General features: G+C 40.4%; 3 long non-coding RNA genes across 11 annotated transcripts; 1 reads left to right on the top strand and 2 right to left on the bottom strand.

Annotated features, from left to right (window-relative positions):
- Positions 1-18,632: 18,632 nt before the first annotated feature.
- On the bottom strand, positions 18,633-26,081 carry LOC308401231. 2 transcript variants are annotated; one of them, XR_013972495.1, is made up of 6 exons: positions 24,932-26,081; positions 24,764-24,820; positions 24,524-24,648; positions 22,440-24,440; positions 21,770-21,893; positions 18,633-21,663 (listed from the first exon to the last, which is right to left on the bottom strand). It is a non-coding gene; the product is annotated as an uncharacterized lncRNA (long non-coding RNA). The 2 variants fall into 2 exon arrangements; XR_013972494.1 differs by having other exon boundaries at positions 21,770-24,440.
- A 217-nt stretch (positions 26,082-26,298) lies between these two features.
- Positions 26,299-33,240, top strand: LOC308401277. Of its 2 annotated transcripts, XR_013972504.1 has the most exons (4): positions 26,299-26,454; positions 26,711-26,799; positions 30,268-30,408; positions 30,551-33,240. It is a non-coding gene; the product is annotated as an uncharacterized lncRNA (long non-coding RNA). The 2 variants fall into 2 exon arrangements; XR_013972505.1 differs by lacking the exons at positions 26,299-26,454; positions 26,711-26,799 and adding an exon at positions 29,275-29,560.
- Positions 33,241-34,207: 967 nt separating this feature from the next.
- Positions 34,208-51,169, bottom strand: LOC308401278. Of its 7 annotated transcripts, none has more exons than XR_013972507.1 (6): positions 43,079-43,318; positions 41,307-42,417; positions 39,487-39,606; positions 39,142-39,230; positions 37,281-37,452; positions 34,208-37,204 (listed from the first exon to the last, which is right to left on the bottom strand). It is a non-coding gene; the product is annotated as an uncharacterized lncRNA (long non-coding RNA). The 7 variants fall into 7 exon arrangements; XR_013972508.1 differs by having other exon boundaries at positions 41,307-42,146; positions 43,079-43,314; XR_013972509.1 differs by having other exon boundaries at positions 41,307-41,494; positions 42,032-43,297.
- Between the last annotated feature and the right edge of the window lie 838 nt (positions 51,170-52,007).

Raw genomic sequence — 52,007 nt, 5'->3', positions numbered from 1 at the left:
TGTTTCAACGTTAAAAAAGGGTGCAAGAGTGACGTTAGGTCAACGTCACATTTCAACGTTGGTTCAATGACACAGCCTGATATTGACTCAACAGTGTTTCAATGTTTCCTTGCTATCTGGGATATGTTAAGGTTCAAAATTGAGGAGGGAGAGTACAAACCACCCATGGTCCAGAAGCTCTTGGTCAAACAATGATTTTAATGAACACACGTGTGGGAAGACACTCTGTACGCAGACAGCCAGTAGTCCTCGACTTAATCAAAGCATGAACAGATATTTTATAGCATCAGGGTTTGATTTACTGACGCCCCTTCATGCGTCACAGATACATTTTATACATAGATCAGATCAACACTACAATGACTTTTCACCCAGAAGATCATCTTCTATTTTCCTGGCTGGTACTTTCCGTTCTTATCTTAAAGTGAATTGTTCCTCTTTCTTGTCGAGACATAACTAATCTCTCCTCTAAATAAATCTAACTAATGTGTGTGTATGTGTTGACCTCACATGCTCTTTGTGTCACCTCTTCACCTCCTACTGTCTGTGTCTCGTCCTCAAATGCTCTTTCTCAATTCACCTGTTGCACTTCTGACCTTTCACTAGACCAGAAGCTCACTGAGACTATGTGTATGTCTTCTACTAAATAAATGTTTTAACCAAGAACCTCTACTAAAACCTTAATATAAAATGATCTGATATATAAGTGTTTTGTAAGCATGTATTGCAATTCCTTCTATGGCTCCAAGTCACTTGCACAATAGATTGTCCGAACATCGCGCCGAACAACGCTTCCGACCCCCAATTAATTGACCGAGCTCCAACTCTTTAATAAGCACAGATATGCATTGTGTATAAAATAGTCATAACTGCTTAAGGCCTTCTTAAAGCTATCTGTTACATTGTTAAAGCCTCGTCTTAGCCTGCTGCTCAAAATAACTTCCTGCTTTCACTTCTGCATACAACTTCCTGTCAGCCTGCAACTCAGTCTTTCTGAAAGAGACACTGTTTAAACCTCTGAATGCAATATCAACTCCAGATTATATTATTAATGCAATGCTAATGATGACAATTATTTAACAATAGCAGTAAAATAATTTCCCTGCTCCACAGATACCAGCTGTTTTTCTCTACATCTGTCTTTATGCCACCCTCTTCTGTCCATGTTTGCAAGCGTGCCCTGTCTCATGCATCTTTGTAACAAGTTTGATTTCTAACTGCTGAAATTTCCTCTGATTCTTTAGATTAAAAACAATCGCTCTTGTGTCCTGTGCGGCACTGGACACCGTAATATATTTGTGTGTACACCTCAGAGAGAGGATGGACAAAGAAGCTGAATGGACCTGTGACAGTTTACTCCAGGTGTTTGCAAGGGCAAATGCCAATGTGTTCATCCAGCAGCATGCCAAGGAAGCTCTGACCGCTCTGCTTCACGGTTGCAGCCCGAGTCGCTTTCTAAACAGCCTGGTGACTATGGGTTTGAAGTAAGTTCACACCTGTGAAGAGTATCTGTGACCCCAGCATCACAATCAGATCAGGTGAAAATCAAACACACTGAGTGGATTTGTCTGTGTTTCCTTCCTCAGACATAAGAGCTTTTCTCGTGAGAGCTGGTGCCGCACTGGGGCTCCTTATAATCAATAAATTCACGGAAGCAGAGAAAGTTCTGTCTGCAGGACAGATTTTCACCAAATGCTTCCTGTTGGCTGTCAGTGAACTGTGTCAGTATGCTTCCTCTGAAGTCAGGTCAGTGTGAACTTTTAACAATTATAGGCTGATATTTCTATTTTGACTTTCTTTTGATAAATTCTCTGCATTTACTTAGAAACTAATGTGCTGATTAAAAATGCTTCTCTCTGCAGAGCTCATGGAAAGGCCATCCTAAAAGACCTGGTCAAACACAGGAAATTCAGAAAGATGTGGGAAGAAAGCGTCTCGGATAAATCCCGCTGGGAGGTGGAAAGAAGACTCAGAGACGTATTTCAGAAATAACAGACACAGGTAAGCCACACAGCATACATGAGCAGCCTTCAAATTAATAAACCACTTTGAAGGCTGCTCATTTCTGTGTGGTATTTTCAGAAATTTCCCACATCACGTCTGCTTCAGGTAAGTATATATGTCATTTAAATATTTAATATAACATTCACAGTAATTAAATATTTAATATGCACAAAAAACACTCACTTATCCACCAACCGGTCGAAGCAGATGGCCGCCCTCCCTGAGCCTGGTTCTGCCAGAGGTTTCTTCCTGTTAAAAGGGAGTTTTTCCTCTCCACGGTCGCTCATAGGGATCAATTGGGTACAATAACTTTGTTGCTTTTTGGTCCGTCACATTGACCAAAAAGCAACATGTTCTTAATAGAGTGGCAAGTGAGTGTTTTACATTTTCCATCTGTGAACGGTAGCTTCTACTGCTCATTTATTGATTTGGCACCAATTTGGCACAAAATAAAGAAAACTTTAAATGACAACAAATGTTCTCGTCTTTCTTCAAGTCATTTTCAATAAACAAATTCAATAAATCAAATTGCATTCAGTTATTCTTGTATTTCCTCGTGTAATTAGTGGCTATCTAGTCAGTAGCCCAAAGTGCAAGATGTTAGCTACTAATAATATCTTTGTATTGTTTTTGTTTGGACCGATGCTCACATCAATGCTTCTGTTTGTTGTTGTGGAAAAATAATTTAAACAACGAAACCAAACCGATTTTCTGAGATTTATTTTAAGAAATATCAAACCTCTGCAAAGGGATCAATAAAGCCGTCGTGTGGATACAATCTTGTCTATTCAGTGGTTGGGAGTGAAGTTCTCACCTTCATGTAGGCACCAGCGTGATAATTAAGTGTGTCAGCAAGACCAGGTATTTAAGGAGCGGCTGTGGCAGCAGCCAAAGTAACTGCTGTTTCCCTTTCAAGCTTCCTAGTTTTTCCTGGAGTTCAGCCTTCAAGTTGATTCTTCCCTCCCTTAATTCAATTTACTTATTTGTAAGCTACATGTATGCTCACTAACAAAGCTAAATGGGCTAAAGCTAACGGTGCTCTTTAAATTTGAAGAAAATCCAGTTCACTTTCTTTTCTCATCAGTCCTCTCGATTGTGTCTTGTAGCAGGTTTTTGGCTTTAACACATCAAAGATCTACGGAAGCGTAGAGCTGCCACCCAGGCAAAAGAAAAATACAAGTGTATCACGTTATAACGTGAAAGGTTTATTGTTCTAACAAGATACTTTTCCTGTTTGTACAATATACTATCATGTTTGTACAATATACTTTTCACGTTTGAACAACATAATATCACGTTCGTACAATATAAATATTATATTGTACGAACGTGATAATTATGTATATTGTAATAACGTGATATTGTTCAAACGTGAAAAGTATATTGTACAAACATGATAGTATATTGTACAAACAGGAAAAGTATCTTGTTAGAACAATAAACCTTTCACGTTATAACGTGATACACTTGTATTTTTCTTTTGCCTGGGTGGCAGCTCTACGCTTCCGTAAAGATCTGATGGGTTGAGTTGGCCATAAGGCTCGTCAAAGTTTAATATTGGTGGCTTATTGGGGAAAAACAGTCCTGACAAAGTCAATCAGCCCCTCCTCCCAAACATTAATGGATGATGCATGCATGAATACTCAGCAAACATCATCTATAAAAAAGGATCTGTATGTTCTTTTTTTTTTTTTTTTTTTTTTTTTTAAATGACATCAGAAACAGCAGTATGCGACATCACGTGATGGCGGAGCTTCAGTTCATCCTTTGTCATTTTTTATTTTTTTTTAAATAGGACAGGGGGAATGAATGAGAGAAAGAGGGGGAGAGAAAGAAAGAAAACCAAAGGGGAGAAGAGACGGTGAGAAGGGGGGGGAAGAGAGAGAAAAAAGAAAAAAAAACAAACAAACAACAAAAAAAAACAAAAAAAAAACAACTCCTGGGTCACCTGTATGGAGAAAAAAAACAACTCCTGGGTCACCTGTATGGAGAAAAAAAACAAGAAAACCAAACAGAGGAGACAGCAAACAACAAAGAGCAACATAATAATAGAAAAAACAAAGCACTATCACAATAAACTAGCTAGTCATAGATATCAATAGTTACTAAATAATAAACGATATTGTTCCGCACGCAAGATAGACAGCGCACAGTGTGCTTTGAGGCAGCAGCCAAGAAAGCTTTAGTCCGCGTCTGTGAATACCCATGTGTACACCTGTGTGCATACCTGTGTGGATCAGCATGCTTGCATTCCAAAGGTTTCTCCATGTAATGATCTGCTAGGGAGTGTGGGGGGGCCACAGCCCCGTCCTCCAGGGTGTGAAGCAGGTATGGAGGAGATCAAAACTCCAGACATCCAGAGGCCCCCAGAACACAAGAGACCATGGAAGACCAACAGAGGGGCAGCCGCGCCACTGTTCCAGTAAGAGCTGAGGAGAGTCCCAGATGAGGGCTCGCCCAGCAGCCGCGGAGCAGAAGCCAGGGGGAGTTGCAGTGACGCGCCCGTGAGCTCCGCCGGCCCCCAGCTGTTCTGTATGTTCTGAATCACCATAAAGTTGCTAAGAGCAAGAACACAACACAGCCGGGGGTCTGCCACTCTTTGTTTATTCAGATCTCTTTTCACACAATACTCTTGTTGCTTCTGAGCCTCTCGTTTTACTAAAGGTTATGCTGGAGCAGCAAGACTGAACCAGTGGCTGGATAACATGAGGAGGAAGGAGTGGAGACCTGCACAAACATCATGTCTTTGAAGTGCTCGCTTTAAAACAGAATGCTTTCTAAGAGTGAAAGTTTAAGAAAATCTAACTGTAATATTTAACATGCCTACTCTCCTTTCCCCCCCATTTGTACTAATTTAGGGAGCACAGCAGTTGCAGCCATTTTAAGGTTTTTTGTTTTATTTTTCTCAGGCGAGGTCATCTGTCAGAGGGGCAAGAGGCAATATTTTGGTAAGTACTGACACAGAGGTAAGTGACTCTCCAGGTTTATTAAAGAAGGAATCAGAGTTTGGCAGTGCTGCTAAAAATTCAAAATGATTGAATTTAAAAAATAGAATTTCTTTCATTTCAATATTAGAAAACCAGACTGTTTATATTCAGTGTTATTTATGTCATTTAAATTTAAATGCTCATTTTTGTTTTGTGTGTTGTTGACGAGTATTAAGACTAAGATACAGATTATTTTCTGTCCCAAGGAAGGTCGATACGTTGGCCTTTAGCCAAAAGCAGACTCAATAAAAAAAGATCTTTTCACGGGAATACAAACCTGACAATAACACATCACCCTGTTTTATCCACAACTGTAAATTTTCGGAGACATCCTGTTACATTTACTGAGATCAGCAACAGACTTTCGGAATTCAAACCTCAATAAAAATGTGAAAATGACTCCGCTTTTTCTTTTTTTGTTTTTACAGCACTATGGACTATAAGTTAAAGCAATTAATGATGCAGTGAATGATGGTCAAAGGGTTGATCTTTACACAGAGCATTGATTCAACATCAAAACCTGACGTTGTTTCAACGTTAAAAAAGGGTGCAAGAGTGACGTTAGGTCAACGTCACATTTCAACGTTGGTTCAATGACACAGCCTGATATTGACTCAACAGTGTTTCAATGTTTCCTTGCTATCTGGGATATGTTAAGGTTCAAAATTGAGGAGGGAGAGTACAAACCACCCATGGTCCAGAAGCTCTTGGTCAAACAATGATTTTAATGAACACACGTGTGGGAAGACACTCTGTACGCAGACAGCCAGTAGTCCTCGACTTAATCAAAGCATGAACAGATATTTTATAGCATCAGGGTTTGATTTACTGACGCCCCTTCATGCGTCACAGATACATTTTATACATAGATCAGATCAACACTACAATGACTTTTCACCCAGAAGATCATCTTCTATTTTCCTGGCTGGTACTTTCCGTTCTTATCTTAAAGTGAATTGTTCCTCTTTCTTGTCGAGACATAACTAATCTCTCCTCTAAATAAATCTAACTAATGTGTGTGTATGTGTTGACCTCACATGCTCTTTGTGTCACCTCTTCACCTCCTACTGTCTGTGTCTCGTCCTCAAATGCTCTTTCTCAATTCACCTGTTGCACTTCTGACCTTTCACTAGACCAGAAGCTCACTGAGACTATGTGTATGTCTTCTACTAAATAAATGTTTTAACCAAGAACCTCTACTAAAACCTTAATATAAAATGATCTGATATATAAGTGTTTTGTAAGCATGTATTGCAATTCCTTCTATGGCTCCAAGTCACTTGCACAATAGATTGTCCGAACATCGCGCCGAACAAAGCTTCCGACCCCCAATTAATTGACCGAGCTCCAACTCTTTAATAAGCACAGGTATGCATTGTGTATAAAATAGTCATAACTGCTTAAGGCCTTCTTAAAGCTATCTGTTACATTGTTAAAGCCTCGTCTTAGCCTGCTGCTCAAAATAACTTCCTGCTTTCACTTCTGCATACAACTTCCTGTCAGCCTGCAACTCAGTCTTTCTGAAAGAGACACTGTTTAAACCTCTGAATGCAATATCAACTCCAGATTATATTATTAATGCAATGCTAATGATGACAATTATTTAACAATAGCAGTAAAATAATTTCCCTGCTCCACACTCCCTCTCTCGACCTCTGGAACACCAGAGGTCGCAATACATTGTGTCCTCGCTCAGACCCTCTCTAGCCGTCCTCTGGCTCAACCAGCTCCCATTCGAGAACACTCCATGTGTAAGCTTAGGTTTTCTCGGTCCCTCTCTGGTAGTTCAGCAGGCCTCGAGATCTCCAGGATCCTCGCCCCTCCTGTGGTCGCCGAGATCGATCCTCTGCAAAGGAAACAAAACACCTTTTCCTGCAACTCCCTAACTTATCCTTTTTGGGACTCTTTAATCAAAAGCCTGATCCTAATTATGTTCTTAACTTATTGACTTATATTTATATATATTCTTCAACGTTACTCATCACTTTAAAACTCTTTAAGCCCTGCTTTTACGTCCGGTTGCTCGCTCTATTTTCCCTATATGACCATCAACATCCTGTGCACAAATTGTCGCTGCTGCAAGTCCCTCTACTCTAAAAGATCCAAAAGAAAACAACCACTTTAATCAATTAAGTTTAAGCATATAAGCAACTACTCCTGTATACATTTCACCATAGCTAAATGCTGCCTTGAAACAACTCCTGTGTGTTAACACTAACTTCATTTTAAAACCTCACATTTCCTATGTTATCACCTGTTTTTGGTATAGCCTTTTTATTTCATTTTGCTCCTTTAATGTAACAATACCTTTTAATTCTAATTTATCAGACTTAACCAAAATATATGCTTTCCTTCCTCTTTGGTCCTTCTTTAAGTTCAGTTAAAAGCTAAATGAATTTGAGGCCTTTTGCCTGGAATCAATACTGTCATGTGTGTTTCTTAACTCTGTGTCTGTAAGCGTGTGCAATCCTTCAATAACTTCAATAACTCATATTAAAAAATGCAATATGTATAAAAATCATTTCTATTTACAAGCTCTCCCCTTTATCCTAAAAATACCTCCTATGTAATATCTGTATGTGTAAGCCTACATTATAACCACTACTTCTAGAAATCAAAAAGAAATCAAAGCTGTTCTACTCCTTCAACCCTCACTAATTTTCCCTCTAAGAATTATTCACAGCTTTGAAAAACCGGCATTGTATCTTCTAAACAGGATTCAGTTCTGTCATGGTCCTGGGCCATGTTGGCCCAGTATTCTTGGTTCCTTGTATTTTCGCTCCTTATTTAGGCCAGGTTTTCTGAGGTGTCCTGTTGTGGTGTTCCCTAAGTGTTTTTCCCTTTGTGACTCTTACCCCCTTGTGCCCCTCTGTGTATTTATGAGCTCTCGTCTCTCTTTGTGTTTATTCCATGTTTTACTTTGACAGTCTCTCGTCAGTATGCGTAATGTTGTGTTCACTCCTGCCCTGTCTCGTTATGTTTATCAGTGTCACCTGTGTTCCCCACCTGTGTGTAATCTCCCTGTGTTCTCTGGGTGTATTTAAGTTGTGTCTTCTGTTATGGTAGTTGCTGGTTCGTCTGTGTTGTTTCCCCTCGGTCTCCCTGCGTCTCTTGTGTATTTCCCCGGACCTCCCTGCATCCTCGTTTCTGGTTTGTGTTATTAGCTTACCCAGTTTAGGTTTCCGGTTTCTTGTTTTTCCACCAGTGCTGTTTTGTGCCCACCGTTATAAATAAATATTCACCTGCACCAGAGCTGCCGCCTTTTGGGTCCTTTTCTACAACTCCACACGGCTTGCCCCGCAAACCGTGACAAGTTCACTTTTAATCCTTTAACCTTAACTTAAAAATAACAGTTTCAGTTTTACCATATCCAAATGATCAAAAACCCAAAAGGTCCTAAAATGATCCTAAATTATTAAACAATTAAATTATTAAACCCTAAACCCCCCTTTATCTTGATACATTTCATGTGTCAAGATACTATACAAAACTTAAAAATGCTCAGTTTTCCCCACTCATGTTCCAATCTATGTCATAAAAATAAACTTAAAACAGAACAGTTATCAGTCATGTGTTTCTACAATTAATGGTAACTGAGTTACATCAAAAAATATTTCCCCTTTAGCATTTGGCATTCTCCCAACAATATACTATAATCCCATAATCTAACCCCAGTCAACAAAACAAAACAGAAATTTTCTCTGGTAAAAACAAATTGTTTGTCCACATTTATTCATCCTCACATTCACTCACACATTCACTCCATATTTTTGCTAATAGTGGAGCTTCCCGCGTCAGATTCTCCACCCTCAGCAAAATGAGCTCAGTCATTTTTTATTTTCCATAGGAAAATATTTCTTTATGCTTTGGACTGGATTGACTTGCATAAAATCCTTTTTATAAGGACTTACGACCTGAATAGTCCCCAGGTAGCTTTCTCCTCAGCCAATTATGATCTGGAAAGCCCCCTTATATTTGCTCTTCCCGAGAATTTTCAGCGCCGTTATTCACTGTTGCAGGCCTGCTTAAAACAGAAATGGAAAAAATAGAGCTGATTGTTAGCTCATAAAAGCAAAACAAAATCACCTGACAGGTTTTCTTTAAGTGCACTGTTACAAAATAATGGGCCCAATTTTTAGACATGTCCATGTTTCCTAAAACTCCCTCTATTAAAAACAAAAACAACAACAACCCGAACCTTAAACACACAAAAGTTTTGCCACCACATAATTTCAGCTCCTCAATACACCGAAAGTCTCATTAAAACCACACAATTTGCACACAAAAATCACCCCCTTATGCTCTGTAACATACTTACATTCAGCATAAGACCCCCTTACAACAACATATCACTAAACTATAAATTTCCTACCCAACTCTGTACTTCTCTTCTCTGCTATGCTTCCTCTTCTGAAAGTCACTTCCTCAGTCACACACATACAGGAAGCTCCTACGTCACCACTCACTCCAGCTAATGTGCATACTGAGTCATCTCTCAAAAAGCTGTAACAACAGAAACATATGTTTAAACATTCCCAACTCATTAAATCATTTTATTTCTTTCTACAGTGATCACTGGTTTTGATCACTCAGTACGAGAGAGCACTCCTAAGTCACTCTTTTAAAACTACTTTAATCACTTTTTGTTTACATAACTCACTCCCTTTGTCATATGGCTTCTTCTATTCCTCAATTACAAACTCAAATGCATTTTATTAAACATTCACACCATTGTATCATTCATACAAAATAGCAAGCTGTTCTTCATTGCATATGTTTGTGTTCTTAGCCAGGTTTAATCAGTGTCTATGCATTAAACTCCATGAGCTTGTCTTGTCTATATAAGGTTAATGCATTTTCTGTTTGTGTGTGTGAATTTGCATATGTTGCTTTTGCAGTGTGTCAGACTCCTGCACAATTCTCCACTCAAGCCGTCAGTTTCTTTCCCAAATTTACTAACCCAAATTTTAAGTTCCCACCTTATTAACAGCATTCCTGCTCCTCAGCCAGAAATTAGGGCCCACTTGTCAGGTTTATGGAGACATGGCGCTGTGAACAATTCAACCAAAAACTTGCCTTAGCATGTCCAGTCAAGTTAACCTACAGGTTTCTTCCGATCGCTGCATGTGGAGAATTGATCCAGGTCTGTTTAGCCCCTAAAGAAACACAACTGAGACATTTTCATCATTATCTTAAGTACTTAAACTACCCGTTTCCCTCTCTCTGGTCAGAAATCCCAGCTTATGTCATGTATATACGTGTAAGCAGGTCTTCATTGCTTTTCCTATGTATTTTGTTCAGTGAGTGTAAGCTGCTTTCTTCATTGCCTCTGTATGTTATAATCAGGTTTAATTAATGCATCTTTACACTGATTTCTTAATTCAAAATTATCTCACTTCTGATTCTTTCCAAAAATAATTTCACATGTAACACTTTGTGTATGTGTGTTTTCTATTGTTGGTTACCTCTTTGTTTGTGACGGTGGACATCTCTAAACCATCATGAGTTCAAGCTTCACTTTCAGTCCAATTACACCCTGTATTCTCACAGTCGAACTCGTCCTGCTTCACCTTTCACTGGTCCCTGACCTCTTCTCTCAGTGTCCTTTTTGATTAAGTCCCAGCCTGGCAAAATATCACATTCAGTGCCTTTAAACAGTCATGTCACACTGTTCTTACCAGCCTTCAGTCCACCGTGCATGTTCCATCACGTAGTTTCTTCTTTTCTGTTGATCCTTTCACTCGTCTCTTTCAAGATTACTCCAAGCATGGCAAATCTGACAATCAGTGTCCAGTGCTTTACCGCCGTTCATTATCCAACTGTTCAACTGCCCAGCCTGTAATTTACAGTACATGTTTCCACCTCATGGTTCCCTACATGCTGCTGCTGGTGTCGTCAGTGTGGTTTCAGTTGCACTGTCTTTTGCCTGCTATTAATTCTTGAAGTCCACGATGTTCTGTCGGTCTTCATCAGGAGATTAACTGTCCTTTGAGCTTCTTCTCAGGATGGGGACAAGTGCGAGGTCAAGCTGTAAAATTTTAAGCCAAAATCTGGCCTGTTTTCTCCCAATTATGCTACTCTAGTGGTTTTGGCGCCGTACTCAAAATTCCAGGTTGAGAGAAGTCCACCTTTATTTATCTGTAATCTGTGTTAACACACTAAAACATACAATTAATATCCTTTTCATTTCTTTTCTCAAAACCTCCATTCGCTTTATCTGCCTAAAGTTTAACTCATCTGTTTCTCTCTCTGGGTGCTCACTCGTCACAGTCACTTCCTTTTATGCGCATGTAACTTCCTGTCACACACACACAGCTTCTCAGAGCAGCTCAAGCTGCTTTTCTGTTTCTTCAGGCTAATCAAACTTATTTTGTATTTACAATCTACAAACCCTCTGTAATTCTACTAACTTTTGATCTAAAATGTAGCATCATTCACACAATGATTTCATAATCCTCTCACACACACACCTTTTAAATAAACTAAACTCTTATAACATCACTCATGCATCTCTTAAATTAAAAACACTTTCAAACTTTAAAACATCCTACTTTACATCACCAAAGAAATACCTCTCACACCTTTATTCATCATTCAAAACCTTCTAGTCACCGCATTCACACACTTAAAGTGTGACCAGAGTTGAGGAATATAACTCAAAACACACTTTCCTAAGAGTATTTCAGACATGCTTGTCATAATCAAAAAGAGCAAGTAAAAAACAAACAAACAAAAAATTGAAACCTCCATTAATTCTCACCGCACACACAAGAAATTGAAAAAATAAAACACACCAGCAACTAATGCTGGAGAAAAGTTACTACTGAAAGTAATATGTTAATCTTAAGTATACACAGTGCACTCAATATATTTATATATCTACATCCAACTTCAGTCAATTACTATACATCCACTACGGCAACTCAATACTTTATTTATAACCCTCTAATAAACATAAATGGCATCTTAAACACACACTCTACAATGTTTGCAGCAGTATTTGTAAAACCAACTGTGGTTTAAACAGTTCACTGCTTACTCATTTGCATTTTCACTCACACACACACATCTAAAAATAGCAGCAGGCAGTCAGTGCATTACTGACTCGACACACAGAGATCTCTCACACCAAATTTTCTTATTCTATATTACAACAACGTCTTATATTTACAACCACTGTCAGATCTGTCAGCTTTAGCGCCTACCCAATTTCGACAAATTTAAAATAACCGCCCAGCGGATGAACTCCCTGAGTTTTTTGCGACCAATTAACCAGTATCTGTCCAACAGTTTCTGGCCTCATCTCTAAAGTCCCTAACTCAATTTAAAAGCGTCAACCAACCCAAACTTTGCCTGAAGCTCTAATTTTGGCGTTTCACAGCCAAGGCTTACCCTGAAGTTTTAAGTTAAAGTTACACGCCCGAAGTCCAACTTCTCCTGTCCAAAAAAGCGCAGACTACCGTTCCAAACGGTAAGGAGACTCTAACTCCTAGTTATTCTGGAGTGCCCCAAGCTCCACAGTGACCAACTGACTATCCCTCTTCGAGGACAATGCCTAAGCGTCCTTGGCATTGGCAAGCGTTACCTCTGAGCACTGCGCTTCCTAGAACCCCCACGGTTCCGTTCTAAAATAATTTATAATACTTTGAAACAACAATCAACACCCAAAACAAGTGTATAACTGAGGCAGGTGCAACCTAGTGGTCAATGGAGACTCCAACTCACAAAATGACCGCTCAGGTCCACTCTTATGACCAAATTTGGACTCTAACCAACAAAATAACCAATTCCCTACCAAACTACTTGAGACTCTAACTCAATTTCTTTGGGACTTCAACCCAGTATTTAAACTTTTCCTGGCAGACTCTAACTGCTTTAGCAGACTTTACTGCTTTCATTTCTTCTTAGCAGAACTCTAACTGCTTCAACTCATGAGATTTTTCATCAAAATCAAAACAGACATCCACCAGTAATTTCAGTGAGTAGACTTAAATCTTATCATGTCCAATTTGGCACACTTTGGAAATAATTCAACAGGTAGTGCCTTACCTTTTGGATAAGCCGGCTTATGCCCACTCACTTCGACCACTGGAATTCATGTCTGCCCGTCAGACCACCTCAGAGACCACCAAATTTCTCCATCTAAACCTCCAATTCTCCCTCCTCAACCACCGGACGAAGCCCCCAAATGTTAAGGTTCAAAATTGAGGAGGGAGAGTACAAACCACCCATGGTCCAGAAGGTCTTGGTCAAACAATGATTTTAATGAACACACGTGTGGGAAGACACTCTGTACGCAGACAGCCAGTAGTCCTCGACTTAATCAAAGCATGAACAGATATTTTATAGCATCAGGGTTTGATTTACTGACGCCCCTTCATGCGTCACAGATACATTTTATACATAGATCAGATCAACACTACAATGACTTTTCACCCAGAAGATCATCTTCTATTTTCATGGCTGGTACTTTCCGTTCTTGTCTTAAAGTGAATTGTTCCTCTTTCTTGTCGAGACATAACTAATCTCTCCTCTAAATAAATCTAACTAATGTGTGTGTATGTGTTGACCTCACATGCTCTTTGTGTCACCTCTTCACCTCCTACTGTCTGTGTCTCGTCCTCAAATGCTCTTTCTCAATTCACCTGTTGCACTTCTGACCTTTCACTAGACCAGAAGCTCACTGAGACTATGTGTATGTCTTCTACTAAATAAATGTTTTAACCAAGAACCTCTACTAAAACCTTAATATAAAATGATCTGATATATAAGTGTTTTGTAAGCATGTATTGCAATTCCTTCTATGGCTCCAAGTCACTTGCACAATAGATTGTCCGAACATCGCGCCGAACAACGCTTCCGACCCCCAATTAATTGACCGAGCTCCAACTCTTTAATAAGCACAGATATGCATTGTGTATAAAATAGTCATAACTGCTTAAGGCCTTCTTAAAGCTATCTGTTACATTGTTAAAGCCTCGTCTTAGCCTGCTGCTCAAAATAACTTCCTGCTTTCACTTCTGCATACAACTTCCTGTCAGCCTGCAACTCAGTCTTTCTGAAAGAGACACTGTTTAAACCTCTGAATGCAATATCAACTCCAGATTATATTATTAATGCAATGCTAATGATGACAATTATTTAACAATAGCAGTAAAATAATTTCCCTGCTCCACAGATACCAGCTGTTTTTCTCTACATCTGTCTTTATGCCACCCTCTTCTGTCCATGTTTGCAAGCGTGCCCTGTCTCATGCATCTTTGTAACAAGTTTGATTTCTAACTGCTGAAATTTCCTCTGATTCTTTAGATTAAAAACAATCGCTCTTGTGTCCTGTGCGGCACTGGACACCGTAATATATTTGTGTGTACACCTCAGAGAGAGGATGGACAAAGAAGCTGAATGGACCTGTGACAGTTTACTCCAGGTGTTTGCAAGGGCAAATGCCAATGTGTTCATCCAGCAGCATGCCAAGGAAGCTCTGACCGCTCTGCTTCACGGTTGCAGCCCGAGTCGCTTTCTAAACAGCCTGGTGACTATGGGTTTGAAGTAAGTTCACACCTGTGAAGAGTATCTGTGACCCCAGCATCACAATCAGATCAGGTGAAAATCAAACACACTGAGTGGATTTGTCTGTGTTTCCTTCCTCAGACATAAGAGCTTTTCTCGTGAGAGCTGGTGCCGCACTGGGGCTCCTTATAATCAATAAATTCACGGAAGCAGAGAAAGTTCTGTCTGCAGGACAGATTTTCACCAAATGCTTCCTGTTGGCTGTCAGTGAACTGTGTCAGGATGCTTCCTCTGAAGTCAGGTCAGTGTGAACTTTTAACAATTATAGGCTGATATTTCTATTTTGACTTTCTTTTGATAAATTCTCTGCATTTACTTAGAAACTAATGTGCTGATTAAAAATGCTTCTCTCTGCAGAGCTCATGGAAAGGCCATCCTAAAAGACCTGGTCAAACACAGGAAATTCAGAAAGATGTGGGAAGAAAGCGTCTCGGATAAATCCCGCTGGGAGGTGGAAAGAAGACTCAGAGACGTATTTCAGAAATAACAGACACAGGTAAGCCACACAGCATACATGAGCAGCCTTCAAATTAATAAACCACTTTGAAGGCTGCTCATTTCTGTGTGGTATTTTCAGAAATTTCCCACATCACGTCTGCTTCAGGTAAGTATATATGTCATTTAAATATTTAATATAACATTCACAGTAATTAAATATTTAATATGCACAAAAAACACTCACTTATCCACCAACCGGTCGAAGCAGATGGCCGCCCTCCCTGAGCCTGGTTCTGCCAGAGGTTTCTTCCTGTTAAAAGGGAGTTTTTCCTCTCCACGGTCGCTCATAGGGATCAATTGGGTACAATAACTTTGTTGCTTTTTGGTCCGTCACATTGACCAAAAAGCAACATGTTCTTAATAGAGTGGCAAGTGAGTGTTTTACATTTTCCATCTGTGAACGGTAGCTTCTACTGCTCATTTATTGATTTGGCACCAATTTGGCACAAAATAAAGAAAACTTTAAATGACAACAAATGTTCTCGTCTTTCTTCAAGTCATTTTCAATAAACAAATTCAATAAATCAAATTGCATTCAGTTATTCTTGTATTTCCTCGTGTAATTAGTGGCTATCTAGTCAGTAGCCCAAAGTGCAATATGTTAGCTACTAATAATATCTTTGTATTGTTTTTGTTTGGACCGATGCTCACATCAATGCTTCTGTTTGTTGTTGTGGAAAAATAATTTAAACAACGAAACCAAACCGATTTTCTGAGATTTATTTTAAGAAATATCAAACCTCTGCAAAGGGATCAATAAAGCCGTCGTGTGGATACAATCTTGTCTATTCAGTGGTTGGGAGTGAAGTTCTCACCTTCATGTAGGCACCAGCGTGATAATTAAGTGTGTCAGCAAGACCAGGTATTTAAGGAGCGGCTGTGGCAGCAGCCAAAGTAACTGCTGTTTCCCTTTCAAGCTTCCTAGTTTTTCCTGGAGTTCAGCCTTCAAGTTGATTCTTCCCTCCCTTAATTCAATTTACTTATTTGTAAGCTACATGTATGCTCACTAACAAAGCTAAATGGGCTAAAGCTAACGGTGCTCTTTAAATTTGAAGAAAATCCAGTTCACTTTCTTTTCTCATCAGTCCTCTCGATTGTGTCTTGTAGCAGGTTTTTGGCTTTAACACATCAAAGATCTACGGAAGCGTAGAGCTGCCACCCAGGCAAAAGAAAAATACAAGTGTATCACGTTATAACGTGAAAGGTTTATTGTTCTAACAAGATACTTTTCCTGTTTGTACAATATACTATCACGTTCGTACAATATAATATTTATATTGTACGAACGTGATAATTATGTATATTGTACGAACGTGATAATTATGTATATTGTACGAACGTGATATTATGTTGTTCAAACGTGAAAAGTATATTGTACAAACATGATAGTATATTGTACAAACAGGAAAAGTATCTTGTTAGAACAATAAACCTTTCACGTTATAACGTGATACACTTGTATTTTTCTTTTGCCTGGGTGGCAGCTCTACGCTTCCGTAAAGATCTGATGGGTTGAGTTGGCCATAAGGCTCGTCAAAGTTTAATATTGGTGGCTTATTGGGGAAAAACAGTCCTGACAAAGTCAATCAGCCCCTCCTCCCAAACATTAATGGATGATGCATGCATGAATACTCAGCAAACATCATCTATAAAAAAGGATCTGTATGTTCTTTTTTTTTTTTCTTTTTCTTTTTTTTTTTTTTAAATGACATCAGAAACAGCAGTATGCGACATCACGTGATGGCGGAGCTTCAGTTCATCCTTTGTCATTTTTTATTTTTTTTTAAATAGGACAGGGGGAATGAATGAGAGAAAGAGGGGGAGAGAAAGAAAGAAAACCAAAGGGGAGAAGAGACGGTGAGAAGGGGGGGGAAGAGAGAGAAAAAAGAAAAAAAAAACAAACAAACAACAAAAAAAAACACAAAAAAAAAAACTCCTGGGTCACCTGTATGGAGAAAAAAAAACAAGAAAACCAAACAGAGGAGACGGCAAACAACAAAGAGCAACATAATAATAGAAAAAACAAAGCACCATCACAATAAACTAGCTAGTCATAGATATCAATAGTTACTAAATAATAAACGATATTGTTCCGCACGCAAGATAGACAGCGCACAGTGTGCTTTGAGGCAGCAGCCAAGAAAGCTTTAGTCCGCATCTGTGAATACCCGTGTGTACACCTGTGTGCATACCTGTGTGGATCAGCATGCTTGCATTCCAAAGGTTTCTCCATGTAATGATCTGCTAGGGAGTGTGGGGGGGCCACAGCCCCGTCCTCCAGGGTGTGAAGCGGGTATGGAGGAGATCAAAACTCCAGACATCCAGAGGCCCCCAGAACACAAGAGACCAAGGAAGACCAACAGAGGGGCAGCCGCGCCACTGTTCCAGTAAGAGCTGAGGAGAGTCCCAGATGAGGGCTCGCCCAGCAGCCGCGGAGCAGAAGCCAGGGGGAGTTGCAGTGACGCGCCCGTGAGCTCCGCCGGCCCCCAGCTGTTCTGTATGTTCTGAATCACCATAAAGTTGCTAAGAGCAAGAACACAACACAGCCGGGGGTCTGCCACTCTTTGTTTATTCAGATCTCTTTTCACACAATACTCTTGTTGCTTCTGAGCCTCTCGTTTTACTAAAGGTTATGCTGGAGCAGCAAGACTGAACCAGTGGCTGGATAACATGAGGAGGAAGGAGTGGAGACCTGCACAAACATCATGTCTTTGAAGTGCTCGCTTTAAAACAGAATGCTTTCTAAGAGTGAAAGTTTAAGAAAATCTAACTGTAATATTTAACATGCCTACTCTCCTTTCCCCCCCATTTGTACTAATTTAGGGAGCACAGCAGTTGCAGCCATTTTAAGGTTTTTTGTTTTATTTTTCTCAGGCGAGGTCATCTGTCAGAGGGGCAAGAGGCAATATTTTGGTAAGTACTGACACAGAGGTAAGTGACTCTCCAGGTTTATTAAAGAAGGAATCAGAGTTTGGCAGTGCTGCTAAAAATTCAAAATGATTGAATTTAAAAAATAGAATTTCTTTCATTTCAATATTAGAAAACCAGACTGTTTATATTCAGTGTTATTTATGTCATTTAAATTTAAATGCTCATTTTTGTTTTGTGTGTTGTTGACGAGTATTAAGACTAAGATACAGATTATTTTCTGTCCCAAGGAAGGTCGATACGTTGGCCTTTAGCCAAAAGCAGACTCAATAAAAAAAGATCTTTTCACGGGAATACAAACCTGACAATAACACATCACCCTGTTTTATCCACAACTGTAAATTTTCGGAGACATCCTGTTACATTTACTGAGATCAGCAACAGACTTTCGGAATTCAAACCTCAATAAAAATGTGAAAATGACTCAGCTTTTTCTTTTTTTGTTTTTACAGCACTATGGACTATAAGTTAAAGCAATTAATGATGCAGTGAATGATGGTCAAAGGGTTGATCTTTACACAGAGCACGTCTGTCCCTTTTTATTAGCCCATTACAATTATTCCCCCATCACTTTAAAAAGGCAACAAAACATGCATGTAACATTTCTTCAGAGATGTAATTCAGTTTTAATTATATAGCGCCAAATCAACACAACAGTCACCTCAAGGTGCTTTATATTGTAAGGTAAATACACTAAGTAATACAGGGAAAAAACCAACAATTGAATGATCCTCTTTGAGCAAGTACCTGGCAACAGTGGGAAATAAAAACTCCCTTTTAACAGGAAGAAAGCTCTGGGAGATCAAGGCTCAGGAAGGGGCAGCCATTTGCCACAACTGGTTAAGGGAGAGGGGAGCAGGACAAAAGAAACACACTGTGGAAGAGAGACAAGTTAGTGTCACAATCTAAATGTTGAAGTTGGTCGACATTTTCAGATCAGACTTATGGTCTTTAAGCCAAGTTTAAAATTTGTTTTGAATGTCCTTAGTGTAGTTATTGATGTCATTTCTTTTTATGACAATCTGTTCTTAAATTGTGTTTTATTTCTCACAAAAGTGAAAAGATTATGGAAGAAAGTCGAGCCAAAGAACAGAGTTGGCTCTTAGACTTCGAGTATAGGAGGCCCTCAGCAGAACTTTTAAAGAGAATAAGAAACACAGAAAACCTTAGATAAGGAGGTGTGCTCTGACAGTGCAGCGCAGCACCCAGAAGGCTATTTGGCATTGGCAGAGAAGACTTGGGAAGTTATTCAGAAGCATAACCCTGGTACTCAACTTTGCTGCTCAAACCTCAAATATATTGATACTTTTACGCCAATATACAATTTATTTCCAAAATTGTTACAACAAAGAAATAAAAAACCAAACAGATTTCATAACTTTTTATGCTAATTATTATTTGAAAAGTCAAAACAGGCAGTTTTTGAAAATTCAGATGTAACTCTAACTACAGTCATGAATAAGCAAACATGAATGAAGACTATGTGCTGTCTTAAGACGTTCAAGCAGGGCTCTAGAGTGCGACCAATTTGGTCGCAAATACGACCAAATTTTTCAGTGGTGCAACTAAAACTGTTGGGGTAGCAAAAAAAAAAAAATTTGCAACCTTCCCTGTGGTCAACAACAGACACACATTTTGCCCCTATCGTGGACTAAACCAATCAGAGATAGTAAGGGGCGGGACCTCTCTGATTCGCCGTGGTCCAGATGAAAGTGCAGGTGGAAGTGGGAGGTGAGTAGCTTGAATAAAGCGATATCAATTCATTAAATCCTGAATGACTTTTAAATATAACTGTGTTTTGCCAGAAACGCCAGATTCTCAGATTAAAGCTCACAAAACCATTTCAACAACAACCAAACAGCAAATGAGAGCAGGTACACGGATTCACACAAAGACGTAAACACAGAGCGGACCCGACGCATCAGAATCAGCTTTGTCTTTCTCAGCTTTCTCAAGCGACGGCCTTAGACGGACACGCTGTCGGAGCTCAGCGATTCTGATGCGTCCGCGCTGTGTTTACGTCTTTTTGCGCTGATTCTGAGCTGCAGGTTTTGTCTCTCTTTCAACCAAAATTCACCGAGCCAGCAGCAAAAGAAGCAGCAAACTGCGCTTCACCTTTGATCAATGTCGTCATGAATTTTGCTGTTTTGCTTCCACGACTATTAAAATCACACTTCATGCACAGCTAGCTCTCTCTCTATCTCTCTCCGTACTTCAAGAACAGTTTCCCGTCTCCAATCTCTGTTTTCTGCATTATTCATTTGCTTATTACCCACCAGTCTACCGTTGTTTACAGCGCTGTCGGCTGCTGTCTTTTTCTTTTTTTCACTTAAATGACCTCGGACAAGAAAGCCTATTTTTTCTGTTGTTCAATACTGAAGAAATTTAAACTTTATATGCAGAACATTGTAGAATATTTTGAAGGTTATCTGCTATAAAAAGCCAGACCAGGAAAATCTCCTTCATGTTTTTCTGTGTTTTATTCTCAGTTACTTTCACACAAAGGCATCTGCTGTGATGTTCACAATTCTGATGAAGTCTGACATGTATCCGTACTGATAAATGATCAGAATTATAATATTTCTGACTGTCTGAGGCTAAGTTGAATCGAATCGGGACTTTGAAAACCGGAATCGAATGGATTATAGAAATCAGTGATGATACCCAGCCCTAGTGAGCAGCCTAGGCACGACAGAAGTGGATGTAGCTGTAATAAGAAAATAACTATTGATAACTTTTCTGTTAAGTTAAGGCCTGATCCTTCTGAAATTCATAGCCAGTGCTCTGACACGGTGTCATCAATCTTTGAATGCTGAAAAAGCACAGTGTATCCAGAAAACACATTATATTATATAAATTATTATAAAATTTGTGTGCGCCTAACTTTTGTCCATGGTACGGCTAACTTTAAAAAGTTGGGCGTACCGGTACGCCCATGGCAAAAAGTTAGTCTAGCACTTAGACCCCCGGATAGCCCTGTCAAGGATCAATCAGTGTCAATTAGCAGAATGAAAGTGTTTTATGGATAAAATTGTAACTCCTGCGAGAGAAACAGAATGACGTTCTGTATGGTTTCATTTCAATTTGGCCATAAAAATATTACTTTCTAAAAAATAGAAGCTAAGATAGACTACTTTGTTTAGAAGATGGTGTAAACACTGTGAATAGTTATTTTAAATGTTTAGCTCTATTCACTCCAATTCACTGAGGACCATCTTGAAAATGTCCTGAACTGAAGCCATTTTCAGAACTATAACAGGAAGGGAAAAGACTTCTTAGATTGGTTTTGGTGTTTCTGTGTGAAATCAGTAAAAGTATGAACATAATCGCCATCTAGTGGCAGAGAAAAGGAATTAAAACACTTTGTGAATGAGCTGCCACAGCAGTGGTCCAATCTTCTACTGTGTCAGGAGTATTCAGACAATTTTGACATACTTTTTTTCCACAATGGTAAAACCAATATTAGGTACATAATTCATGACAAATAAACATGTAAAAGGGGTTGATGATATAAAACAGCTCTGTATCAAAGGCAGTGTGGAGTAAGCAGACCTGCTTCTGTTCACTATGAAGATGAAGCTACTTTAAGAAAACCCTCAGAGTCCCAGAGCTTCTTTCTTCACGCTGCAACCCAGCAGGACATTTCCAGCATCCACACACTCTGACACACACGGTGCTAAAAACACAAAACAGATATTAAAATAATGATTGTGGGAGGAAAGCTGTAGAATGAAACAGTTTTTTAAAGCTGTTATTTTATCTGTTACAATCATTGCTAGTACCATTGTGAGCACAGAGCCACGAGGCAGCCTTCATAGCCAGAAGCTCCCACTCGTCCTTTGCATCCATCTTGAAACCATGAAGCCAGATCAGAGCCAGAATGGTGGCCCACACTTCACTGCTGGTCTAATTCCCCAAATCAAAATCAATCAAATAAAACAGACAGAACACACATTTTACTTTCTACAACCAGTAATATTACATATGTTTGTGTACTTCTTTGTCACACGGGGTCACCAAGGTGGGCAGCTCTGCATATTTGATTTGGCAGATTATTACACTGGATGCTCTTCCTGATGAAATCCCAAACTGTGATATCATAAATGCTCTAAAATAATGTGCTGACATGTTTTTACAACAACTGATGAGGAAAATAATTTCTGCTGCCGTGTGGTTTCTGGATAATATCAGACGCTGGTGCAGCTCAGTGGGAGGTTAGGAGTGTGATTACCACCAGTGTTTTAGCTTCTGATATGCAGATGTTTATTCTCAGGCTGTGAGGCAGGCCTACGTTTAGTTTGACTTCATTTTATTTGTTTTATGGTGTGTTTTTAATTATATCATGTGTTTTTGTTCAAATTATAGAATCAAATCTGTTTTATCTCACATCATCATTTTGTGTTAATATTTAAATTGACAGCAGTGCATCTTTTCAGGCTTTGACTTTTCCACCTCCTCGTTGGTCTGTCCCAGTGCAGCAGCCAGAGCTGGATCAAGCAGCCAGCAGCCAGACGCCTCCTGCAGGGAGACTAACTGCAGCAAAGGGTCTCTGGGTGGCTGCTCAGGCACAGCAGCTGGAAAATCTAAGATGCAATAAAAACAAAACCTGATTATGGTGCTAGATGACAAACAGAACTCTACATGATAACCCAGTGCATAAAACACCGCACTGTAAACTATGCAACAGATAAATATTATGTTTTTCACTTGAAAATTACATCTTAAAAATGTCGGGGTGGTCTGCCTCTCCCCACCGCAGGGAAAAGGGAAACACCACCTGAGTCTGGGTGCAGTTCCCCCCTCCAGGGGCAAGGGTACCTAGACCCGGTTAGTAGAGTACGCTTGGGGAGTGTGATCGTGTGTACAGCGTCTCTTTATGTCTGTCTCCACGTTGGTTGAGTGTGGAGTAAGTGCATATGAGAGCATGAGGGTGGGAATGGATGTTTGTATCTGTGTGTGCCTGTATGTCTGTGTCTATATGTCAGGTTGGGTATCAGACGCCACCTCTCTGGGGACATCTCAGGCCCTCCAAGGTTTGGAGGCCTATCTCCCCCCACCACCACTTCCCCTGCCAATGGCAGACTCCCTCAGACATCGGTGCGTTGGTGGTTCTTTGTGTCTGGGGATGGGCGTCCAGGTACACACCGGCTCACTCCTTGGCGGCCGCTTATCGGGGCCTGGATCCTGTGGCTCGCTCGGGCCACTTCGGAGGTGGGGTGCCCCCGGCCTCTTGGCCTGGGGCTCGGTCACTCAGGCACAGCTGGCTGCCGGCGGAGCTCACGGGCGCGTCACTGCAACTCCCCCTGGCTTCTGCTCCGCGGCTGCTGAGTGACCCCTCATCTGGGACTCTCCTCTTTCTGGGACAGTGGCGCAGCTGCCCCTCTGTTGGTCTTCCTTGGTCTCTTGTGTTCTGGGGGCCTCTGGATGTCTGGAGTTTTGATCTCCTCCACACCTGCTTCATGCCCTGGAGGACGGGCTGTGGCCCCCCCACACCCTCTAGCAGATCATTACATGAAGGAACCTTTTAAAAAAACAAGCGCGTCCATGCTCACAGGTGTACACACGAGTGATCACACCCACAAACTACACCCTTTTTGGCTCCTACCTCAAAGCACACTGTGTTCTGTTGATCTTACGTGCTGCACAATAATGTTTAATATTTAGTATTTACTGTCATATTCCCATATATCATTGTGATGTTCTTTATTCTATTACTCTTGTTCTCTTCTGCTTGTTTTCTTTTTTCTTTCTCAACAGGTGATCCAGGTGATCGATATATGCATTTTCTTTTTTTCTTTCTTTTTCTTTTTTTTCTTTTCCTGCCCATTCTGTTGGGTTTTGTTTTTTGCCCTTCTCCCCTGTCCCTCTTCTCAGCTGTTTCTCTTTCTTTCTCCCCTTCTTTCCCCCAGTCAAGTCTGTCCCGTATTCAGCAAGTGAAAATAAAATAAACAATAAAAGGTGAATCAAATGGACCATTACGGCAAGGCTGGGATGGTCAATTTGGTAAAGTAAATCCGTTGGGCATCTTTCTTTGCCTTTAGACAATAATTCTGATGGCAAAAGAGCCAAACGGGACAGGCAAAAAAAAAAAAAAAAAAATCACGTGTTCATTTCATTAGACACTAGCAATACTATTAAACTGGACCTTATCATTCTCATATAGCACTAAATGTGAAACTGAGTCATATCATAACAATCTATATATGTAATATGTGTTTGCCTGAATCTTCCAGCACAAACAGAAAGAGGAGCTGTTGTCTGAGTATCAATGCAAATACACACCAGAAATCGTTCAGTAAAGACAAATTTAATAAATGAAATCTGGTGAGAGGGCCTTTGATGTTTCTCTTTGGATCATCCTTCCATCCATTTCTTCAGCTTATCCAATTCAAGATTGGAGCCATCCCAGCTGTTATGGGGCCAGAGGCAGGAGTACAACCTGGACAGGTCAGTCTAACACAGAGAAACAGACAACTATTCACACTCACATTCAACCTAACTGCATCTCTCTGGACTGTGGGATGAAGCTGGAGTACCTGGAGGGAACCACAAAGGCGCGAGGACTGTCTTGCTCTCAGGTGACGGCCGTTCACGCTGCTCTGAAGACCCTCAGTTGTCTTTGGATCATCCTGTTGTTTGTCTCCCAGTGTCGTTACTGCTCCTCTCCATTCAAAGACAAACACCAAATAACACCAAATGAGAGTGAATCACTTCAGAACAACGGGAACACTCCTGGTTATTGTGAGCAAACGTCATAACAAGATGAATATATTTACCATTTTACTGAGGGAAAATCTTCTGTGTGGAGTTTCTTCTCATCTTGGCTCTTTTTCCTGACATTTAGAAACAAGAGGCAGAAAAGAAAGAATAAAAGTTAAAACCTCAACGATTTTTGAATGTTTGGGCTATTTTAGAAACAACCGTAAACACTATTTACTACTTACCACTTTGTTCATTCTTGCTGACGTTCACTCTCCTCATCTTCTCTCTAAAGGACAAATGACAGTAAAGAGGGAATCATTTTAGTAACTTTATCAACCAGGTGAGCAGAATTTTAGATATTTATCAATATTCTGATTAAAAGCAGAGTGAATACTTATCTTTTTACGAGAAAGGGTTCAATCCGTCCTGTCTTAGGTCTTAATGTCACCTTAATGTCACGCTGGCTTCGCTCCTCCCTCCGCTCCTCTCTGAAAGTTACCTGGATAAAGGATAATAACAATTAATAGCATCATCAAAACAGACAAACCTGAAAGAATTGCTGATCAGAGTTGTGACAGAGTCGCAGGTTAGATGGATGTATACTTATCTTTCACAATGAGAGCGTTTGCATCTTCCTTTAGAGAGAAGATGAGGAGAGTGAACGTCAGCAAGAATGAACAAAGTGGTAAGTAGTAAATAGTGTTTACGGTTGTTTCTAAAATATCCCAAACAAACAACAATGTGTAAAATGAGTTCTTATCTTTTTTTTGTGAGAGGGCCTTTGATGTTTCTCTTTGGATCATCCTTCCATCCATTTCTTCAGCTTATCCAATTCAAGATTGGAGCCATCCCAGCTGTTATGGGGCCAGAGGCAGGAGTAGGAGTAGGAGGCAATATTTCTCCTTGTGATTTTTTAAAAAGATTTTAATCATGTAATAAGAAACTTTGGAGTTTTTCTTATTTCTCTTCTTCCAAACACAATATGAAAATAGATTTTTTTATTCAATTTTTTTTATTCAATAGAGACAGAGGACATGAGTTGAACATGAGCAGGCCAATGACTTGCAGCAAAGGGGACATGCTGCTTAGGTCAGCCAAGACAGTCTTTGTTTTGCCGCCATCTTGTGGATAAATGTTTTACCTGGGTGCAAAGACTAGCCAAGTGAATACGGACAGCCAGTGATGTGTAAACTGTGTCTTGCCACAGGCGACTTTAAAGTCTGCCTTATCAGTGGGTTATACATATATGCTGAGGTCAAAGGAAAACTAAATATACACACACCAGCACTTTGGTGAATTAACTCGAGTCTTTGCTTTAATCTGTGCTAAGTACAGTAGGAGGTTTGGTAGTACATATGAAGATAAGTTCACACATGCACAGAAACATCAGAAGACACATGAAAGTATAGATATTTCTATTTTAGAAAAAAAAATCCATAAATTCTTTTTACATTTTGTTTTGCTTTGAATACTACAGATATTATTTGTCATATTATCGGTAGTGTTTGTAGTTGAATAGTGTTATATTATTATTATGTGTTAGGATTTGATCAATCCATGACGTGCACAAATGCATTCACAATGGTCTTTAAAAGCAAATACATTTTTTCTCTCTAACAGCTGCTGTATTTACTTTCCTCTTCAGTCCTTCCTGTACTTGGTCAACCTCCTCTCCTCTTCCCAGTCGGTGTGGCAACTGCTGGGCCGACAGTCTTTGGCCAACAAAAGCGAATACACCCTGAGGGAGATGCCAACCTCCATACCTGTAAGTGTTTTTCTTCTTCTTCTTTTCCACACACTGCAGTTTTTTTTGTCATCCATCTGAGGGCATGTTTGCACTTTTTATTTGGCCTCCAAACACCACCCACCCATTTGTTTTACTTCAAACGCATTCAAATAAACCCTCTCACACTGAGACTGATATACGTTCTCCACCTTACCCATTGTAAATTTCCACACAGTTTTCGTTTTGCACCCTATCCGGTGCATTCTTGTTCAAAGCCTCTCATTTTACTCCACAGGATTTGATTGACAGACTGATTGCCGTGAATTCGGATGGGAAGATTCATTCTCTCTTCCACTACGAAGAGAGTCACACATTCGGCCTAAGGTGGGATTCTTTTTTTTTTTCAAATTACTTAACATCAGTGGGGAAGTACACGATATCAGATTATCACCTGGTGACTGCACACACACTTCAGCCTCTGGCAATAGGAGACTGGCATGGTGACGTAATCGGCCTTAAAATGCGGCCTTTAAGGCTGCAGACCCTGAATTGGGATACAGCCTCTGAATCGCTGCATCTTGTAGCTGTGTCGTCTTAAATTGGTCATGTGATTTTGACGCGCCGGCGCGTCCGGCAACCCCAGAGGTTTAACTTAATATTTAAGTGTCTCTTGGTTTTAGACTAGTTGTTTAGTCTAATTTGATGTTTTAAACCAGAAAAGGAAGAAGAGGGCTTAGAATTACAGGTAAGAACTGCTCAGTGGTATGTGATAAACTGTAAATGTAAAGCTTACAGGTCAGTCCTCATGTTTTTAAATCAGATTTTGAGTCTGTACATGGCACATTATGCTTTTGCATGTTGTGAAATGTGCTGCAAAACAAACTGAGGTAAACTAACTGGTTTACTGTGATGGATTTAAAGTGTGTGTGACTGGTGCGCAGTGGCTGTGGTGCTCACGGTCAGAGTTCAGTCACAAAGAGGGTAACAGAGATGAATTTAAAGTTAAGGTGATGGTGCTTAGATTCATTCACAGACTGAAACCTTCACACCAACTTTATCCTGTGTCTCTTAGTTTTAGACTAGTTGTTTAGTCTATTTTGATGTTTTAAACCATATCACAGGGTTTTTACTTCACCATTTACGGGGTTTTAACAAGCAAACAAAAGACAGATCGTGATGTTTGAAAATGTTTTGGAAATATTCTTTAAAGATTAGATGTAAAATACCCAGAGGATAAATTCAATTGGTTTATTAGTTTATTACATAAGTTGAAAAAAAGTTAAACAAGTAAATAAAGAAACAACGTAAAAGAAAAGTAAACAAAACAAATCGGTAAATAAAGGAAAATGGTAATAAGAAGGGGAAAAAAAAGAAAAGAGAAAACCCCAACAATCCCCTCTGAGCAAGCACTAGGCGACAGTGGGGAAGAAAAACTGCCTTTTAAACGGGCAGAAACTTCCGGCAGAACCAGGCTCACGAGGGGCAGTCAACTGCCGGGACTGGTTGGGGTGAAAAAAGATGAAGGAGAGAGGGAAGAAGTGTTAGGAGAGAAGGGGAGAGGAGAGGTGAAAATTAAGATGGAACAGAGGTGGAGGGAGACGAGGTGACGTCAGCAGTAGAAAAAATAGAAAAAGTAGAAAGAGCAGGAGTGTCCCTCCTCCAGAAGAAGCGGAAACGTTTTTTCTTCTTTTCCATGAGCTTTTCCACGACCACTTTTTTCTCTAGGATGAGGGTTCTCAACTGATCGGTTGTTTCTTCAACTTCCTTCTCAAGTTTCTGGCATCTTTGCTCCATTTCTTTTAATAGATTGCACTTGTCTGTATTTTGCTGTTGTTTTTCCTCGTGCATCTTTTCTAACTGCTCATTTCTTCTTGTGATTTCTTGAAGCTTACGCTGCAGGTCTTCATTTATTTTCTCTTGTTGCTGCTTTTGTGCAAGCATTTCAGCGTTTTCGCGCTTCAAGTTGTCTGAGTCCTGGAGAATACGTTTTTTTTCTTCTTCCTGTTGCTCTTTCTCTTGAAGAAGCGCTTTATTTTTGCACTCTGTTTCATCCAGCCTGACTTTCAGCACTTCGTATTTTTTCTTTATGCCTTTGAGTTGGTCCTGCATTTGTGTGACCCCTTCCTTTTTCTGTCCGAGGATTTGTGCAGTTTGTTCCATAGCTTCATCAAGCGTTCCTTGGAGCGCCTGATTCTTTTGCTCCATGTTTTGGAGATCCCTTTGCATCTCCCCAATAGTAGCATTCGCGCGTTGAAGCTGGGCAGATGTTTCTTTTAATTCAGCACTCTTTGTCTTGTTTTCCTTCATCAGGAACAAAATCTTCTGTCGTGCTTCACCAAACTTTCCTTCCCAGGCCTCACTAATAATTTTTGTGTAAGGCTGGCGTTGCTGTTGTTTTTCCAGCTCTTGATTTCGTGCTTCCAATTGTCTGCACTTCTCCTCCAGTTGAAGCTTCTCTTCTTCAATTTGTTTAATTTTTGCATGTAGGTCGGAGTTTTCCTGTAATGTCCTTTGGACTGATGAGGCACCAATGGATCGTGTCATATCAGGCTTCCCTCTTGAAGTGAGTGGCCGGCCAGACCTCGAAGGAGAGGCAGCAAGATTGTTTATTCTTTGTTGGCGTTTTCGTGGATACATTTTTAATCCTGTGCACAGTGACTCTGAAGAGGTTTACAAATACTTTCAAATATAGCTCTGGTCGAACGTTTGAAGGCTGCGAACAAACTGACTAAAACTTGCTGCTCCTGACCCCTATTTATAGAAAAACTTCAAAGGCTCAAAGGCATGTCCTTGTGACATCATCACATGTCCTTGTGACATCATCACTCTTTATGAATCAGATTGTCACATGACATTTTAGAATGCGCCCCCTGCCGCCATCACAGTAGGCCAGACAAAGGATACAGCTTCAGCTATGGTGGTACGTGTGTAGTCGGTTGCAACGTTAGATCTCACGATCGTGAAGGCAAGAAACTGGATTAATCTTTTAATCGTTTTCCATCCTGGCGGCAACGTGAGGGATCCCATGTATCCGATATCACCAAACAAAGACGCCAGGCATGGATTGCAGCGGTGAGACGAGCGGATATCGAGTTCCGTGCAATCCCCAGCTTTTTGTTGGTTTGCTCGCGGCATTTTCTCTCCGGTGAGTTCTAAAGTAATTCATATCACTATCCGATTGTTCAGTCTGACGTCACTAGCCGTGTCTGGGCCTAAACTCTGCTGCAGGTCCATATATCAAATGATCACTGTGGCATTACTGAGAGTTAAAACACTGTCTTAAGTCTTTCATCTTTAATAAAATTATCAGCGTTCTGCTCTACCAGGTGTAACAACTGAGTTAAACATCCAGGCATCCATGAAAATGGAATTTATGACATATGAGTTAGAAGTTAGCAGCAAGTTAGCTCGCTAGCTTCTATCTAAATACAATATAGCATGTCCTGACTGCGGGGTTTTGGAAACAAATTAAAACGTACAGCTTTCTTATCACTTCCAACATAAATGAAGACAGAAAACTAAACAGCAGTGACATTTGTAGGGTTACTGAAGTTGGGCTAGCTGTTATATAATGATGTGCTACGTGACCGCTAGCGACACAGCTATGTTAGCACAATATAAACACGCTAACTTTTTTTCCACTCGATAAAAGTTAACGTGAGTGTTCTCGGTGGTCAGGAACAAATGTAATCGCATGGCAGGATGCTGTAAAAGGACCAAACTAAAAGGCTTTTAGTGTTTTTTTTTTTCAATGCGCTGCGGTCATAGATAATGAGATAAAACATGCTAATGTGTGATGCTGCAGAACCACGTCATGTCGACTGAGTAGCTTTTGATTTGGCATTATTGCAGGCAAACCAGCATATGAAATGGATGTAACAAATCCAGACTGGGCACCAACACTGCACATGGGGCACGACGACAAACCTGTGTCAGACTCGGACCGGCACGCAAGGCGTATGCAACGGAAGCGAAAAAGAGCACCCATTGCAGGTAAACATCCCCCTCTGAAAACATACTAAATTGCTCTTATGGTACACTAATCCGCACATAACTTAAAGATGAATCACACACCTGTCATTGGAATATTGGTGTACATTAACCTTAAGTCTATGCACTATTTTTTATCTTACAGGCTTGATGATCGATGAAGGTCTGACAGAAGAACAACAACCATGTCATGGAGGCAGTGGACAGCAGTTGTGTTGGACAAGTGGAGGTTGACGTACCAGCTGCAAATGTGGACAGTGGTGATGGGAGTGACAGCGTCACGGAAGCTGAAGGGCAGACGAAGGACTGTGTGTGCAGTCAACAGGGCAGAGCAGAAATAAACCGGCTGTTGGAGGAGAACAGACTGCTTCGAGCACAGTTGCAAAAGACAGAGCTGAATGAAACTTTCTTAAAGGACGATACCGAAAAAGTAAGATATTACACTGGACTACATTGTTATGCTGTCTTGATGTCCCTCTTCAACACTGTCAAAGATTTCCTGCCAATATCGAAGAAACTGACAGGTTTCCAAATGCTCTTATTCACACTAATGCGTCTGAGACTTGATCTTCCAGTCCAGCATCTTTGTCATCTATTCCATGTGTCGCACAAAACACTGTCTTCTGTCTTCACCGATACCATTGATGTTTTGTATGCCCACTTAGGAGCACTGGTGCACTGGCCTGAGAGGCACTGTCTGCAGGCGACAATGCCTCCACAGTTTACTGAAACTTTTGGAAAACGAGTAGCCATCATTGTTGACTGTTTTGAGATTCGAACAGAAAGACCATCTAATTTAAAGGCACGCGCACAAACATACTCTCATTACAAGGGTACACAGACCATAAAATACCTCATCGGGATTACACCCCATGGAGCTATTTCTTTCATTTCCAGGGGATGGGGGGGTCGTGCATAGAGCAGGGCGATATGGCCAAAAATATTTATCACGATATATATTTGAAAATTTGCGATAACGATATAACCGACGATATAATTGATGCGAGACAAAATACAACTCCACAACATTACTAGCGCAAAAAGACAACCTTCCATTTATTTTCACTTAAACAAGAAGCTGGTTTTTATGTACATTAAAGCTTTATAAAAATGTAACAGTGCAAATGCAAATTCCTTGCTGAAAGTTTAACCAAAAGGCATTTCCAGTAGAAATGGGCTGACATATCCTGAGAATAACCATGTATAATATCCACTGAAGTTAAAAAGAGGTGCTTTGCAACATTAAACTGCAGTGTGCAGTACGCATTTTTCGGACCATAAGGCACATTAAGCGAAACAAAGCAGTCAGATAAATCAAACTTTATTAAACTCATTCTTCTTGCTTCCTCCACTTCTGTACCATTGATTCATTAATGTTGAATTCTCTGGCAGCTGCTCTATTCCCATGTTGTTGCAGTATATTAATGACTAACCTCGTATTGTGGATGGATTATCTCAGTTGTTCTCCTGACTGAAGTTTGGTCCGTTTACAGCATCCTGCCATGCGATTGCATTTGTCTCTAACCATGAAGAACCTTCACGTTAACTTTTATAAGTGGAAAAGTGTTAGTGTTCGTCCTCCAGCTTCACTGTTTATGTTATGCTAACATAGCTGTGTCGCTAGCGATCACGTAGCACATCATTATATACCAGCTAGCCCAACTTCAGTAACCCTACAAACGTCACTGCTGTTTAGTTTCCTGTCTTCATTTATGTTGGAAGTGATAGCAGAGCTGTACGTTTGATTTTTTTCAGAAATCTCTCAGTCAGAACATGCAATATCATGCTTAGGTAACTAGCGAAACTAGCGAGCTAACTTCCGCTAGCTTCCTGCTAACTTCTAACTCCATTAAATGTAATAACTTTTGTTTTCATGGATGCCTGGAAGTTAAACTTTATAGTTACACCTGGTAAAGCAGCAATGCTGATCGTTTTATTAAAGATGAAAGAATTTAGACAGTTTTTAACTCTCAGTGATGCTACAGTGTTGTTTGACCTGAAGCATACGGAGTTTAGGACCCAGATTACTCCCAGATTTAAGAGCATCTTAGTCCGACAAATACGACAATAACGACGACCGCTTGCATGTTCTGCAAAAAAATGTGCTTTGTCGTGTATCTGACAGACAAACACCAAACCAGTTCCACATCACTGAAGTTGCACCATTTTTACAAACCAATTCTGGTTCATCTGTTTCACTCAATAATCGGCCATGTGCATATGAAAACAAAGGCACTGCGCATGCGCGTTTTACTCCCATTCTATCGCGATATTTCATTTTCCTATCGTTGCCTAACATTATACCGGTATTACCGTGAACGGTATAATATGGCCCAGCCCTAGTCGTGCATCAGATAAACAAATCACAGAGAGATGTGGCATTCTTCAAAAGCTGTTACCAGGGGACGTAGTATTGGCTGACAGAGGCTTTGACATCAGAGATGCTGTAGGAATGATGTGTGCGGAGGTCAAGATTCCAGCTTTCACAAAAGGCTACTGTCAACTTGATGCAAGGGACGTTGAACAAACGAGAGCAATTGCCCACCTGAGAATTCATGTTGAGCGAGTAATAGGTAGTTTGCGCAACAAGTTCAAAATGTTACACACAGTCTGATTACTCTTATCATGTGAGGCTGAAGACACAACACTTCTTGATAAGATCGTTAAGGTTTGCTGTGTTTTTGTTAATATGTGCCCCAGTGTTGTTGTCAAACCAGGGCCAAATGACACTTGCTCCTGTTGAGTATTCTTAAAGCTGTTCTTTTGGATGTACTGTACATTGTAAATAGTTGTACTTTGTGTGAAGTTGTTTTAATAAAACAAAAAAGAATAGTATATTTGTTTGTTTTTCTTTATTATAGATCTATTCACATGTACACAGCAATCACATAAAAATGAAATGCAAACTATTTACATCGCACCACACAGCTGTCATCAATCTTTAACCACAACATGAAACATTACAGGCTATTTAGAGCAGCACGTTGTTTCGAGAAGTATTTCCCAACAAGTTCAGGAAGGCACACTTTACGAAAGAAGTCTTGTGCTTTCTTTAAGCGCGGTTTCCAGAAATCCACAGCAGGGAAGACGCGAGTCACAGCAAGGTCTCTCTGTGTCCACACAACGAGGCCACAGTAGCTGGCGCCCGTAACAAAGACTCAGCGTCTCTGTTGTGTAAACACGCCAGTGATTGGGGTAATGTGGGTGACTGTGTAGTGTAGTTGGTGTAATAGTTTTCGACTCCACACAGTCACTGCTTTGCTGTGCTTCTGCAGCGTATCCAGTAATGGTGACAAATCCTCCAGCGTTGCAATAGGAAGCTGCTCTTAAGCGCAGAAAGAATTGTTTCCAGGGATTTCTATTTGTATCCAGCTTGGCGTGCAGGATCCTTTGTGTAATCTATGCTTACATATGTATTTTACACACAGACAATGTGAAAAATACAACACATTGCTATGGATTGATGCTGAAAGTGCTAATTGCACTAAAAAATTTAGCTGAAAAAAATAACACCAACTAAATAGATAAGCATGTCTGTTAACAAAAACCCCCAAACGCTTTACCCAACTGGGGTTTTTCAACTACCTCACTGACAGAATGAGCCCAGGTATTGCCAGTGCCACTGATGGAAATGAGCCACAGCAGCTCTTCAGCACCTACAAATGAGACCTGCCCACACCAACAAGCAAGAAGGGAGACCAGGTGGCGAGCATCGCCACACTTTCCAATCCAATAAACTACCATTGCAGTTAGTAGTAAGTGGTTGATTAGTGCAGCAACAACAAAAACACACTGAATGTCATTTTAAAATACACAAAATGTTTTATTTTACATTCTATCGAAGTTCCTGCTGGAAAGTGCTGTACTGTACAAGATGCTTCCCTCACCGCAAACTCAGGTTTACTGCTGGATAAATTTTATTTCCACATTAGTCAACTCAACAACCAAGACAGAGCACAATAGAGACAATAAGGGGGTGGCTGTAGCTCAGGCGGTAGAGCAGGTCATCTGCTGATCGGAAGATTGGTGGTTCGATTCCTGGCTTCCCCCAGTCTGCATGCCAAATATCCTTGGGCAAGATATTAACCCCAAATTGCTCTCCGATGCATCCATCGGAGTGTGAATGTTACTTAGAAAGCACCTAGAACAATGTGCTTGTGCGAATGGGTGTGAATGGGTGAATGCACAAGTTGTGTAAAGCGCTTTGAGTGCTCAGAAGAGTAGAAAAGCGCTATATAAGAACCAGTCCATTTACCAATATGTGCACTGGTCTAATGATGTTTATGGCTCCCAAAGTAGACATACAATCTCATCATCATTTAAAACTTAATAGCCAATGCGTGTGTGTTTTCTTTAGTTGAACAATCAGATCTTGGTCTTTTGTAACCAGACATGACAAAAAAGGGACGTCTTTTTTGTCATGTCTGGTTACAAAAGACCAAGATGGTGCTTTTATACCATCTATACACAGTTGTTATCACCAGCTTTGATTCCTATCCCCAGGGCTAGTTTAATCGCCAGGGTTCAGTTCACCAAGACTATTAACAGACCAGATCTCCACATTGAAGCATGAGCAGGCTTCAGTTCAGCTGACTGAGCCAACAGGCCCTTTCAGAAGCGACTGGAGTAGAAGGCTATAACAACCCACAACAGAAAACAAAATGTCAAGTTCAAACTTACATGAAATACACTGCACTAAAATTAGGTGTTAAAACATTTATACACAGTGTGTACTGTATATGCTTTGGAGTATAACCAACATTTACCTTTACATAATATTCATAACCCAGAAATAAAGTAAACAGAGCAGAGCACAGAGGTTCGTTTTGCGTCCCTGTACCGTATGTCTGTCTTCACTGATCCACAAAGTGCCCTTTAGTTATTTTCCTTGACTATATGGTTTAAAAACATCAAAATAGACTAAACAACTAGTCTAAAACTAAGAGACACAGGATAAAGTTGGTGTGAAGGTTTCAGTCTGTGAATGAATCTAAGCACCATCACCTTAACTTTAAATTCATCTCTGTTACCCTCTTTGTGACTGAACTCTGTGAGCACCACAGCCACTGCGCACCAGTCACACGCACTTTAAATCCATCACAGTAAACCAGTTAGTTTACCTCAGTTTGTTTTGCAGCACATTTCACAACATGCAAAAGCATAATGTGCCATGTACAGACTCAAAATCTGATTTAAAAACATGAGGACTGACCTGTAAGCTTTACATTTACAGTTTATCACATACCACTGAGCAGTTCTTACCTGTAATTCTAAGCCCTCTTCTTCCTTTTCTGGTTTAAAACATCAAATTAGACTAAACAACTAGTCTAAAACCAAGAGACACTTAAATATTAAGTTAAACCTCTGGGGTCGCCGGACGCGTCGGCGCGTCAAAATCACATGACCAATTTAAGACGACACAGCTACAAGATGCAGCGATTCAGAGGCTGTATCCCAATTCAGGGTCTGCAGCCTTAAAGGCCGCATTTTAAGGCCGATTACGTCACAGCGACGCGACAAAGGTCTAAAAATAAATGTTTGTTTCAGTTCTATGAAGTTCTATGAGTATTTTGGATTAGTAGCACTGCTGTGTTTGTTGCATCATATTGCTGTAATTGTTTATATGCTTTATATATTCTGAGGTAAGTTGATCTATAGTGTTACATCATATTCTATAAGGATGTCTGTGAAGGTTCTCAGTCATCCAGGTCATCGTAGTCAAAGGAGCTTGCAAAGAAAAGCGTCTGGACTTCTTTAAGTTACTTGAAGACGTTTCACCTCTCATCCGAGAAGCTTCTTCAGTTCTAAGGTCAAATGGTGGAGAGTCCCAGATATAAACCTAGTGGGAGTAACCCCCCACAGAGGGACAAAAGGACCCCCTGATGATCCTCTAATCGCCTGAGCCAAGGTGTGAAACTGGGTGTGGGCTCCAATCAGCCAGAGTTTTGGGTGGGTTCATCGTGAAACCTGGCCCCACCTTATCATGCGAATTCCTGAGGTCAGATGGCCCAGGATGTGAGTGGGCGTTAAGGCATCTCCACCATTTGACCTTAGAACTGAAGAAGCTTCTCGGATGAGAGGTGAAACGTCTTCAAGTAACTTAAAGAAGTCCAGATGCTTTTCTTTGCAAGCTCCTTTGATTCTATAAGGATGTTATGTGTTTGTGTACTTTCTGCCCAGTTTGACCCATTTAGCAGAAGTCAGCTTGGTTCCACTTGCCTCTTACCCGTGATTTCAGTGGAAATTTCAAATTCAGGATCTGACACACACTGTTTCATGTCCTACACAGTTCTTGCAAGTTCATAGAAATTTCTGTTCAATTAGAACCAAATATTTGAGTTGATGGTTGAAATTGTTGTTGTAATTTGTGTTTTAAATATTTTTAGATTGATGTTTTGTTTCCTTTACAATATTGTAAAGTAAACAAAACATCAATCTAAAAATTGTCCTCTTTTTTTATTTTTTTATTTGGGCTTCTTAAATTTATTTTGGGCTACCAAAAACTGAAGAGTGCCTGCCCGAAGGGCTACCAGGGATTTTGAAATTTTGCGAGCCCTGCTTATGCAAGGTAAGTTTCATGTTGGACTCATGGTTCTTTGTTAGTCCAGTTTAGGATGACGTATGTATCATATCAAATATATGTCATATCAAAACAACCCCACACCTGCAGTTGTTTCAGTTTTTCACAGGTGTTTCCTGTCAGCTGGTCAACCTCACTCAGGTGGACATCCATATCAGCCAACCAAACGACAAGCTCCTCCCTTTGTGCTTCAAATCCCTTCCACTCTGAGACAAGGAGCTGAGAGAGAAAACAAGGGTCAATTATAAAGAAGAGAGAAAAGTGAAACCCTCCTGAGAAGGTCTGACTCGCATACCTGCAGTCGACCTATGATTGGCGTTCACGTCATCCCAGCGGCGGCCGCACTCCCTCGCCAATGCCAGCAGCCAAGTCTGCAGGGTGCCCTGGAAGAGCAGAGTTAATGTTCGACTCCTCCTGGTCAGGCTCTCCAGCTGGATGAGCCGAGGTCTCCCCTCTCGCCGCCGCCTCTGAACACACAAACACAAATTGCATGTGAAGCAGGAGGTGCAGATTCTTTTTGCTATTGTTTTCTAAATCCTGGCTTGATCACGTGGAGGTATTTGGAAAACTTTTTTTGGCCAGCGGACGACTGTTGTCTCGCAGAAAGTCAAATCAAATGTATGCGATACACAATCAATTCACAAGAACACATTAAAACAGAAGGTGCCTGATTTCAACTCAATTCTGCATCAAAACAGGGTAACAGAATTAAAACGAGTGTTTGCAGCAAATGTGAGCACAAAGCCTCACTTTGTACAAGCCTGCTATTAAAGTTCTCCTCTATGCAGACAACCTTCCTGTTTTCAAGGCACAACTTGGATCTGCTGCACAAATCTTATGGATACACGCTAAATGAAACAGTAGTGTGCACGACTCCAGATTCTGATCCCTCGTCCTAATATGGTCCTAAAAGGCTCACAAAAAACAACATAGCGATAGCAATAAAGCAAATGTTGAGGCTTCTAAATACAAAGTCCATAAACCAATGGCTGACATGGGTTTTATCATAAGGGTGATAAATATACAACATATGTTCTTAAGACTAAAAGTATAATACAGATTTTAGTCTGAGAGATCTGATGTTCATTTACCTGCAGATGCACTATACGTGCCTGCTCCGTGGTTTTCCACAACATTTTGCACATCACTATTTAATACAGGAAGTAGGTAGGTGAACTAAAACAAGTCATCTTTCTTTGTGAGAGGACAATATTAATGAAATAAACCTCAATGACATCATAGGGATCCCTAAAGATGCTCCTGCTGCTTTTCTTCCTCCTCATCCTAAACTTCCTTCTCCTCGACTTTCATCCAATTGTACTTCAATCTACTTGTGTTTCTCCCCCTCCTCTTCCTCATTTTGTTGGAGCTGTGAACAGAATTAGTGTGAATCTGAATTAATTTGTGCAAAAAAGTAAAATCTACAGCTTTTCAGTCAGAGGTGGTCTTTTGATTTAAGCCGGGTAGAGTAGATTTATGTGTTGATGCTGCCTGCTTCATCTCTGCGACTGGCTGCTGAGTGATATTTACACCCCGGCTGGATTACAAACTTTAACCACGTGCTGCACTTTGGCCCAGCGTTGATACCTCTTGTTAGTATAATGAACTCTTCTTGGCTTAATGTATGATGTTGGATAAATGAAATGTACAAAGAAAATTTAACTATATTACAAAAGGACATCTATCTTGGTAACATCAAATGACCGGAGCATAACTTGTTAACTAGTCTGAAAATAAGTTATACAGGAACAGTCACAGACACACCTTCTCATGTGTCACATTTCTATTCATTCAAAACACTTATGCATTGCTGTATTTTATACGGCTCTCACAGAATGCAAAGTACAGGCTGATGTGAGTATTTACACAAGCACACACACACACACACACACACACACACACACACACACACACACACACACACACACACACACACACACACACACACACACACACACACACACACCAGCTTATTTCTCTCTTATCCAGAGAAATCCTTTCATCAGCCTTTCAATGCTGGGTAATCAAAGTATAAAGAACCATGCCAGTCTCCTATTGCCAGAGGCTGAAGTGTGTGTGCAGTCACCAGGTGATAATCTGATATCGTGTACTTCCCCACTGATGTTAAGTAATATGAAAAAAAAAAAGAATCCCACCTTAGGCCGAATGTGTGACTCTCTTCGTAGTGGAAGAGAGAATGAATCTTCCCATCCGAATTCACGGCAATCAGTCTGTCAATCAAATCCTGTGGAGTAAAATGAGAGGCTTTGAACAAGAATGCACCGGATAGGGTGCAAAACGAAAACTGTGTGGAAATTTACAATGGGTAAGGTGGAGAACGTATATCAGTCTCAGTGTGAGAGGGTTTATTTGAATGCGTTTGAAGTAAAACAAATGGGTGGGTGGTGTTTGGAGGCCAATTAAAAAGTGCAAACATGCCCTCAGATGGATGACAAAAAAAACTGCAGTGTGTGGAAAAGAAGAAGAAGAAAAACACTTACAGGTATGGAGGTTGGCATCTCCCTCAGGGTGTATTCGCTTTTGTTGGCCAAAGACTGTCGGCCCAGCAGTTGCCACACCGACTGGGAAGAGGAGAGGAGGTTGACCAAGTACAGGAAGGACTGAAGAGGAAAGTAAATACAGCAGCTGTTAGAGAGAAAAAATGTATTTGCTTTTAAAGACCATTGTGAATGCATTTGTGCACGTCATGGATTGATCAAATCCTAACACATAATAATAATATAACACTATTCAACTACAAACACTACCGATAATATGACAAATAATATCTGTAGTATTCAAAGCAAAACAAAATGTAAAAAGAATTTATGATTGCAAAGATAAAACATGGTTTACCACACTCTCAAAACTGAATAAGACATATATTCTGAGCAGAGTGGTTGAGCAGAAACCTATTGCAGCCTGAAGAATATTAAACTACAGGAAAGCTCCCTGCATTTTTCACTGGGTCTGGTAGAACAGGGAAAACATATCATCAAAAGCATCAAAGGAAAAAAAGAGAGACACTTGCACAAACGAGCTACAACTTAGATTATATTAAACAGCTTCAAAGAAACGTAAAGAAAAAAACAAGATACGATGGATTTTTTTTTCTAAAATAGAAATATCTATACTTTCATGTGTCTTCTGATGTTTCTGTGCATGTGTGAACTTATCTTCATATGTACTACCAAACCTCCTACTGTACTTAGCACAGATTAAAGCAAAGACTCGAGTTAATTCACCAAAGTGCTGGTGTGTGTATATTTAGTTTTCCTTTGACCTCAGCATATATGTATAACCCACTGATAAGGCAGACTTTAAAGTCGCCTGTGGCAAGACACAGTTTACACATCACTGGCTGTCCGTATTCACTTGGCTAGTCTTTGCACCCAGGTAAAACATTTATCCACAAGATGGCGGCAAAACAAAGACTGTCTTGGCTGACCTAAGCAGCATGTCCCCTTTGCTGCAAGTCATTGGCCTGCTCATGTTCAACTCATGTCCTCTGTCTCTATTGAATAAAAAAAATTGAATAAAAAAATCTATTTTCATATTGTGTTTGGAAGAAGAGAAATAAGAAAAACTCCAAAGTTTCTTATTACATGATTAAAATCTTTTTAAAAGATCACAAGGAGAAATTTTGCAGGATAACTGTGTTCTTTCAGAGGAAAAATACTTTTAAAGAGCAGCTGTGCTCAGAGTGCAGAAAGAGTGAAGTCTCGTTGTTTATCACTGGTTTATTATTACTAGAAAAAGCATCATGTTTTCGTGAAATGAGTGACCTGACTTGAGTCAGTAAGCTGGAATGAAAAGCTGTTGATTTCTTTCATTTTTAAGAAAATGTGCTGAAGAGTTACAGCGAGGCATGTAAAAATAAGAGTAAATAAACAGGCTTATTTCCAATATCTAATAACCAGATGCACTCATTTGTCTATCCAGGTATGCTTTTACTGCATTTGCAGCGTGTTTGGCATCATTTTCCTGCTGAAACATGAAGCTGTTGCCAATCAGATGTTTTCTAAATTGTATTGCATGGTGGATCAAAATCTGATGGTACTTTTCTTTTTTCATAACTCCATAATTTTCCATTATTCAAATATGGATTCATCATCCGTAAAGCATGTTGCCACTGATTTTTAGTGCAGCTCTTGTGCAATTTGGCATTTGTTTTTTTTTTTTCTTATTTCTCATTGGCATGACTTTCAAATGCTTTAATCTGTTGTAGATATTTTTAGATGTTCAGCGTCTTCTTCTTCTTCTTGATGCAACTTTTCAAGGGTGATAACTGCCATTTCCTGTTTTGAATTTTGCAGTTCACCTGTGTCTCTGTGTCTCTCTCTCTGGTCAAAGTGGGCGCCTGACCCCGGGTCTCTCCTTTTATGGTTTGAAAAGGTCAGACTGACTCCAGCATGCACAACAAAAGTAGTGTGGGAACTGTCCAAAGTGTTGAAATGTACGTGTTACAGGTACCGGGTGGCAGCACCTGTAGACAGCTATATATGTGTCCTGTAAACAGGAAAGAAATGATCAGACAGGGAGACGTGGATTGCCGTTTCCTGAATACTCCGCCATTATTTATTCAAATTCACAATTATGCACTCCTTTCATTACTTTTACAGTATTACAACTGTGTATTTACTTATTCTTAACATAGCTCACACACACATTCTCCATATGTGTTACCAACTGTTACAATCTAGACTAAAGGGAATTAACACATTCCAAATCTAATAAACATGACCAATTTTCTTGTAAGACTTGGTTCAAAATGGTTGGTTGGTTGGTTCAAAATGGTTGGTTCAAACCCAAGACTTTGTGGACTGGTGCCAGCTGAACTACCTCCAGATCAACGCCAGTAGAACCAAGGAACTAGTGGTAGACTTCCGCAGGCACAAGCATTCTCCACTGCAACCACTGAACATCCAAGGTATGGACATTGAGGCTGTGGACAGCTACAGGTACCTTGGTGTTCATCTGAACAATAGACTGGACTGGACTCATAACTCAGACGCCCTCTACAGGAAAGGGCAGAGCAGGCTGTACCTGCTGCGGAGACTCAGGTCGTTTGGGGTGGAGGGCCCACTCCTGAAGACCTTCTATGACTCTGTGGTGGCTTCTGCTATCTTTTATGGTGTGGTCTGCTGGGGCGGCAGCATCTCTGCTGGGGACAGGAAGAGACTGAACAGGGTGATCCGAAGGGCCAGCTCTGTTCTAGGATGCCCTCTGGACCCAGTGGAGGTGGTGAGTGACAGGAGAACGGCGGCTAAGCTGTCATCCCTGATGGACAACATCTCCCACCCCATGCAGCAGACTGTGACAGCACTGAGCAGCTCCTTCAGTGGGAGACTGCGGCACCCACGGTGTGGGACGGAGAGATTTCGCAGGTCTTTCCTCCCCACTGCTGTCAGACTCCATAATAAAGACTTTAACTGATCAAGCACACACATCCATACATATGCAATAATACTAAGTGCAATAATCCTTTCTGGCATCGTTGTATTTTTACTCAGTTGTATATAGCATTTATATTTGTATTCTATTTTTATCTTATTGTATATTTATTTTATTCTACTGTATATAGTATTTTATTTTATTCTATTCTGTACAGTTGTGTACTGTATTTATTCTTATTGTATCCTAATTTTTGCTTCATAACTTTTGCACTGTCCACTTCCTGCTGTGACAAAACAAATTTCCCACGTGTGGGACTAATAAAGGTTATCTTATCTTAAAATGAATTCCAACAGGACAAATCTATAAATCTCAAATAGCTTGAAAGAATGGTGTAATCAGCACCATCTTGACATGTGCACTGAATTCACGGAAACACTTTATGGCAGAAACAAGATACTAAAACAATACAGAATAACGGTGGAGCCGATCACTAACATCACAGAGCATAGGAGGTGTGTGACCCAAACTAACATGCTAACCTTAGCATGCTGCTAAAGCCGTAAACAAATACTTACAAAAGTGTAATTTACTGTACGACACAATGTTGTACGCTTTCACTTTCCAACCGTAATGGTTAGTCTATGCTATATAATGGGTGTGATTGCTATTATATTCTATTTCGGGCACGATACGAACCTGTAAACAGGAAAGAAATGATCAGACAGGGAGACGTGGCTTGCCGTTTCCTGAATACTCCGCCATTATGAGAAAACAGCGCGGAGCATGCGCTTCAGGCTGCTAACAACAGGCCAAACCATGGTCTCACACTGCCACCTATTGGTATAAAAATGAAGCGTCCGCTACAAATATCCCAGGGTAGTTACCAAGTTTCCTGTTACAATTACTGTAGTTATTTAGGGCATTTCCAAATGGAAATATCACTTACATTGAAAGTGAAATTACTTAAATTAATTCACATAAATGTGATCACACATTGGTGGGTATCACATACGCCTTGAATTTGTTGGGAGAGAAATGTTGGTGGTTGTGCTGTAAGCATAAAAAGTAACAGTATTGTGTGTATTTTGTACATAACAGGTTTTACCTAAAAAAAAACACTTAAAGCTGTACTGTTCAGTTACACTGCAAAGACATGACGAAGCAAGTGCACCACCCACCTAATCAGTGCTCAGCTTGTCTAAAGGTCAAAGGCTGAAACCTCTGCATTGATTTTGGTCCATCAGTAAACAATCTCACACAAACTCAGCAGCTGAAGTTATTCCATTTGGATTTCAGTTAATGAACTCAATGGCAATTTAGGATGACGGCACCTTTTAATTTGAGGAACAAGCGTAGGTGTACTAAGGGATTAGTCTGAAGTACTCATGAGCTTGTTGAAGTAGAGAGGAGTTTGAGTGTGAAAGTCATTTTTTGATCTCATAATGAAGTCAAATTTTTCCAGAAATGGGCTGTTTTAACAAAAGTGGGTCAGACAAATAAACTTTTGTGCTCTCTGTCATTTCTTTTGTTTTCCATGTGAATAGTGGGAATAAAGAAAGTGAAGTCTACACCCTGAGGTTTAAATATCCACCATTTACCCCACAACCTTTAAATACTTATAAGGAATTCTTAGAAAATAAAAAAAAACCCTGTACTATTTTCCCCCTTTTATCCCCTCTGACTGCTGTCAAATGATATTCTAGGATAATTGGTAGTAATGTATTTCCAATATGTATTTCTGTCTAGTTATCCATTAAAGATTAACTTCGTTATCAAGCACTGTTATTGACGGTTAGCCACGCCCACTAAAAGGATCAGCCAATACAAATGCGAGTAGATCCCCCTCACCCTCCTCCTCACGCACACACCCTTCCCGCTGATGACCGTGAAGAAGTTTCACCGGTTCACCCTCCGGCAATGGATTGACGATTCATGTAAATAAAACAGATCGGCGCAGCTTAATACATAAAGGGCTCAGACATGACTCCCATTGACACTAGAACAGATACACACAGAGCATTAGAACCTCAGTAGGGCATGGGACAGATAAGTAAACTTAGAGAAGTTATTAATCACCTTATGAGCATTGCATTATTGAAGGGATGAGACCTATACATGGGGATTTACTAAAAGCTGAGGTACTGATGATACTCAGGATCCCTGGTAACACAAAATGAGAAATTGAAACATCTGCTGTTTCTGACCCTGGTACACTGCTCTTGGGTATCCTCCTGACATGTATGTAACTGTGTGGGTGCAAATGTGTACATATGTGTAAATCTGTATGCAGATATGACAAATAATCTGTCTTTTATCAGATTATCTTCCTATATTGAAGCTAGAAGTAAGATGCTAGCTCTAAACGTGCAGCACTAAACTATCCACAGTGCTATAATTCTGTGTGTGTGCAATTTGTAGTTCTTTTCAAAAGGAAGAAAAATAAAAATGAATGCAGTGTGGAGGAGAAAGCAGCAAAGGATTCTGTCATAATCTTAACTGCATTGGCAAAGGGGGAGAAACATATCGCTTAGCAGAGCTAAATTGCTAACTCTCCCAAAGAATGAACAAAAAACAGAAGAGAAAATCTAAATTATCCAATATTTTGGAGGGAAAGAGGTTAACGCCTCATCCCCAGCAAAAAATGAGCAAACCTCAAATTAGAAAAATGGGGCATAAATGATCTTTCCTGTGTGTGGCAGGGTCCAGTTTTCTGTGGATTGACATATTTAAAGTACTCAAATGCATTCTCTAGCAAAAACTGCAGAACTAAATTACTTTATTCTAGTTCTATTCTAGTTTCCTTCTCGTTTGGCTCTCAGCGAAGGAGGTCGCACTTTTCTCCTCTCCTCTCCCTTATCTTCCCTGCTTAGCTTCTTATGTCCTCGTCTTGTCTCGTGCTTTTATTAATAATAAATAATAATAAACTTTATTTATAAAGCACACTAAAAAACCAAGGGTATACCAAGGTGCTTGACAAAAATAAAATAGGAAAAGGGAGATGGGAGGGAAAAGAGGAAGGACCAGGCACGTATCAATTATAAAAACCTTGACAATCATAAGATATAAGTAGTTCACAAGCATAACGGATAAAAATGTACCAACGCACACCAAGTGTTAACTAGGTTGGAAAGGCAAGATTAAACAAATAAGTCTTCAGCCGTGATTTAAACAGTGGCATAGAGTCAGACGCCCGGATAGCGACAGGAAGGTTGTTCCATAAGACCGCTACAGCAGCTACAGCAAACGCGCCGTCACCGCGAGACTTCAGCCGAGAACGAGGTTGCTCCAAAAGAATTTGGGTAGCAGATCTAAGTGCTCGGACAGGAGTGTGTAACTTGAGAAGCTCATTGAGGTAGCTCGGCGCCAAGTTATTAATGGTTTTGTAGGTGAAAAGTAACATTTTAAATTGAATGCGGTATTTAATTGGAAGCCAGTGCAAGCCAGTGAGAACAGGAGTGATGGAAGAAAACTTCCATCTATTACAAAACTATTACTTTTCCCTGGAACACTCTCTCACAGTTTGTTCTCTAAAACCTAAAAGAGGAATTATGGATTGATCAACTGGTCTCTGAATGCAATTGACACCCCTTCAACGAGAAGTCTGGGCTTGGGTGAGCCTGACTGCTGAAGATATCCACCTATTCGGAACCATGATAACAGGGTTCTTGCTGATCGGAGCTGGCTTGGCCCTGGCTTATCGAAGAATTAAGGAAGTGGAACCGGCAGTTCAAACCCCCACAAAGCTGCCCACTGGGATTAAAACGATGGGATGAGGCGCGAGTTTCTCGAAATGGGTCATTGAGTGCAACACGGATGAGATCTTGGAGAACCACACGGCTGCCGTGAATACTCAGAACAAGACCTCTGAGTGCAAACTGATTACATCTGGAGGGGCCAGCTCGGAATAACACCTCTGGGTGCAAATTGAACACATCTTGGGAAGTGCACCGCAGTTGTGAGTTCTCAGAACCTGCTCTTTGACCACAAGAATGACAACACCACGGAACGTAAGTTTGGATAACATCATAGGAAGCTCACGGCTCTCCAACGGCAGATTGAGAGACCAGTATTGGACTGTTAGAACAGCTTTGAAATTCTTATGAGCTGTTCGCACTAAAGTTAAAACCATCATCATTTCATGCAGCTACCCCTTCGGCGCCAGCTGTGGGCTCAAGGCTGGAGCTGAACAAAAACTCCCTGATAATGATTGTGTTTTGTCTGTTCCTGCCCATCCTATGCAAGGCCACCTGAGTTGGCTGGAAGACTGTTTACTTAGCCTGGCAGGGCGAAGGACAGTGTCTCAGCTTGACTCTGGACACACACACACACACACATACACTTACACTGATAAGCACACACTCATCCCCCTCCCTTTCCAAACGCCTTCGATGCTTGTTTCCTGCGCGGGAACACGGCGGGTCTGTGTGCCGCGCTGGAATGGTAGCGCTGTGCAGGATGGCTGCTGTGTTCGCTTCAGATGACTCCTCACCCCCGACCCAACCCCGTGGCTTGTCATGTGTCTCACAATGTTGTGCTGTGGACATTTATGTGCTTTTGTGCAGAGGAGATTTTTTGTTTCCTGTTCCCATGCTGTCCTACCATGGAAGCACAGCATGAGTAGAGGTCTCTTTTTTCCCTCTTGTACTTTCCCACTGTAGTGTACAATTCAGTGTTTTTCTGTAACGCTACCGATCTCCGACTTGTATCCCCATGTAATGTCTGTGCTGTGTGTGTAAGGTCGGGGGGGGTTCCATTTCACTGCAGCACAACCTCCATGTGACGAATAAAGCTTTGATTGATTGAGTTACAGTGTGCAATGGTAGAGTTTGAAGCACTGAGGAGGGACATGCAGTCTGACCGGGCACTTGGCAACCAAGTACAAATTGGATTTCCGAAAAGGTCATTTTGGACAAGGAACATGAAAAAGAGAAAAAAAAAAAAGCCGAGGAAAGAGAAGGACTTTTCATTGGTATGGGGCAAACTGAGAAGATTAAGGTAAGGCAGAGTTGAGTCAGTATGATTAAACCTCTATAGGTGAGCGACTATTGACCTAGTACAATACAAATTTACAAACTGTTGAAGTAGACCTTTTACAATGCAATTAGAACTGTTTGTTTTTCAGGAGGTCTTAATGTTCATCATGGCCATCCAGCTGTATTGTAAACATAATACCAATTACATGTATTATTTACGGTCCAAAATTTACTATCATTCAAGTTAAGGAAAATGGGGTGTGAAGTAATTGTCTGCTTCAGAGTCCACCACCAAAATGTGTAACAAGGTCCAATTAGGGAATTTTTATGATTAGTGTCTATAAACATGCATGGCTGAGAAAGGTTTTTATTAGTCTAATACAGCTGTTTTAGCTTTTCAATGGCTATTTTTCTATAAGAACAAAGGCTGTCAAGCTGTATAGTATTCAACTCAAGGTTGAACAGGCATGAAATTACAATGCCAGTCATCTAAAGCCACTCTATTATCTAAGGATAAACTGCAAAAATAAAACATGATTATTTATCTGACCCACTTTTAGCAAGAAATTTGGAGAAGAGAACTCCCTTTTTAACAGGAATAAATGCCCAGTAGAACTGGGCACAGGGGGGAGTGGTCATCTGTTGTGACCAGCTGGGGTGAGGAGAAAGAGACAAGGCAAAAACTATGCTGTGTAGGAGAGCCAGAGATTGATAATAACTAATAATAACTCCAAACAGAGACCTAAAAACTGGAGGCCTGGCTTCCCATTCTACTTTTAAATATTCTAGTAAGCTTAAAGTTTGAGAGTCAAGTGGGGAGATATAGTACTATAGGAGCAGGATGGCAATTTACAACAGATTTAACAAGGAGCCTATGAAGAGAAGTCAATAGGAGCATATACTGTCATTCTAGTCCCTTCCAGTATTCATGTTGCAACATTTTGATATAGTTGAATGCTTTTTAAGGAGTTTTTACCACATCCTGATAATAACAAATTACAGCGGGCCAGCCTAGAAGTAATAAATGTATGAACTTGTCTTCCAGCATCACTCTGGGATAGGACTTTAGAGATATTGCAGAAATTGAAGAAAGCAGTCCTTAAAAAGTGCATATTAGTGCATATTGGGCCAAGAAACCTCACAGTGTTAATGGAGACCAAGGTAATGCCATTCAGAGCATTCCTTTAGGTTGACTGACAGGTGTGTGTTGTTTGGCTTCATGACTGGATGAGAGAGAGGGTGTCATCAGCACGGCAGAGGTATGTTGTGTCTTTTGTGGTACTACCTGAAGGAGGCATGTGTTATGTAAATAGAAATAGATCCTGGTGTGAAACCTTGTGAAGCTCAATGGTTAGTGTTGTGTGTGTGGGAGGATTCTTCGAATAACATGTTATGGTCAACAGTATTGAACATAGAGATCAATCCACTGTCAGAGGCCTTAAGAAGATCATTTTTTAACTTTCATCGAAGCTGTTTCCATACTGTGATGTGCTCTGAAACCTGACTGAAACTCTTTTAATAAGGCATTCCTTTGTGGCTATTTTCCAGCTGCTTTTGTGGGGATATTTAAAGTTGGAGATTGGCCTATGATTGGCTAGGACAGCTGGGTCAAGTGATGATTTTTGAGTGATGGTTTAACTACTGCCAACATGAAGAACTGTGTGGTCAATGTGGCATTGTCTAACTTAGCTTTGAAAATTCCGATTCTGCGGCTATAGAGGTGTGGGAAGTTTGATCAGCCATACAGGGAGTGCAGAATTATTAGGCAAATGAGTATTTTGTCCACATCATCCTCTTCGTGCATGTTGTCTTACTCCAAGCTGTATAGGCTCGAAAGCCTACTACCAATTAAGCATATTAGGTGATGTGCATCTCTGTAATGAGAAGGGGTGTGGTCTAATGACATCAACACCCTATATCAGGTGTGCATAATTATTAGGCATCTTCCTTTCCTTTGGCAAAATGGGTCAAAAGAAGGACTTGACAGGCTCAGAAAAGTCAAAAATAGTGAGATATCTTGCAGAGGGATGCAGCAGTCTCAAAATTGCAAAGCTTCTGAAGCGTGATCATCGAACAATCAAGCGTTTCATTCAAAATAGTCAACAGGGTCGTAAGAAGCGTGTGGAAAAACCAAGGCGCAAAATAACTGCCCATGAACTGAGAAAAGTCAAGCGTGCAGCTGCCAAGATGCCACTTGCCACCAGTTTGGCCATATTTCAGAGCTGCAACATCACTGGAGTGCCCAAAAGCACAAGGTGTGCAATACTCAGAGACATGGCCAAGGTAAGAAAGGCTGAAAGACGACCACCACTGAACAAGACACACAAGCTGAAACGTCAAGACTGGGCCAAGAAATATCTCAAGACTGGTTTTTCTAAGGTTTTATGGACTGATGAAATGAGAGTGAGTCTTGATGGGCCCGTGGCTGGATTGGTAAAGGGCAGAGAGCTCCAGTCCGACTCAGACGCCAGCAAGGTGGAGGTGGAGTACTGGTTTGGGCTGGTATCATCAAAGATGAGCTTGTGGGGCCTTTTCGGGTTGAGGATGGAGTCAAGCTCAACTCCCAGTCCTACTGCCAGTTTCTGGAAGACACCTTCTTCAAGCAGTGGTACAGGAAGAAGTCTGCATCCTTCAAGAAAAACACGATTTTCATGCAGGACAATGCTCCATCACACGCGTCCAAGTACTTCACAGCGTGGCTGGCAAGAAAGGGTATAAAAGAAGAAAAACTAATGACATGGCCTCCTTGTTCACCTGATCTGAACCCCATTGAGAACCTGTGGTCCATCATCAAATGTGAGATTTACAAGGAGGGAAAACAGTACACCTCTCTGAACAGTGTCTGGGAGGCTGTGGTTGCTGCTGCACGCAATGTTGATGGTGAACAGATCAAAACACTGGCAGAATCCATGGATGGCAGGCTTTTGAGTGTCCTTGCAAAGAAAGGTGGCTATATTGGTCGCTGATTTGTTTTTGTTTTGTTTTTGAATGTCAGAAATGTATATTTGTGAATGTGGAGATGTTATATTGGTTTCACTGGTAAAAATAAATAATTGAAATGGGTATATATTTGTTTTTTGTTAAGTTGCCTAATAATTATGCACAGTAATAGTCACCTGCACACACAGATATCCCCCTAAAGTAGCTAAAACTAAAAACAAACTAAAAACTACTTCCAAAAACATTCAGCTTTGATATTAATGAGTTTTTTGGGTTCATTGAGAACATGGTTGTTGTTCAATAATAACATTATTCCTCAAAAATACAACTTGCCTAATAATTCTGCACTCCCTGTATATGTAAGCATTTAAACACTGCAGAGAGTAGAATTAACAGTAACAGTATTGTAGAAATTCATTTCACCGAAACAATAACGTGGCGCACAGTGTGACATCAAAAAATGCGCACACCTTTGACGCTGCGTTTTCTCCATTTTTCTAGTCCACACTTAAATGCAAAAACGGAGTTTTCAAAAATATCCACCCTGGCCGGAGTTTTTGAAATCTTCGTTTTCAGTGACCAAAAACGCCGTTTACGTGTGGACGAAAGGTGCAAACGCATAGAAAGATCTGCGTTTTCAAGAATGCCCGGGTACGTGTGGACGTAGCGCATGCACCAGTTTATTGTATTTCCAGACTTGCTTTCGGCACAATTTACAGTGCACACTACTCTGTTTTTTGTCAGACTTGAAATAGCCAAAATACCTTCACACTACGGAACTTCTATGGCTCTTCCGTTCGACAATCTCTCTGGCATTGGAACCATCATCTGTTTTCTCTTCGGTCACGCTCGGTTGATTTTTCTAGTCGGCACATTCATTTCCTCCATTACCCGGGCGGTACGGTGGCTGGCTGCTTCCCAAACAAATACACGTGTGTGGCTTGGCACTTGTGCTGTACGTAACAAGTCACGTGACGTGACGCTGCGGCTGTGATTGGTTCGCCTCTGCGCTACTTAATTTGGATTGGCTGTTCTTTTCTTTTTTTCTTTTTTTTCAAGAGGACAAGAGTGGCGAGGTCTATCGCGATAGTTAAATTTTTCTATCGAGAAAAAGTTATATCGCGATACATATCGTTATCGTTCTATCACCCAGCTCTAATGCTGTGTAAAAAAATAAGTTGTGTAAACCTCATTTGTGTTTCCTGTGCTCATTTTTAGGGAGTATCCCATTTCAAAGTGCCCAAAGTGAGCTTTTACGCAAAGCTTGTTTCATTTAGGTTTAATCGAGTCTAATTGGGCTCTATCTTAATTGTTGATGGTTTCATTTTATTTCATATTGCAACATTCGTTTTGAAAATATGAAGGTGGCAAAGTGGTTAAATGTTTTACTTTCACAAAACGTGTAGCTCTGTAATCTGAATTAACAAATTAGACTGAGATAAAAAATCTGTAATTAGCCCCAAACAGGAGATTGTGCAATACTGTACAACCGCTATTTCATTTTTTTGTTTTCTGATAGAAGCTTACGCCTCTTTGTCAGCTGAAACTCTATTTAACTGCGTTATTTTAAATGTCTTATATTTAAACGAGGAGATAGTGCACACATCTGTTTCCAAACAAACTTTTCTGTCTCAAAATCCCAAACTTTAGGTGTTACATATCAGTGTGCAGTGTGTAAAAACACGGGAACAGCCTCTAATATTACAGTTGGG

The sequence above is a fragment of the Rhamphochromis sp. 'chilingali' genome (assembly GCF_963969265.1).
Source record: "Rhamphochromis sp. 'chilingali' genome assembly, chromosome: 8".
Lineage (NCBI taxonomy): Eukaryota > Metazoa > Chordata > Actinopteri > Cichliformes > Cichlidae > Rhamphochromis > Rhamphochromis sp. 'chilingali'.
This window is presented reverse-complemented; position numbering and strand designations above follow the sequence as displayed.